General features: G+C 36.0%; 4 protein-coding genes across 10 annotated transcripts in view; 3 read left to right on the top strand and 1 right to left on the bottom strand.

Moving 5' to 3' along the window:
• The window catches only part of pitx3 (paired-like homeodomain 3), a 14,104-nt gene extending 9,152 nt beyond the window's left edge, over positions 1–4,952 (top strand). Inside the window, exon 4 of the mRNA XM_048204403.1 lies at positions 3,621–4,952. Within this exon, the coding sequence (XP_048060360.1) occupies positions 3,621–4,187 (567 nt within the window). The 3' untranslated portion in view covers positions 4,188–4,952. The remainder of the gene's footprint in view (positions 1–3,620) is intronic.
• A 15,340-nt stretch (positions 4,953–20,292) lies between these two features.
• On the top strand, positions 20,293–24,346 carry gins1 (GINS complex subunit 1 (Psf1 homolog)). The gene is made up of 7 exons (XM_048204402.1): positions 20,293–20,501; positions 20,646–20,710; positions 22,432–22,530; positions 22,625–22,715; positions 22,811–22,927; positions 23,641–23,715; positions 23,811–24,346. The coding sequence occupies exons 1-7, from the start codon at positions 20,427–20,429 to the stop codon at positions 23,877–23,879; spliced, it is 591 nt and encodes a 196-aa protein (XP_048060359.1). The 5' UTR covers positions 20,293–20,426; the 3' UTR covers positions 23,880–24,346.
• On the bottom strand, positions 23,973–58,465 carry ninl (ninein-like). Of its 6 annotated transcripts, XM_048204396.1 has the most exons (29): positions 58,086–58,465; positions 56,983–57,000; positions 56,565–56,776; positions 56,388–56,484; positions 54,300–54,493; positions 45,076–45,142; positions 44,788–44,978; positions 44,549–44,704; positions 39,748–39,915; positions 39,479–39,615; positions 37,832–37,972; positions 37,563–37,737; positions 36,133–36,243; positions 35,954–36,043; positions 34,030–34,177; positions 33,853–33,921; positions 33,637–33,758; positions 32,837–33,195; positions 29,759–31,387; positions 29,159–29,263; positions 29,003–29,072; positions 28,052–28,336; positions 27,856–27,969; positions 27,625–27,771; positions 27,397–27,546; positions 27,017–27,130; positions 26,715–26,924; positions 25,579–25,692; positions 23,973–24,801 (listed from the first exon to the last, which is right to left on the bottom strand). In XM_048204396.1, exons 3-29 carry the CDS (start codon positions 56,745–56,747, stop codon positions 24,610–24,612), a joined length of 5,538 nt encoding a protein of 1,845 aa, XP_048060353.1. In that variant the 5' UTR covers positions 56,748–56,776; positions 56,983–57,000; positions 58,086–58,465; the 3' UTR covers positions 23,973–24,609. The 6 variants fall into 6 exon arrangements, with proteins under 6 accessions (XP_048060353.1, XP_048060352.1, XP_048060355.1 ...); XM_048204395.1 differs by lacking the exon at positions 56,983–57,000; XM_048204398.1 differs by lacking the exon at positions 56,983–57,000 and having other exon boundaries at positions 54,300–54,490.
• Positions 58,466–61,762: 3,297 nt separating this feature from the next.
• On the top strand, positions 61,763–70,755 carry aifm2 (apoptosis inducing factor mitochondria associated 2). Of its 2 annotated transcripts, none has more exons than XM_048204394.1 (9): positions 61,763–62,032; positions 63,023–63,206; positions 65,385–65,500; positions 65,575–65,694; positions 65,859–65,951; positions 67,500–67,608; positions 68,548–68,700; positions 69,949–70,149; positions 70,298–70,755. In XM_048204394.1, the coding sequence occupies exons 2-9, from the start codon at positions 63,032–63,034 to the stop codon at positions 70,450–70,452; spliced, it is 1,122 nt and encodes a 373-aa protein (XP_048060351.1). In that variant the 5' UTR covers positions 61,763–62,032; positions 63,023–63,031; the 3' UTR covers positions 70,453–70,755. The 2 variants fall into 2 exon arrangements, with proteins under 2 accessions (XP_048060351.1, XP_048060350.1); XM_048204393.1 differs by having other exon boundaries at positions 61,925–62,032; positions 63,020–63,206.
• The last annotated feature ends 1,334 nt before the right edge of the window (positions 70,756–72,089 follow it).

Raw genomic sequence — 72,089 nt, 5'->3', positions numbered from 1 at the left:
TAAGTTAAACAGCTCATAAACATACCTAGAAAAATTGAAATAACTTGCATTATATTAGTATATTATGCAATAATTTAACCTTCTGGTGGTCTTCGTGTGCCGGTCAAAAATGACCAATATTTTTTTTAATGAAATGAATGTAGGTTGATAAGGTTTTTATTTAATATATACGTTTTATTTTTAGGGGATTTTATGGTTTTATGGTGCTAAATTATATTTATGCAGTAGTTATAATCCATTTATTACCACTTTTTGAGCATAGACCTGAAAATGAAATTTCCAACTTCAAACTAAATCTTGAATTATTTTTTGAAAAGATACTTGGTAGATTTTAGTTGAAGTAGAAAAAAGTTTTAATGTTATGACCGTTTTTGTTGTTATGAAAGTTGTATTTTCAATTTTTTAATGAAGTATATATTTTCCAAAACATGTTTTACTCTAAAACTGCAATAAAATCACAGACATAAATCTAACCAAGTTATGTTCCAAATTTGAGACTGATATCTCAAAAAATGAGCTTTCAGTAAAATTTTGTTTGGGCGCAGTACCAAACGATTCCACTAGATGAAATTAGTTTCCCATTCATTTCCACTGTGGTCATTTCTGACCACAAGGAGGACCATTTTCAGGACCATTTTACCTTTTCGAATCATGTCATTCACATAGCAAGTGGCAAAACCTTTACCATGTTTCGTACCATTCAGATTAAGTAAAAAATTCTAAAAAAATAACCAAAGAGCCCAAATAACCTTTTGAAGAACTCTTTAAAAATTAAGTCAAGAACCGTAGAGTTCTATATTGAACCCCATTGATCCTTTTTTATAAGAGTGTTCACTATTCTGTCACTATGGTGCATTTGGAAACTGTGTATAATGAAAGGGCGTCCTTTTGAAACACGGGATATAAATTATAGGCCTGGTTTATTCCAGTATTTTCAGGAACACTTAAACACAAGACATTGGCTTTGGTATTGGCTGTGGCATTTTTTTTTTCTTTTACCAGAAAACTGCTATATTGAGATCTGTGATGTAACATGAACAATATTTTGCTTAGAAGAACCTAGAAAAGGTTTGTGACCTTCTGTCCCAACAAAAAGCAGAAGTTTGATTGGTGAAGCACACAAAAAGAGCAGGTGGACTCCCATTCTGATGGATGACAATACAATCGCTACCTCCTTGTCTGGCGAACATCTAATGGATCAAATTCATGTTGGCCAGAGGAAAGGTCACATAGCACACAGTCTTGGTTGTTATTTTGAAAGAACAACAGAGGTAGAGATACTCCTTTCCTAATGTCTATCAGTGGCCTCCTGAACCACGCATGTATGTCAGTAATCCCAGCTGGAACCTTATGCCGCATATTCCGCATGCTTCTGCTGTCATATTGATTTACGCAATTGATAGAGTATGTGCTCCTAATAAAAACACAAACCCTAAATCATGGCCCTGACCTAATGCCAGCTTGACCCAGGATACTTTAAAAAACTCTCCACAATGGACCACACATGACTGTGAAGGTTTCTTCTCCATTTGATGCTGCCACTGCTGGTTTTGAAATTGAATTGAAATACATTTTATTATACCCAAGGGATAATTTGTCCTGGGCTCAAGGTGTGTTTACATTGACAACACATCAATGGATCAATAAACAATAAATATAACAATACATACAAACAATACATAATAATGAAAACATTCTTATACCCTTTTTTAAATTAAGCATGTGCATTTGTTTACTATTTCCACATGATTTTACTTTGGGAAAACACATACATTTAAGCCAGCATCCCTCTTGTGCTCTTAATGTACTATATTTTAGTTCAATAATATTTTTTATTTCATATTTAGTATTTTTAGGGGATTTTAATGTACTAAATTATATTTATGCAGTAGTTATAATCCATTTAGTACCTGTTAACCACATTTTTTGGAGCACTGACCTGAAAATTAAATTTCCAACTTACATGACCAATATTTTTGTTTGTTTGTTTGTTTGTTTTAATGAAATGAATGTAGTTTGATAAGGTTTTTATTTAACATTTTGTATTTTTAGGGGATTTTATGGTACTAAATTATATTTATGCAGTAGTTATAATCCATTTATTACCTGTTAACCACTTTTTGAGCAAATTTCCAACATAAATCTTGAATGCTTTGAAGCACAGATTTAAGTTTGGTCTCTTTTTAACAAAGACACTTGGTAGATTATTGCTGAAGTAGAAAAAAAAAAAAAAACTTAAAAAAAGTTATAGAAGTTTAAGTTTATTGTTATGAAAAATGTTTTACTCTAAAACTGTGAGAAAATCAAAGCCATAAATCTAAACAAATTGTGTTCCAATTTGAGGTTAATATCTCAAAAAATGAGCTTTCAGTAAGATTTTCTTTAGGCGCAGTACCAAACGTTTCCACTAGGTGAAATTTGTTTCCATTCATTTCCAATGTGGTCATTTTTTTTTTTACCGTGAGGAGTAAAAGTATGACTATTTTTTCAGGATCATTTTACCTTTTCGAATCATGTCCATGATTTTTGTTTTTGTGTTCACATAGCTAGTGCCAAAACCTTTACCAAGTTTTGTACCATTATATATACCTGTATGCCAAAAATATAGAGAATGAGCACACTGATCATTGAACTATATTTGACATTCAGTTATTTTGGAAGGCTTTAAACACCATTGCCAAAGTGTCAGTGGAACATTCACAGAGAAGGGTATTCCCTCTCTCCCAATATAAACTGGTATCATTTACAGTATGCTGGATAAAAGATGTCATTAAATATTCCCAGAAAACTACAACACAAGCACAAATCCGGCAATGCACGATCACTATGTGAGATTATTTTTGAAATATGTGGAGACAATCCTTCTCAGAAGTGATAAAGTTTTAGCTTGAGTCATAATACCCATGATTGTTTGTATTTATCATATTTCTTTAAGTTACTAACTACAAAAATATGTTATGAGTTACAGAGTTATGAGGAAGGTGAAATCATTTTTCTGTGCTTCTTATGGATGTTACTTTTAAAAGAATTCATTTTACATATTGTATATAAAGGACGTTATTTACATTCCTGAAACCTAATATTTAAAAGCAGCTCTTGATTTCTTATTTTCTTTCTAGCTTGTTTTGTTTTTTTGTTTTTTTTTACTAATTACTATACAGTCAGTGAACACTTTCACAGAAAAAAGATCGACAAGAAAACAGCTTTATAATTTCTCAGCGAGCTAAATGAAATATATTAATTTAAATTTTCCCATTAAAACTTTAATCCACCCAATATCCCCTAAAAATAGGATATAAAATTGACTAAATGTGAGGGAAGCTCTTTAATGACATTTCTTACTGGGGAAACTCATAATAAGAGAATAAATTAGTTTAATAAATGACGCACTTAAATTCTGCCTGGCTGAACTTTTTATTGTTTAAATCTCATGAGAAGGAGTGTTTAAAAAAATCTGAATATTAAAGTTCTGTTGAGCTCTTTCTTACGTATTTTATGTTAGAGTGATAAAGAATGTGGCATTCAAAGTGACATTTTTGTTTTGCAATGAATTACATCGACACATGATGTTCCGACTGCGGACGGTGCTGTTAACCCCTTTCTCGTTGTCTTTTAAACAGGTGTGGTTTAAAAACCGCCGGGCCAAATGGAGAAAGCGAGAAAGGAACCAGCAAGCTGAGCTCTGCAAGAATGGTTTCGGCGCCCAGTTCAACGGACTCATGCAGCCGTATGACGACATGTACTCGGGCTATTCGTACAACAACTGGGCAACTAAGAGCCTGGCCAGCAGCCCCTTATCAGCCAAAAGCTTTCCTTTCTTTAACTCCATGAATGTAAGCCCGCTGTCCTCCCAGCCAATGTTCTCCCCGCCCAGCTCCATCCCTTCCATGAACATGGCCTCCTCGATGGTGCCCTCGGCGGTGGCAGGGGTGCCGGGCTCAGGCCTCAATAACCTGGGAAACCTGAACAACCTGAACAGCCCCACCCTCAATTCTGCGGCGGTGTCGGCAGCCGCCTGCCCTTATGCCACCACGGCCAGCCCGTACATGTACAGAGACACCTGCAACTCCAGTCTGGCCAGCCTCCGGCTCAAGGCCAAACAGCACGCCAACTTCGCTTACCCGGCCGTGCAGAACCCTGTGTCCAACTTAAGCCCCTGCCAGTATGCTGTGGACCGGCCAGTATGAAGTCCCCGCGCCTAGCGCTCAAAAAACCCCGACCCGAACTTCAAGCCCTTGTCTAGCCAACCCCACATCCGACTCCGAGGCATTATCACCCCGCAATGAACTTGTTATGGTTGCTGAAAGGACAGAATAGGAATAAGCTTCAAGAGGAAAGGAGCCTCACAATGGACCAGGCCTCAAAGAACTCATGCGAAAACATGTCGAGACTTTGTTGCTGTACCGACCAACTGTTTAAAAGCTTTTGTCCACTGCATGATTAGAGACAAAAGAGGACCTAAACACTTCCACTGCACTCATGGGAAGACCTTGCAAAGCGAAAAGAAAACCTGCTCTCACCATTGGTACAGGCGAGACGGTGTACATAACGGACTCTGTATTGTATGTGATAAACATATCTTGGAAATGTAGTATTTTAATGATGAGAGGAGCATGTTCCTCACGAGCGGATGTACCTCCTCAAGGAATTTTAATCTTTGTTGTGAATTCCATTCACCTAAGGTCAGAGGTCAAAGGTTGATGTAAGATGACAAAACCTAGCAGTGAGTAGTTTCAGATGAAAAGAAAAATAAGTACAAAAACTCTGAAAATTAGGACTTTTTTTTTTTTTTAAAAGAATTAACTAAAAAGCCATTGAGTAAATAGATTTGTGTGGTGTTCTAAAAAAAGGGAGTCTATGACTGTAATATAATGTATGTAAGAGTGCAGTTGTTATAAAACAAGCTTTTTCTGGTGTAGCCTGCTTTGTCTCATTAAAAGTAAAATAAATGATTATTTGTTTTTATGAATAACCCATGCTTTGAAAGAAAATACCGCTCACTATCTGAATGATCCGCTCGCGACATTGGCCTGGTGAAAAACACAATGTCCTTGTGACACCATAGCAACGCAACCTCAGATCCATGGCAACATTATACAACAGAAGTGACAGCGCGGGAGAGCGGGAGACAGAGAGATATAGATGTTCTTATTGGCCTGTCACTGATCTGTTTGACCTACAGTCTTGGAGGGGCTTCCATCAAGCGCCACTCACTATCCTGTAACGGGGGGAATTCTTGGTACAGTGCCTTGTACTTCCGAGGGAATACTGCCAAGATTACGTAAGCGTACGAGAGGCATCCCCCCCCTAGAGTCGCAATGGGGTATCTTGCTCAGGTTTACAGATCTAGCAACCTTATATCTCACAATGTACATTTAAAGAAACATTTACCCAAGATAAACAAACAGAATATATATATATATATATATATATATATATATATATATATATATATATATATATATATATATATATATATATATATATATATGTATATATATATATATATATATATACACATAATACAATAATGAATAAATATTCTCCTTCATAAAGGGAAATACATGTGCTGCAAAAATAGACAAGCATCATATGAAATACAGGATAAAAACTTTGACAAAATTACATTACACAATATTAGATAGCATTTCTTTTATGATAAAATAAAAACCAATATACAAACACACACACACACACACACGTTGGGTTTCTATGTTTTATGGGGACTTTCCATATAGACGTAATGATTTTTATACTGTACAAACTGTATATTCTATCCCCTAACCCTACCTCTAAATCAACCAATCACAGATAGCTTTCAGCATTTTTACATTTTTAAAAAAACAAAATTCTGTATGATTTATAAGCTGTTTTTTTCATGGGGGACCAAAAAAATGTCCCCACAAGGTCAAAGATTTCTGGTATTGCCATCCTTGTTCCCACAATATAGGGTTTACCAGGACCACACACACACACACACACACACACACACACACACACACACACACACACACACACACACACACACACACACACACACACACACACACACAGAATATATGGGACAACAACTCTTCTTTAACAGATAGTTCTTCTTGTCTACTGCCAGATGGAATTGCCTTCTTTTTTTACCATGCATAATGTACAGTGCAAGTAAAACCAGTTTGGATACATGAAAATATGTTGTGTAGTGTAAAATGAAATAAATACAATGTAGTGAAATTAAACAATGACATATTACAGATTTCTGGCATGACGAATCAGCATTTCAAACAGGATTTGGGTGAGGCATCCTTTTAAAATGAATTGTCACACAGAGTAAAAGCAGTGGAACCTGTCCATTTGAGGTTATGGTGTGAGCTCACACTGATGATCCACGCTAAGCACTTCAAATCAATATCTCACTGGAGGGTAAATATCCTCTGGTCCCTTATGTTTACCTCTCAAAACAGATATGAACTGAAAAGAAAACACATTTACAATGGACTTGACCTGCAAAAATCCTAAAACCATATGCTATCAAAATTTGAGAATCCAATGCAACTTCAAAAGTAGGTAATCGTTTAATCAGGCCGGGTTACAGAATCAAATCAGTGAGAGAGCTTCTGAAATGAGTGAGGGTGCTCTAGTAAAGTGCAGTAATGTCCACCATAACAAGAATAGCAATGTACAGTGAGACATTAAAGATTATTTACAAGTTGTTACTTTTACACACAATTGGAATAGAATTTCAAAATATTGATATGAAAATGCGAATAACCTGTCTGCAACTAAATTGCTTAATTTGTATCTGTTTTGTCCTGTGCTATGGTTAGGCTATCACTATGTCCATAATTGCAATTTCGAGAGTGAATCCTGCATTTGAAACTTTGTAGATTGTAATTGCCCGTCGGTCCCTTAGCAGCATGAAAAACAAATCTTTTATTCAAATTCTGAATTAATTATATAGCCTAGAAAGCACACAAAGACCGATCTCTAAAGCAAAAACACACTAGCTTCTCATTTCGGAGGTTGTGTCCTCAAGAGGTCGCGTTTGAAGGCTGCATACGTCATCGAGGCAGTCTCATTTAAGAAAAGTAACTCTTAAATTAAAGCCATAAGCCCCAAGAAACCATGGTTTACAGTGAATTTATAACAGCTAAGGGCACAACACGGAGCGGAGTGCCTAAAACCCCTTTAGCTGTTATAAATCCACTGTAAACCACGGCTTCACGGGGCTTATTGCTTTTATAAAACGCTTACCACACAATACAAATATTAAAGCCAAAAAATTTAACTTTCATGAAGTAAAATCATTAAAAGCCCTCCTTCCGCTGGAAAAAATAGTCCCTGACCATGAACAGCAAAAGAAGTTACATTTATCACGCCATTAGATGGTGGCAACGATTGTCTTTATGAGCAAGTCACTCAGTCGCAAAGACTTTTATATTGAAATTTATGTAATGCGGTTATGTGATGCGGTATTGGAATTTTACAACGGCTTTGAACGCGGCTCAACCACTCAGAATCAAGGGATGGAACTATCCGTTTTATAATGCAAAGTAAGAAAGAAATGACAGTATTTTACACCTCATGAGGAATAAACAGTCAATTTTACTGTGGCTAGTTTTCTTTAATAAGACATCCTTGGTCACATACGCAGCCTTCAAATACAACCTCCAGAGGACACAGCCTCTGAAATGAGATGTAGCTATTGTTAATAGAAACATTTGACGTTCTCCAGAGCGCAAACAGGAACATGCACTGGAGCGTTTGCAAAATCTCAACATGATATTATTACAGTATCAACTAAGCTCACTTAGTTTTAACACAAAGGCTGACAACTTTTGAAATAATGAAAAGCTTATTATTAACACTTACATAAAGACAGTCAGGATGGTATGGCATTTTATATCAAGTACAGCTGCCCCAATTGGATAATTGCATATATTGTTGGAGGTCGGTGCTTAGCACCCCCGTTGAACCGAGTTTAATAGTGGTTTTATTTAAGGAATTGGTTTGGTTTTAGCATTTTAAATCAGCGTGAATAAAGTGCATGTGGCATGATGGAAATCAAGGAAGACGTTTATTTATCTGTCAGGAAGCCCTATTGAAATGGACTCCATCTTAAACCATTTTCAACCAAGCACTGCACACAAACAATGACTCAAAGAGTGTTGAAGCATGCAGCCTTCATGCAAGCACGACACCATGCAAAAGAGGAGAGACGGCTCAATTCCCTTGAAGTGAATTTAAAAGATTTGAAAGACAAAGAAAACAACCACACATTCGGATACTTTCAGATACATTCGGACAGGCATTGTTATATTTGTCTCTTAAGACTCATTGACAGATAACCACAAATTTAAAATTGTTCAGAGTTTATTAAATGAAATGTAACATCATACTGCAGTTTAAATTTCACTTCAGTGACTATTAATTAATTACTTCAGTTTTCTGACATTATCATTTTTATAAAAGTAGATGAAGGTAAATAAATGTAGCTTGTGAAAAATCCAAATAACTATTCTGAGTATGACGTACCATTAAAAAACTACAGGAACAGAAAATCATCAAACTTTTAACACAAAGGCTGACTACTTTTGAAATAATGAAAAGCTTATTATTAACACTTACATAAAGACAGTCAGGATGGTATGGCATTTTATATCAAGAACAGCTGCCCCAATTGGATAATTGCATATATTGTTGGAGGTCGGTGGTTTAATTAGGTTTTGATCATTTTTTCAGTCTGTGGTACAGTGAATTCATGTCATGGGGCACTAAGACGAAATTAAAACTGAAAATTGGATAAACGTAATTGAAGCCTGAACAGGTTGCCTTTGTTATAATAATTAGTACTGAAAATAAAAACAGACAGACAGATAGACTGAAGAAATGTCATGTCTTTTTATAATATGTTCCAAATGAGGATTAAAGAAATTAAAGTCTGCCTGGCTCACTCTCCAGACTTATTAACAAGACAAATTGATCAAAGACAGATGGAGCCTCTCTTGTCTCAATAATACATGTTTCATGACCTGTTTGCACGTCTTGGCAAATGATAAGTATATTTAATGAACGTTTGAAATTGCCTGTTATTGTGAAAGTTCATCAATAAAATTTGACTTTGAAAATGAGAAAAACACTCTACTTCTGCTCAATGGGATCTTTCTAAAATGATCTGGTGTATCCTAATGATATCTCTTTTGGGAAGTAAAATGAAGCAATATACTTTAAGTATTATTATTTGGAACAGAAATTATTATGCATTCACACTTAAAGGGAAACATATGTGAAAAAGAAGTGTGCTTAATTGTAATGAATGTGCACTTGTAGTGTACTTCATATCTTAAGTGTATATTTTTAAGAACTGTACTTAAATATAATACAATGTTAATTAAATAAATTACACTTATGTGTACCTAAAGAGTACACTTTTTAAAAATGCACTTTATAATAATGTCAAATTAAAAGTTTTACTTGAAAGTACATTTTAATAATCTTTTGTTGTGCTTTAAAGAAGTATACTTATTTTGATGTGTTGACTAACATACTAAAGCACCTGTAAAGTAACATCATTTTAACTATACTGTGTTATACTTTTAAAGTTAATATATTTTAAAAGCACTAAATTGAAATGTAGAAAATGAGATTAAAGTAAATACAGAAAATGAGATTAAAGTATATTGTAATTTACCATATATACAGAATTTTGAAATTACATATAAATATGAACTTACTTAAATGGGCCAAAAATCACTCTAAAGTTCTAAAGATTAATTACATTTAATATAAATTTAATTTATAATACATTTTCATTTAATTACAATTAACATGCAATTAAGTGTACGGTAGCATTACACAAGGTTTACACAAGGCTAGTTTAACCAAAAATTGTGGTCCACACTGTATAACCTGATAAGTTACGGTAACTCAAAGGATTTGAGGAAACCGATAGTCTTAAGCCATTTAATTTTTAAAACCAATAAGTATGAGTACTGTAAACTCATATACATTAAGTTAAATTCACTTATATTTTAGTGTTGGTTCAGTCAATTAAAGTAAATTAAAGATTTTAAGTTTATTCCACTCATTCAGTTTGAATTCAGGTAACAAATCTAAGTCTTAACAACTACTGAAATGGACTGAGGAAACCAATTGCCTTAAATGGTTTAAGTTCACCAAACTCAAAGAAATACATTTACATAAGACTAAGTAAAAACTAACACTGGTACAAAGCAATGAGACACAATTCTCTCTTGCCACTCTATTAATGGATACTGATGCTCAAACCGTATATCACACTGTATAAAAGACACATGGAGCCTGATCTTGCTTACAGCCAAAAGTCTTTTAGTCTTAAGCTAAAATATTTTATCCCAAGACACAACAGTATTAGCAGATGCTAATCCGCCATTACATGATTAGTCGCAATTGCTTTTTGTGGCCTATCAGACACAGTTTAGAAAATGGATACAAAAGAAATAGTTCGAGCAACCTCACGCACCGATGCCTGAGGCAGGTGTAAATTCACAGACCACACAACGTCTCACACCCTGGGAGGATACGAGCTAAGAGATTTTCCCTCACAATTACGAGCAGTTTCACTCTCCCTCCTGTCCCATCTGAATAGGGATCATTACTGATGTTTCCATGACGACAACGAAAAACACCTAATAATTTTGCAAAACCTTAAGCACGCAACAAAAGAACTAAAAGGTGTCCTGGTTCAGCGTTTCATCTTGTGTGGATTACACAAGCAACATTAGTTGAATTACTGATCGAATCACTCCTCCTCTAGATAAGAAAACCTTTCTGCCCTCAAGACCGTGTCTGTGCTATAGTCCAAACCCCCGACTGTAATACATTAGCAGGATTAAAATTCCAGAGGTAAATCCTGAAGAAGCTGCTAGTTATCTTGCACTCTTCCCTTTAGCATAAGAGCCCCCCTGTGAAAAAGAAGTGTGCTTAATTGTTCTGAATGTGCGCTTGTGATGTACTTCAAATCTTTAAAGTAGGCCTATATTTTCAAAAAATGCAGTACTTGCAGATAATATAATATTAATAAAATAAAACGCCACTTAAGTGTACTTAAGAGAGTACACTTTCAAAAATGCACTTTGTAATGTCAAAATAAATTACATTTTTACACTTATTTTTGTGTCTTAACATACTAAAGCACATTTAAAGTACTCTATTCTAATTTTAAGTGTGTTATTCAATATTACATTTAAGCCCGGTTTCACAGACAGGGCTTAGATTAAGCTAGGATTAGGCATTAGTTCAATTACATTTAAGTAGCTTTTATAAACATGCCTTAGAAAAGAAAAAAAAAACATTACTGGTGGAACAGTGCCACTGACATATCTGTCAATGCAAGTTATTTCAGTTAAAACAGCTCAAACATGCATTTTAGTCTGGGACTAGACTTAAGCCTTGTCTGTGAAACCGGGGGATAAAGTTAATATATTTTAAGTTAATATACTTCATTGCTTCAAATTTATGACTACAAATATATACATAAGTGTCAATAGAAATGACATTAAAGTATATTTTAGTTTGCAATAATTGCTTGTCAGTACATTCAATAATACAGTTTAACAATATTTTAAAGACAATAGTTAAGTGCTACTTAAGTGGGTCAAAAAAGCATTGTAAAGTTCAGCTAATTTCATTTAATATAAATTTAAGATATAATATATTTTCATTTATTTACAGTTAAAATGCAACTTAGTGTCTGAAAACATAACACTCATTTTTCACTTAAGTGTATTCTTCTAATGTATATTATTTCCATAAATAGTCTTTTTTTTAAAAGCATGCTAAAGTATACGTCTTTTTCACAATACAGGCCCTTGTAAAGACTACTTATTATGAAATACACTATATATATATATATATATATATATATATATATATATATATATATATATATATATATATATATATATGATTGATTGATGGCCTAAATGCTGCCATATTAACATCTCCCAAACCAGTAAAATATACTAACATCAAGACCTATTTTTGCTAAACATCCGGTAAACCACTGCAGTCTCTTCGGAGTTGTTGGCCTCACCCTTTTGGCTTACAATGCACCAGACACCTTTCATAAATCAGTACTTACACAGGCATCTCACAAAGACAAAAATACCTTGAGGGCATTTTCAAATAGGATTATCTTGGGCTTGAGAACCAATTACTAAAAAGCCATTTAGGCATCTCATCTAGTAGAAATTACAGTCTACGCCTCAATTGTTTTACTTTTGTTTAATATTGCTAATAATTAGTTTTATATGCGTGTACACCTTCATTATGACATTCTTACAATAGCAAAGACATAGCTTAAGTAAGCCATCCATCTTCATCCAATTGGCCTACATGATATAAGCCTATACTGACGTCTAATATGAATGAGTCCCATTTGCAAGAATTACAACTTTCTATAAACTATGAGCGATAAACCATAATTTGTTTATGAGTCACAAGCATCTGTTTTAATTCTGTTGTGTGTTTTTTAAAAACACGCAGGAAGTCCAGAGAGATATAGAAAGAGAGAGTGTGCCTAGTGCACTCTGCTGCCATCTACTGGTAATGAGATTTAATGACACCCTGTGTGCGGCTCAACATTTGGAGATCTACTCGACATTCCTCCAGTCTCCCATATAGAGTAAAGAATGTTGCGACCCAGTATTTCATATACTAATTTTTAAATAGCGAGCAGCTGCAAGTTCGTAATACTTCAAACCATGTAATTATAATTATCATGCAGTTTGTCATTGATTGATATTTTGGAAATAATACTCTTCAACAAACCATGCATGCAGCAAGGTCATTCTTACTGCAGTACATTTTCAAGTACTCATCTACTGTTTAAAAGTTTGGTTTTGGTAATAGTTTTTAATGTTTTTGAAAGAAGCCTCTTCTGCTCACCAAGGCTCTATTTATTTGATCAATTAATACAGTAAAACTGTAATATTGTGAAATATTATTACAATTTTAAATAACTCTTTTATGTAATTTTAACTATAATGTGTTATTTGATATCACATCAATATTACATTTAAGGTTTCACTAGAAATGACATTAAAGTTACTTATAAATGCTTGTTGGTGCATTCTACAGTAATTTAACAATATTTCAAAGACAATAGAAGTAATTATGAAATTACATATAAAGATCCACGTAAGACCTAAGTGGGTCAAATAGTGCTCTAAAATTCAGTAGTTTAAACATAAATTTAAACTATAATACGTTCTATTTACAATTAAATGAGAATGTATTTAATTGTAAATAACATGCAGATTGCATTTGAGTATAGCCTACTATGTAATAAGTTTTAAAAGTGTGCTTAAGTGTACTTCTTTTTTACAAGGAAAGAGTACTTCTTTTTTACAAGGAAAGAGAGTATTTGAGTTTTAGTTGATTTTGCTTGAAAAACCCGAATTGTTCTTTTGTTTCAGATGTGACTGCTGGTTTGTTGGAGTATAAAACCAATGTTGAATCATTATTTCTCTCCAACATGTTATGATTTCTAATTTTTAGGAAATTTGAGTAGACAAACACCTTATCCATGCTTTAATTTACAGGCCAACAAGATGGAACCGATTTCTAATCCATGGATATATTGACAAAGGAGATGAGAACTAGCCTGTTGACTTGCGTAAGGAATAAGGACTTATCAATGGGTTGTGTTGGACAGGGTGGACAGGGTGTTTTTATGTCCTTTAACTTAAATGCACTCGTCTTACATCCAGCTCATGTGCATGGACTGGAAAATTGGTGGGTGGACACTACGCTCAGAGAGCCTATAACATAAGAGTGGATGAAACTCACATGATCTCAATAGTTCAGACAAGCTGAAACAAGACATCCTTGCAATTATCCCATGAATGTATGGCTGCATGTTGAATGATTAAATCATACCTCCAAATGTTTTGGCAGTCTTTAGACGCACATAATATAGTCTTGTGAAGTATTTATTTAGAATTAATGGCTTTCCACAACAGACACCATTCAGATCGAAACATCTGTCATCAGAGTGGAAATTCACACAGACAGTAAACAAAACATCAAGGTCGCAACTACCTTTCAATGGCTTCACACGCATCTTACACTGGATGCGTGTGAATCTTTAATCTTTAATCTTGCAATTAATTAATTTAATCTATTCCATTCTATATATATATATATATATATATATATATATATATATATATATATATATAAATAGTAGGCTAAATCGTGCACACGATTTATTAATTCGTTCCCTCGATTTACTAAAACGTGTGCACAATTTACTATTTCATTCCCTCGATTTACTAAAACGTGTGCACGATTTACTATTTCGTTCCCTCGATTTACTAAAATGTGCACACGATTTACTATTTCTTTCCCTCGATTTATAAATCATGCGCATATTCCTTCACCAAGCCTGCTTCCTCACCTAGTCCTCTCCTGCACACTCTAACAGAGCCAGCCATTCCCTCTGCAATGCCTCCGCTGGCTCCCTTTAGCCCCTCAGCTCCACCATCAGCCCGGACAAGCAGTCCTGATCTACCATTGTTCTTTCAATTCCCAGCTCCATCCTGGAGAGTGGACCTGTGGTCTCGCCTCGATCCTCCTCGCCCCCTCAGCTTCACCTGGGACCGTCGTCCTTACCACTCCACTGGGTTCCCTCGTCCTGCCAGCTCCACCTCGGCCAGCTGTCGCTCTGCCATCGCCACCTCCAGGTCTTTGCCTGCACCTCGTCCCTCCACCCGGATGCTCTTGAGATGCTGCGCAGAATTAACCTGCCGGCTGCTCTTGAAACGCTCTTGCGGTACTTTGATGTCGGCGCAGACAAAATCGGTCTGTGCAGCGCTGCATCAAGTCGAACAAGCCTCCTGTTATCTGACAAACAGCTGAACAGAATGTCTAATCATATCAGTAACCAGGACAACTCATAAGTGGTGGTAAACTAGACAAAGGAAACTAGGAAACTAATGAAAAGAACCTAAAAGTCTATGATAATGAAACAGAAAACAAGATAACTAAAAGTTTGTGACATAACGCCTCCTTACGAAAGTGACCTCACGCTGTAACAGAAGACTGTGGCAACGACGGTGCGAGAGAGGACAGAGATGGAGCCGGATGGGAAGGAGGAGCCCAGAGCATAAAGGTGGAGGGACGAGGTGCAGCCGAAGACCTGGAAGTCCATGGCGATGGCAGAGCGACGGCTGACCGAGGTGGAGCTGGTGGGACGATGGAACCCGGTGGAGTGGTAAGGACAATGGTCCCAAGTGGAGCTGAGGGAGTGAGGAGCCAAGGCGAAGCCAACTGGTCGACGGAACAAGGTGGAGCGAAGGGCTCGGAGGTTGAAGCAGAGACCACAGGTCTCTGTTAGAGTGTGCAGGAGAGGACTAGGTGAGGAAGCAGGCTTGGTGAAGGACAGGGCAGGTGGCTCAGTGATGGCTGGTACTGGTGGTGATGAAGAATTTGAACTGGGTGAGATCAGCGACAAAGACACAGTGCAGGAAAGATCTGGATGCAAAGATGTTTGAAGGTGGGCAGGGCCTCCAATTCCCAGTCGATTAGGTTCTCCTCAGTGTCTAGCTCCACTAACACTCCCACAGCCAGCTCACACTGGTTAGACTTATACAAAAAGCAATATAACATGGCTACAAAAGTTTATTTTTTTATGCTTAGTCATTTTGCTTCCACATTGCTTGAAAGGTATATCTCACATATGTTATAGAAATACATTATAGCATGGAAAATGTATTTTTGTACAAAAAAATAAAAAAAATCTGAATGCAGATTAACCATGTGTGAGATGAGAATTATATATATATATATATATATATATATATATATATATATATATATATATATATATTAGAATAAAACAAACATTACATTGTTTTAATGGTGCTTTATACACCGATCAGACATAACATTATGACCACCTTCCTAATATTGTGTTGGTCCCACTTTTGCTGCCAAAACAACCCTGACCCATCAAAGCATGGACTCCACTGGACCCCTGAAGGTGTGCTGTGGTATCTGGCACCAAGATGTTAGCAGCAGATCCTTTAAGTCCTGTAAGTTGCGAGGTGGGTCCTCCAAGGATCAGACTTGTTTGTTCAGCACATCCCACAGATGCTCGATTGGATTGAGATCTGGGGAATTTGGAGGCCAAGTCAACACCTCAAACTTGTTGTTGTGCTCCTCAAACCATTCCTGAACCATTTTTGCTTTGTGGCAGGGCACATTATCCTGCTGAAAGAGGCCACAGCCACCAGGGAATACCATTTCCATGAAAGGATGTACGTGGTCTGCAACAATGCTTATGAAGGTGGTATGTATCAAAGTAACATCCACATGGATGGCCAATGTTTCCCAGTAGAACATTGCCCAAAGCATCACACTGCCTCCGCCAGCTTGCCTTCTTCCCATAGTGCATCCTGGTGCTATGTGTTCCCCAGGTAAACGACGCACACGCACCCAGCCATCCATGTGATGTAAAAGAAAACGTGATTCATCAGACCAGGCCACCTTCTTCCATTGCTCTGTGGTCCAGTTCTGATGCTCACATGCCCACTGTTGTCGCTTTCGGCGGTGTATACATGGGTCAGCATGCGCACCCTATGCAACTATGCAGCCCCATACTCAACAAACTGCGATGCACTGTGTATTCTGACACCTTTCTATCAGAATCAGCATTAACTTCTTGAGCAATCGGAACTACAGTAGCTCGTCTGTTGGATCGGACCACACGGGCCAGCCTTCGCTCCCCACGTGCATCAGTGAGCCTTGGCCGCCTATGACCCTGTCATATATATATGAGTTTTGGGCCATATAAATTTAATTTTGCAATGTTTATACAGACTGGGTATTGCCCCATAGTAGACTTTTACATAGGAAAACAAACACATTTGGACATTCCAAAACATTTTCTCACAAATATCATTTGTGAAATATCATTTGAGGTTGAAAATACTTTTGAGAAATTCTGCAGTATTACTGTCTAATTTATGATACATTAAATGTAAAACAGATCTATAAAATTCTTAAAAACAAAGTGCCATTTTACTAAATGCCAGAAGCTTTATTGGCTCAGTAGGAAAAGTTCCCTGTACTTTTATATATTGAACTCTAACCCTAACATTATGTATTACACTATAAATACTAATGATCAAGCACTGTCATGCATATGTGTATGCAACTGGCTGAATAATTTTTAGCAAGATATCAGGGCACCAGAGAGTACCACTGACCATGTCAAACAGACAGCAGGTTTCTTTTGAAATCAGCTGGAGCGGGTTAGTGGATGGGGGTGGGAGTGACATCGCGGCTCAAGTGGCAACATTTGTGCAATTCCAGCGGGATGGGATCGGAGGCCACAGCTGAATCTGTTCTGTTTGATCCAGTCGATGAGAAAGACTGAAGGAGCCAAAGCTACATAGCTGAAACTCTTTAGACGCATGCTGGTTAACTCATGGTGTGAGAAAACAAGACAAATCCCACTGACCCATTCTTTGATCCTTTTTCCTCTTTTTCATTCATCCCTTCATTCTGTTTATCTCCCTCTCCCTGTTATTGTCACTCCACTCCTTTTCCAGGTACCCAAGACAACCATCTGCGAGCCTATAAGCGCTACAGCGACAGCTTCCAAATCCCCAAAGGTTTTATGTGATACCGCTGCTCTGACAGAGACATGTTTGGATCTGTAAGTGGGATTTTATCTTGGTCTGAAAAATATAAACCAAGCAGAGGATGTTTGTGAGTTGTTCGACAACAAATACGAGTGTCCGTAGGTCTAATGTAAGCGGTAGGCAGCAAACTTGAGACAAGGGGGAGGTTGAATTGGGAACTTCAGGGACCACCTGTTGTAGCGCAAGACACTGATACGGCTGTGAACGGTTTCTATGGTTTTAGAAGTTGATTTGGGCCCAGGCCCAGTGGACGGTCTCTGCTGTGGCCACTGACAGAGGGACCGTATCTGCAGCTGTCCCTGTTAATTATACTGTTATCCCCAGTTTGGGAGGCGTCCCAATCAAACTGTGGAGTAGATACAGAGCATGACTTCATTGACTCCACGTCCACAGGGAATGATATCTCCCATTTTGCACTCCTCATAAACGCCTTTGGGTGTCTAGCTTAATCTAGCTCACACCTATAAACTCTGCTGTTCCCACACTGTCACAGACTTTAGATATACAAAGACGCTGTACTCATATTACTATGAAGAGAAGAAAGTGCAAAGCGCAAAATGGTGGAATAAGTTCCGCCTTCTAAATAAAAGAGCCAATCGCTTTGGTTGCATCACTGCACTGTAGAAATTTCACTGAGATTCAGATTTCATTGGTGATTTTAAATATGAGATTTAATCATAAGCTTGGTGAACAGCTTTGGAGAATTTGATGTTTCCCCATTTAAAGAGATAGGAGCTGTACTTGCATGACTGAAATAGCTGCCTGATAAGCGTTTCAAAGATGGCCGCTGAGTGAAATGACTTGCCTTAAAAGGGCCTTTGACACTGTAAAGCATGGTAAATTACCACTTCCACTAAAACAGAAAGTGTGCCAATATAGGCACATGAGTATAGAAGCCCATTTCTGCCACATAGGAAAAATAGAATCATACTTTGGTAAATTATAATTATGACATAAAAGCCAAAATTGTGGCATTAACAGTCAAATGTCATACTAAAGCCCTGGGTATACTTCGTTTTGTGTACGTGCCCAGTCGAAGCACAGCCATGCAGAGTATACTTCATTTGACTTGTAGCCTATGCATATACAGGCGTTCGACGCACGCGCAGTTTTGAGCAATCTCTCGCCAAGAGTTACAACCCATGTAAACATATTTGTATTCTTTCATGCTAGAGTTGTACAAATGAAGGTACTTTGCATCCTCTTCACGCAATCTCTCATCTATGTAGGCCTCCATTGTCGCTGTAGCTTGCATGCCTCCAGGTCTGTTCTGTTTATGCAGTTTTTCTTTGACTACCATACCCCCAGGTCACGGTTGCCACCTTGTGGATAAACTAATTACTGCAAAAAAAAAAATAAAAGTAAATAAAAAAATAAAATAAATAAATGTGCATATGTACGGAAGAGGATTAGGGCCAAGCAATAATAAAAAAATAAAACCATCTCGAGATTAAAGCTGTTAAATTTCGAGAAAAAAGTCTAAATAAAATGTTGAGAATAAAATCATTTAATTACGAGAAAAAACTCGTTAAATTTCAAGAAAAAAGTCGAGATAAAATGTTGAGAATAAACTTGTTAAATTACGAGAAAAAACTCGTTAAATTTCGAGAAAAAAGTCGAGATAAAATGTTGAGAATAAAGTCATTAAATTACGAGAAAAAAGTCGTTAAATTACGAGAACAAATTCGTTAAATTATGAGAAAAATGTCGTTAAATTTCGAGAAAAAAGTCGAGATAAAATGTTAAGAATAAACTCATTAAATTATGAGAATAAAGTCATTAAATTACGAGAAAAAAACAAATTCGTAATTTAACGAATTTATTCTCGTAATTTAATGACTTTTTTCTCATAATTTAATGACTTTATTCTCAACATTTTATCTCGACTTTTTTTCTCGAAATTTAATGAGTTTTTTTCTCGAAATTTAACAACTTTAATCTCGAGATGTTTTTTTATTTTTTATTATTGCTTGGCCCTAATCCTCTTCCGTACATGCGACTTGCGCGTACAACTCAAGTACGCGCGGTTACGAAATTCGCGTCACGCGCACTAAAAACTATGCCTAAAAACTGAAGTATACTTTGGGCTGAAGTCATAATTATTAGATAAAAAGTCAAAATTATGAAAAGGAGACAGAGGTCCAGTTCACAAAAGGGACATTCCTTTGGGTGTTTGAGAACTGGACCTCCGTCTCCTATCTATTCCTTCTTGGAAATTGCATGACGCCACAATATATATTATTAGTTGTTTTTTATTCGTACATCAGAATATAATTAATTTTACTAAAAACATTATGGTTCTCCCTAAAACATGGTAAGACCAAAAACGTATCTTAAGTATCACCACTAAGTATCTTAAAATATATATCATAAATCAATATTTATTTTTACGCATATAAAGTAATAATATGATATTGTCTGTTATCAGGTCACAGAAATCAGTTATCAGAAATGGCCTAAGGCGTTGAACTGTGTTGTATATATTCATATGGCATCTTCTTCTTAAAAAGAATCACCGGCTCTTTGAAATGAACTGTTCGAAAGAACCGATTCTCGGAAATGAGTCGGACTTCTCGTCACTACTATTATCTGAAAATGTCCTTTTTGGCTCTCCGTAGTAACTTTAAGGATCACGTGATCATAACAACAAAAAATTACCGCGAAAACTTTTTGTGTATACTGGAAATTTTCTAGCCGAGACTTTATCCCAGATATATTGACATATTCCTGTGAGCAAACAAGTTTATAATGTTCTGCGAAAAAGCAGTCGAGCTTATTAGAGAGCTTCATCGGATGGGCGATGGTCAGCTGCCCGCGTTTAATGTAAGTAAAGCGCTTCCTACAGTAACTCACGTTGAGGAGTTTAATAGAAAACTTGAGTTGCAATAGTTTCATCAGAAAGGAAGAGTCGGATGTCATTAACATGCCAAAGTTAAGTCATACCAGTTTAACCTGGATTTTCCACAGGAAGACAGTATTCGGCAAGTCCTGGAGGAAATGAAGGCTCTGTACGAACAGAATCAGAGTGATGTGTAAGTCTGTGCTCTGCTCTCACCTTTAATACCACTAATGCTTTGTGTGTTTGATTAGTTCGCAGATGGCAGGGGTTGCGGTGGTTATTGTTAATTAAAAGCATTAAAAATCGTTTTTATGACATTCAGCCAAAAATAGCTTTATAGTTTTTAAAGTCACAGACAAACATATGTCATACTGAGTCAAAATATCAAAAAAAAAAATCACAATTTTTTAAACATTTTATCTTATAATTTCAATTTATGTCCTAATTTCAACTTTATCTCATAATTATGACGTAGTAGTGTCATAATTTTGACTGAAATATTACTAAGTATTTCTAAAATGATTTTAATGTTGACATTGGCATAATTCTGACATACCATATTTTCAACTTATGTCATGACTGACTTTTTATCTCAAAATGGCTCAGTATGTCATAATGTTGACTTTTTCTCATGACTTTAAGCGCATAAATTAGATTTTCTTTATCATCATTTAGACGTCATAATTTGACTTTTTATGTCATTGTTTTTTATTTCATAATTATGACTGTAATAATTTAGAGTTTGTATCTTATAGTTATTTTGTAGTATCTCATAATGACAGCTGTCAAAACCATTAAAAAACGTTTTTCGTTAAAGTAAAGCTGAAATAAGATAAACAGTAGATGAAAACTTAAAAAGCTTAAGAAAATTAGAAAGGTTGCCACTAACTGAAATACAATAAATACTAAAATTACTAAGACTGAAAAAATTAAAGATAAATAAAAATAAATGCATATAAAAATAAAATCTAATAAAAATGAAAAAGCACATAAAATTGCTAAAACTTAAAGGATTAGTCCACTTTTCCTGGTAAATTTACTCACCCCCATGTCATCCAAGATGTTCATATCTTTCTTTCTTCAGTCGAAAAGAAATGAAGGTTTTTGAGGAAAACATTCCAGGATTTTTCTCCTTACAGTGGATTTCAATGGCTACCAACAGATTGAAGGTCCATATTACAGTTTCAGTGCAGCTTCAAGGGCTTTAAACGATACCAGATGAGTAATAAGGGTCTTATCTAGCGAATCGATCGGTCATTTTCGAAAAAAAATACAACTTTATATGCTTTATAAACAAAATATCGCCTTGAACGTACTTTCCGCTTCCGCATTCTTCATAACGCTTACGCTGAATGTCCTACATCTTCCCTATTCTACTTACGGAACGAACGCGGCGCCAGTTTCGTTTTTTTCCGTAACTTGAATAGGGAATGCGTAGGACATTCAGCGTAAGCGTTATGAAGAATGCGGAAGCGGAAAGTACGTTCAAGGGAATATTTTGTTTATAAAGCATAAACGGTTGTATTTTTTTCGAAAATGACCGATCGATTCGCTAGATAAGACCCTTATTACTCATCTGGTATCGTTTAAAGCCCTTGAAGCTGCACTGAAACTGTAATTTTGACCTTCAATCTGTTGGTAGCCATTGAAATCCACTGTAAGGACAATAATCCTGGAATGTTTTCCTCAAAAACCTTCATTTCTTTTCGACTGAAGAGAGAAAGACATGAACATCTTGGATGACATGGGGGTGAGTAAATTTATCAGGAAAAGTGTATTTAAAAGTGGACTAATCCTTTAAAATCAAAACAAAATTTAAAAATAAAACCTCATTCAAAATATTAATAAATACTTGTATGATTTAGTCTAGAATGCCAATATACTCCATATACAAAACTTTTTTTTTTTTTGTAGGAACGAGGCAAAGACAGAGGGCAAGAGTGAGCTGATACCAACCATCAAGTTCCGCCACTGCTGCCTGCTGAGGAACCAGCGCTGTATCGCTGCATACCTGTGAGTGATTCACTGTTTTCCTGTTATCCATCATCTCGTTCACTCTTGAGACCTTGGCAGGTGTGTTCAAACACATCTCTCTTTCGTCCCACAGTTATGATCGCCTCCTGCGAATCCGTGCTCTCAGGTGGGAGTACGGAAGTGTACTGCCCACAACCATTCGGTTTCATATGTGTGCTGAAGAGGTAGGCTTGAATTTCTTCTGTGTAACAAAAATTACATGCAACTTGTTTCTTCTTGGTGCATGACTGACATGCTTATTCAAATGCTTATGCATCAGATGGAGTGGTTCAATCAGTATAAAAAGTCCTTGGCAACCTATATGAGATCAATTGGGGGAGAAGAAGGTTTGGACATAACACAGGATATGAAGCCCCCTAAGAGTTTATACATTGAGGTGAGTGCAGTGTTATTTTGTTTTGTCATTTTCATTTTTTTTTTTTTTTTGTATACATATTAAATATGTATGTACAGCTTTTATTTTATTTCAGTTTTAGTTATTTTAATACAATCAAATTAAAAGTACACTAACTTTTAGCCCTCTAGCGGTTAAAAAACAAAACTACAAGCCAAAAAAAGGTACATAGTGTACCATTAAAATTAGAAATAAATTATTTTATTTCAGTTAAACGATATTTTATGGTTTTAGTTAAATAATAATTTGGGTGAGTGGTCACAGAGATGTAGTCTTCCTACAAATAATGGAAACTGAAAGAAATGTGTTAGTGCTTTTTAATGCACTGGCTCTTGTCTGTTTTAGTATAAAATATATTTGGCTGAATGTTTCACCACAAAATAAAATAAGCTGGAAAATAAAGCCAATTTTGACATTATACTCATGGCAGTTAAGCATAATATATCTCTGAATTCTCATTAATTTCTCATTCTTAAGTATTTATACATTATATTTGTTGTTCTACCTTGTATAAATTACAATTACAGCAGTTGGTATGTGTAATTGTCCTAACATAGGCTTTATTTCCTTTCATAAAAAGTTATTTTGTGACAAAAAGTAACCTAAAGAGTTTGTGTGTGTGAGTGAAATTCTCCCATTTATCTAAATGCACAGGAACTTTATTAGCACTGATGTATCTTTTCCTTCATATTCAGGTGCGGTGTCTTAAAGACCATGGAGAGTTTGAAATAGATGATGGCACTGTGATTCTGTTGAAGAAAAATAGCCAGGTAACTATATTCTTAAGAGCATGTTTGAATCAGACCATAAGGACTGCTTCTTTGTTTATATTGCTTAACGCATTTCACCCTTTCTCTCTTCACAGCACTTCTTACCCAGATGGAAATGTGAGCAGCTTATTCGGCAGGGTGTATTAGAGCATGTCATCTCCTAAGAATAAGCAGTTGATTATGGATACTCGTATCTTTTCTTCACTTTAACAATTGAAATGTTATATTTGATTGATCTAATCAGAAAGCAACACATGTACACAGGTAAAACTTTACTTTCTCACATTCTTTACAGTGGGAAAGTACATGATGCATTTACAACACAGTGGTGTCACTTTTATCTCCCAACAGTTAGACAGCTCTTTTAAACAAGGTGTACATCAACTGTAAAACTTAAAATAATTTATATCCAAGTGGACGTTAGTGCATCACGATTGAAAATTGTGCAATTACGAGATAGTATTTGTATCAAAACTGTACATTGAGTGAATACTGTGCTTTTGGTTATTGCACCATAGTGGGCATTAAAACTGCAGTAAAAAGAATGCGTCTTATTTTACTATCAAATACTTGTACCCTACATCACAGTGAACAAATAAAGGAATGTGTAATGCTGGATTTGACAATCAAATCTCTTACTAGTCTAATTCATTGGTATTCATTTGCCTCTAAAGAGACTATAAAATATGACCCTAAATTATCTTTTCCCTTCGTCCTCTTTATATTGTTGAAAACAGCATAATTAAATATGATATGCTGTTACTGTGAGACTTTGCATTATTTGTGCTTTCACTTTAACACAAGGATTGTTTACTGCTTTTACAAAAACAATTCGCACCAAAATACGAAAGTGCACTAGCGGGTGGGAAAAGCTCGTAATGGAGTGAAACAAGTCTAAGCTGTAAGCGATGCTGGGGCAATTTTACGTAGCAGTTTATTAAGGGCAATCACTTTCTCCTCCAGCAGGAAAGACTTCTTCTCTGCACTCTTCTGCCTCTGCTCCGTCACCTGAAGAGCCTTCATGAGCTGAGAGTTTTCCACATAAAGGTCCTTCAGCAGCAGATCTGACTTGGCATTTTTGGCCAGCTATAGAAGGGAAGTTAGAGAGGTGAATGTCGCTATACAAAATATCAAGCTTTGGAACAGTATACTAATATTCTACTCTTAGTATTTCTGTTTGTAGTATGTATACTGCAGTCTTATGTATGGATGAAATGCCTAGTTGACCTACTACATTTGCAAAATCTGCACAAAAGACCAAGCTACGTTTCCATCCAAAGTTGCAAATTTAACTTCGCAAAATTGGAATATTGCATAAAACATTTGAGAATCAAGCACCGTTTCCATCTTGTGGTCGAGGACAAATTCATCACTTCCTGGGAAATTGGGGCAAAATATCTATAAAAATGGAAGTTGCTGCAATCAGGGAAGAAACTGACTCTTTTTACCTCCATCATAAATGACTTGTGTCTCAGCACCAGAGGCTTCCTCAGTGCTTGATACACAGTGATACGACTATAACAATGGCGTCTTGACATGGCTACAACAAAAACCAAACTCTTCCAAACAATGTCTAGTTTCAAAGTCAAACTAGACATTGTTCGTGGGCACTGAAGACCATAGGCTGGCATTATGCAAATTTGTTACAAACCTATACACATAGGTTCATGTAGGAAGTAAGACTGGAATTGCTGACGACTCGTTTGTTCTTTTGGGATGCGAACTCCATTTATTGTGCACTTTGATATTTGAAACTTTGCAGACCTTTAACAATCACAACAGCTATATTACACACTTCATGAAAGGTAAGATCTGAAAAAGCACAATAGGGGTTTAACTTTAAAGCCTTTTGTTTCTGGTTACCTGTTCTTTTAGTTGGTTGACTTTCTCCTGCAGCATGACACGAGTGTTTTTCAGCTTGGCTTCAACCTCATCCATACGCTCCTCCATACTTGCCATCAATTTCTCGTATTGCTCCTGTTGTTTGATGTAATAGTTTGTAAATAAAAATACTTGGAATATGAGGTGAAGAAAACGTAAACGAATCAATGATAAATACAGTAGTGGACGAAAGTGATCCATGGCTTAGGAAAATTGACATCACCCGTTTTTAAATATTATTTAAAAAAAAAAAAAAAAAAAAAAAAAAAAAGTAGTAGTAATCATAGTTCTGCTTCAAGTCAATTGTTTTTGTGATAATGCAACGAAACATGCCAAATTATGCAGACTTTTTTTTTTTGGCCAGACAGTCATACAAAGAAATTACGAACATTCAAAAAGGAGAACCAATGAAATATTATTAACTTGATTATGTTTTAGTCATGTATGCTTTTTTCCTGTGAGCTTGTAGCTGTAGTTTGCCATTTTTTGCCAAATAATTTTGTAAGATAAATAACTTCACCAAAAGTAGTATTTTGTTTTTCCTTCACATTTAAAAAATTTAAAAAATATAAAATATTTTCCTCATATTTTGATAGTTTAAAAAGGTGCTAAAGAGGATGTAACTTTCCACACTCTACAGGTGCCGCATGCAATGTTTTTGTCAGGAGACAGGAGTAACAGCTGCAGATTATGAGTTACCTGCGGTGAGTCCGACATAATGAATCCACTAACACTACACAGCGAATGCCGGTGGTAAACACTCGTGTTCCAATACTCGTGCACGAGGTGTTCCCTCGAAATGAGCTGTGAAGGAGGGGGGTTGTTCTTACGCATGCGCTCATTTCAAAAACTCACTAACAGTCTTTGGTTTCTCAGTCGACGAAAAGATCACCTTTAAAGGGATAGATCACCCAAAAAAAAAATCATCATCATTTACTCACCCTCAAGTTGTTCCAAACCTGTATGACTATCCCTTTGATCAAACTTGTAGGGTCATAAAAAAACAAATATCCCCTCCAGACATCACTTTTGGCCACTACTGTATAAGCATATTCATAAGCGCTTGCATGTTTGACTTCCTGTCAGACTGCCTCAAGAATTTGAAAGTGTTGATGTACCTGCTGAAGGCCCATCTGAACGCCGGCTTGCTTGGCTTGAGAGCGAAGCAGACCCTCTAAATCCTGTGTCCTGAGCTGCTGCTCGGCCAGCTGAGTTTGCAGATGAGCCAAGTGCTCCCGGGTGCCAGACCCCGCCTGTTCCCTTAGTTCCTGTACCTCACGTGTATGCTGAGCCTGGACCAGCGACAGAGCGCTCTCTGCCCTTAGTGCCTAAACCACAATACCAAACACACAATAGTGAGACCCAAAAACATTCATAAGGAATTCTCAATCAGTGAGAAGACAGAAAATGATCTCCAAACCTGTTGATCTGCCTCATGTTTAGCAGTCTCTAGCTCGGCTTGTTTATTTCTCAAAGTGAGGCACTCATGCGTCAGTCTCTGAAGTTCCAGCTCCTGAGTCTGCAGCTGAGCCACCTAAAAAATTATCCAGCTTATCAGAGTGATTTCTGAAGGGTCATGTGACACTGAAGACTAGTAATGATGCTGAAAATTCAGTTACATTTTAAAACGCTTTTCTGTACCCAGGGAAGACAAACGACAAGCTTTCACTTCTGAGACACATAGGCTGTGTCCGAAATCACCCCCATAGTATATGCATTCCAAACAGTGCACTAAAAAATTATGTTGGACACAGCTAATTGCAAATCCATTGCAAAAGCAATTTGTTCTTCCAGACTAACTTTGTTTAGAAGCTCCTCGTTCTGTACTCGCAAGCTCTTGCACTCCTTCTGCAGAACACTGACTGCCGTCTCCTCCTGAAGCCTGTGGGTCTGATGTAAATGCTCCTTCTCTTTATGCAGCTGATGTATGGCGTTCTCAAGCTCCTGGACCTTGTGTTATACAACAATATTTATAAGTTTATTATTATTATTGAATGAACCCAAGTAAGTATAAAGATCATTGTTCACCTTGTCCTGACACTGTTGCAGCATCTTTTGACATGTGTCTGCTTCCCGGATCTGAACATCCTTTTCTTGCCACAGAGTTAAGATCTGGGAGTTGAGCTGCTCTATCTGGGTTTCTGAGTTACGAAGTGATTCCTGAAGCTTTTCCAGCTACAACAAACACAAAGCTAATTTTAGTATAAACATGTCCAGTAACAAAAAAAAGTGCTTTGAGAAAAAGCCTCAGCCTCTCACCTTCTGGTCTCTGTCTGTCATTTCCTTCAACAAACAGTCCTTGTCTTGCTCTAGTGCTTGGTTTTTCAGTGTCTGATTAGTCAATGCAGACTCAACCACCGTTAAATGCTGGAGCTGAAGAATAACAGCAGTTTTAGTGATTCCTGCTGACTTTGAGATCATTTATTAATACATATCCTAAAAAACTAAATCATACCGTCTCCTTGGCAGTTTTTAGCTCCCTCTCTAGAAGCTCCTTCTCTTTCTGCCACTGTTCCTGGAGTTTTAATTTGATGCTCTCCTGCTGCTGTAGGGTTTCCTGCAGCTGTCTGTAGGACGCAGCTGCCTCGTCGTTCTCCTGACACACCTGTGCTAGCCTGTCAGTCAGCGTCTGCACTGCTCTCTGATCAGTACACAGTTGGGAACTTAGTTCAGCGTTCTCACTGCTAAGCTGAAGGTTTCTCGCACTGAGATCGAGCACCTCCTCTCGACATTTGGAATTCTATGTTGGAGAAAAAAAAAAATTGCCAGGAGCAGAAAATATAATGGTTCGCAATCATTCAGTTTTCATAATGTGACATTTACAAACGAAAAGGCATATTTAACAAAAGAGACAACTGCCTAGCAAACATGCCCTTTTGGGGCCCACAGTTCTTTCTGGTTCTCGAATCTGATTGGCTGAGTGTCTTTTCCAGCCATGAAATATTCTACCAGTATCTCCACTGAAAGTTTCACCATTTGCATCACTCCGCTTGCAGCATTTCTCACAGCGAGTGTCATGGCAGATGAGCAAACCCACCATAATTTTACAAATACTACTGTTGTTGTGTCACAGAATGTAGTTTTAAGAGTCTTTTAGGCGAGAATGTAGTTATTTAGACCTCAAATATGCAACTTCTACATAAACAGAGCCTATTTGACAATTTGACAACCAGCGGCCATTTAGGGCTCACGTACCCGCCGAGAACAGCTTTATCTCTGCCAATCATGTGCACTGATTAATATTTCACAATAAGACTAGGAATGTGTATTAAGAATGGGGTCAGTTTTGATTTGATTTTTAATTTGAAGTCCGCATGAAATGCTGGGTGACCAAGAACCATGCTGCCCTTAAATCAACACTATCAATATTTTCCCCAAGCAATCTTGGGATTGATGCCAATCTTGCCTCTTTTCGTAGCCTCTCCTCGTCTTCTCGATTTTTCATATATTCTCTGTCCATCTCTTCAAGTTTCCTCCTTAAATAAAAGAAGTAAAATTAGTTTTTGCTAAATAAAATGGCAAAATTAAGTGTAGATAATTGAAAAGTAGATGATTTCTTTACCTCTTTTTGTTGACCTCCTCCTCCAATGACTTGACATCCTGCTGTAAGACAGCAAGCCTGTCTTTCAGTGCACTGTTTTCAGACATGACCTCATCAAGTTGAGCCCTAGAATTGGAAACCAAAATACAGAGATCAGCTCTCCATTACAATCTTACCAGCCTCTGTTTTCTGCACTAAGCTTCCTAAAAGTGCAATGTAATTTCAGGAGTTTTTGCAGCAAGATTCTCAAACAAAAAGCAAAAGTTTAGGGCAGCAAACACAAATACTTAATATTAATACAATTAATAGGATGCAAGAACACATTTTCAATCAGAATACATAGAGTAACTTATTAAGAGTGAGTTTGCATGCATGTCAGTGACACATGATCATTCAGTTAGTGAGATGCAGCATGAGGTCTGAAAAATCAAAGCGCATATCTACGGTTAATGATATCTCAATCTGTGAAACATTCAGTCAAACATTCTTGGACAGACACAAAAGTAGTGAGCGGTCAATTCTTGGCATCCGTACGGCAGAATCGACGATTGGATCAATGCAGCAATTGTTAGTCTTTTGGTTCTGTTTCGACTGTCATCTACCGGCTGGAGAACCACAAACCTGTGGGGATTGGCTGAGTCCATCTCCAGTTCTAAAGCCATGACAAGTCCCTCCATCTCCAGAAGCTGTTCTTTCATATGGCACTTCTCGCTTTCAAAAGCCTCCTCCATTTGCAGAAGCTCTGCTTGGGAGTCCATCAGCGATTGCTGTAGTTGGTTGGTTGTATTGTCGGCCTCCTCTCTCAGAGAGCACAGCTCTCGCTCTTTGTCCTCCAACTGGTTGGTCAAAAGTTGAACCTGACCAGAGAGATGAGTGACGTTCTTAAACAGATTCATCTTCAGCTGAACCTCATTCCAGAGCAAATCCATCTCTTCGGCTTTGGCTTCAAGTTGACGATTGAGTTCCAGCATTTGATTGTCTTTGCTTTGCAGTTCTAGTGCAAGTTTATCTGCGTTCTCATTGAGTTTGGTAGATTCGGCCTCCATTTCAACAATCTGAGACAAAAGCTGGTCTGCAAGTTGCCGGTAGCTAGAGTTCTCTTGTTCAAGACGCCTTGTTTCTTCTTGCTCCAAGTTCAGGCGGGCTTGGAGCTGTTCAACCTTACCCTGCTCCACACAAAGAAAGCCTTGAAGGTTTTGCTCCATTGTGTGCATTTGATCCCACTCCTCAGAAAGACTATTAACCTGTGTTTGTAGCTGTTTGAGAACCTCGCATTGACCCCTGAGCTCCTCTAAGAGTCGATCTCGCTCCATCTCCACAGCATTTAGCTCAAAAGCCTGTCTTGTAAGATCATCATCTCTGGTTTTCAATGCCTCATGCGTTTTGGCTAAGTTTTCTTGAAGCTCCTCAAGTTCTTTCCCTTGTTCTCTCAACTGCATTTGCTGTACACCAAATGCAGTAGATAGATGACTACTACTTCCCTGCATTTTCTCAATCTCCTTCTGCCAGGCCTCTGATTTGGTCCTCCAGTTCTCTAACTCTTTTGTCAACTCAGAAATTTTGTCAAGAAGCTCTTGTTCCGACTCTTTTTCTTTTGCAAGTTTATCCTTTAGATCTTGACTACTTCTGTCCATTTCTTTCTGTATTTGCTCCTTTTGCTTCAGAAGTTCTTCCTTCTTTTCTCGCTCAGCTTTAAGCTTTTGCTCTAGCTGAGAGAGCTTATTGCAAACCTTTTGTTCTTTCTCATTTCTAATTTCCATTTCCTTCTCTTTGGCATGAAGTTCTGAGGTCAAATGCTGAACGAGGGCATCTTGAGCTTTCATGGAATTGGTGTTGTCTTCCAGCTGAACACACATCTCTTCCAGCTTATCTTCTAGCTGTCTTTGTAGTATGAGCAACTCCTCCTCAGCCCTGGATGAGAGTTCTACCTGAGCTTCCATGAAGTGGATGTGTTCTCCTAGCTTCCTGATTTCTTCCTGGTGTTCCTCCTCCAGTTTCTTTCTTTCCTGTGCCACCCTGCTGCAGATCTGAGCTTGCTCTTCACTCCAGCGCTCGGTGCTGAGGAGACGCTCCCTGCGCGCCTCCTGTTCCAGCTCCTGCACTCTTGTCTCCCACGCACCAACTTCTCTGCGATGCTGCTCAGATTGCTCCTGCAGACGGCTGCGCTCGAGGTGCAGCTGACAGAGCAGGCTACGCTGAGCATCGCTGTGTTGTGCCTTTATGTGCAATAACTGCTGCTCTGCCTTCTCCCTGGGACACAGCAACATGCTAATATGTATATGTCTAAATTCATGGCAATATCATGACACCAAGGGAGGAAAAAAAATAAATAAAAAAAATCTACTTTTTCCACTAAAAGCCATGTTGGTTTAGAGGTTGAACAACATACAGTAAAACAATTCAAGATGTAATTTTTGTACACAGGACACCGTCTTGAATGAAGGTCTATATGAAACATATTACGTATTATGTTTTATTCACATTTTAGGTTCCACTGAAAATGCACATAAAATAAATTGTAAGTGGGTGAATCTCACCAAACCTGTCAAGAACATTCATATTTCAAACTAAAATGAAAAATTATAAATAAAATTATATTTTGTATATGTATATATATATATTATAAATTATATTTTGTATATGTACATATATATATATATATATATATATATATATATATATATATATATATATATATATATATATATATATATATATATATATATATATATATATATATATATATATATATATATATATATATATATATATATAAGCCTATTTTTTAGGACCATTGCAATTTTTATTTATTTATTAATTAATTTTAGAACCATCGGATTTTTGGGTAACACTTTACAATAAAGTTTCATTTGTTAACATTATTTAAATGCATTAGTCAACAAACTAACAATAAACAATACTTCTACAGCATTTATTAATCTTAGTTAATCTCAACATTTTCAAATACATTTTTAAGATAGAAAGTTGTATCTGTTAACATTAATGCACTGTGAACTATCATTAATAAATTCTGTAAGAATGTATTGCTCATTGTTAGTTTATGTTGGTTAAAGCATTAACTAATGTTAACAAATGAGACCTTATTGTAAAATGCTACCAATTTTGTAGTTATGCAAATTTCTATGCCAACTTCTCATTGATAAATTCAGATTATTTTCAATGGTGAATCTCATTAAATTCTTATTTTAATTCTTAAATATTTATATCTTTAATTCTTATCTTATTTTTAACATTATCATAATCACGGTTATCAATTTTTAGTGAAATCATACAACAAAAATGTATCTATAAATGTATGAATATCTTTACAATCAAAATATATGTTCTTAACATTACAGTAACAAGAAAGATATTTTTGCATTACAGAAATGAAAATGGAAGCTGACAGATGATTGATACATTTTTATGAGCTGTTATAAATCAAATAAATAATGGTCACAACACAAAAAAGTAATGGTCTTAAAATAGGCAACATTTTCTAATTGTCCCAGGTATTTGACAGGTTCGGACTGACAAAATAATATGCTAGTTTCTGAATTTTATTCCATTGTTAAAGAGTCTTAAAGACTGACAATCATTCGTCTTCTAGCTCTGTCCTTTTTCGAATATATACTTCTAAATGTCTACAATATATGACCTGCAGCAAATCCTTTACCAGACCATTTGATAAACACTTACCTAACAAGCAGCACTTCCTGGTCCATCTTGAGCTTGAGTTCTGCCTCTAGCTGATCTTTCTCTGAGGTGAGGCGCAGCACGATGTTACTGATCTCACGAGCGTAGTTCTGCTCCAGTTCTGCCTGTTCCCGTTGAATTCTCCGTTCTTGCTCTGGACCCCACACTCCTCCTGCAGTCTTACCCCTCATTTCTGCTTCCAGCTTTTCAACAGCCTGACGCATTTGCTCTGCTCGCTCCTCCGCCTGAGCCTTCAGGTCCTCCAACTCACTGATCTCCATCTTAAAGCCCTGCGAGATATCCTTCCTTTCAACCTCCATATTCTGCCGCATCAGCTCCATACTGCGCTCGTAGAAATTCACCTGTGGAAACAAGGAAGACTATAAATCACTTTCTCTATAGCATGTTAACTGTCAGTGTCCTATTGCCTTTTTTCCTCTATTACATATTTTAGTAATCATCATAACTTAGGTATCATTCAAAAGCTTAAACACTAAAAATTTTGAAAACCCAATTTTTGTGATATCAACTTTTCTAGCAATTTTAGACTATTTTGTAAAAAAATAAAAATAATAATTAAATTATATATTTTATCACTTCCACTGTATTTATTTTCCTACTAATGAAGTCAATGGTGCCCCAGATCTAATTGTTTACAAACATTCTTCCAAATATCTTCCTTTGTGTTCAGCAGAAGAAAAAAAATTATACCGGTTTTGAACAACTTAAGGCTGTGTAAATGATGACAATATTTTCATTTTTGGGTGAACTATCCCTTTAATATTTCCATGCTATGTCTGTACCTTAGTCTCCAATTGGATCTTCAAGTCCTGAACCTCTTGCTCATATCTCTCTTTCATCTGCTCCATGGCCAGTTCTGTCTCAATGCTCACAGAGGGAGCCAAACTCTCCAAGGAACCCAGGACTGAAGAGACACACCATTGTGAGGCAAACCATGACCCATGTGTGATGGATATTTCATAGAGAAAGGTTAACTTTGCTTTTATATATTCCCTCACCATTCTTGTCAGTGACTTGGAGCTTTTTTCTGACCTGAGGAGATGTACCTTTCTTCATTTCAGGATCATCTGTAGAACAAAACAGATAGGAAGAGCTATTTCATTCAGTAGTTTACAATAGAGGTTAAGCTCTATAGCATGAAAGATGTACGAGATCTAGATGTTTGTTAAATTCACCAGAATCTGATTCAGTGGTTAACGCTCTTCGGCTTGACCAGTCATGACCAGACAGGCTGCCCCTGGATCGTCTGGATCTTCTTCCTGAGCCTTGAGACTTCAACAACTCCAGCTCTGAGCGTAACTCGTCATTCCTGTCTTGCAACTCCTGTATTTAGTGGGGCGGAGACACAGAGTCATTTGCACAAGTAAAACTTTTTTTTTTTTTTTTTTGCATTTCCTGAAACTTAAAAGAAAACACACCAAAAGATACTGTAATGCAGAGATGAAATGTGTTGTTCTTGACAAGCATCACCAAATGAAACTGCAAAAATTACAAATGGCTTACTTATAGATGCATATATATATATACACACATATACACATATACACACACTACCATTCAAAAGTGTGGGGTCAGTAAGATTTTTTTAATGTTTTAAAAGAAGTATCTTCTGCTCACCAAGCCTGCATTTATTTGATTAAAAATGCAAACAAAAACAGTAATATTGTGAAATATTATTCCAATTGAAAACAGCTGTTTTCTATGTCAATATACAGTAAACTGTAATTTATTCCTGTGATCAAAGCTGAATTTTCATCATCATTACTTCAGTCTTCAGTGTCACATGATCCTTCAGAAATCAATCTAATATGATTATTTGATGCTCAAGAAACATTTATGATTATTATTTACATTTTTATTTCATGATGCTATGATGAATAGAAAGTTCAAAAGAACAGCATTTATTTAAAATAGAATGTTACTGACCCCAAACTTTTGAACGGTAGTGTGTGTGTGTATATATATATATATATATATATATATATATATATATATATATATATATATATATATATATATATATATATATATATATATATATATATATATATATTATAAAAAAAACACAATATTATATACATATATTGTATATAACACAAAAAAAAGCTATTTTCTTCAGGCAATACACCTAATGTGAATATGGTCAAATATATTCTTAAATAATTAAAAATATTTTACATATTAAAAATGAACTTGATAAAGGGTACATATATTATACTTTAAATAGCAACATTCCCTTGTTTATGTTTTTCTATTGTAGTATTGTTTAAAAAAAAAAAAGTTGTTAAAAACATTGGATAAAGCCAGGTTCAAAATTCTTTTTTCATTTTGTTGACATATTAAAGATTTTATAGAGGAGATTTTGGCTCTCTTTTTATTGCTCCATAAGTCAAAGAATACCATGAACAGCCAGAGAAATAAATAAATTACTTTTCACAGTTTATGGAATAAAATGCTGTATAAAATCAAGCAAATGATAAATGAATAAACCTTCAGAAAATAAATAGTAATAAAACTGTAAAGTTTGGTCTAAGTGCTACCGAAGCGGACATTTCGGTCTCTGCACAGAAAAAAAAAAAAAAACATTGAGAAAAAAAAAGAAATGTATTGTAATTGAAATCTACAGGCACAAATAGATATGCAATAAAAAAACAAAAACAAAAAAAACACTTGAAAGTGTATTTTGGATGTTTTCTTTCCACTAATCAGAAACACATGAAAAGCCAAATAGGCCAAATCTCAAAATTGATCAGTGCAGGAAAAAAAACTTGTCTTAAATAAAGAACATCATGGGCAAGGTCTGTACCTTGTTGCGGTGCTCCGAAGAGTATTTGTGCATTAGTATATAGTTGCTAGTTTTTCAATGGTTCATAGGTTATTACTTACAAAAGAGCAAAAAGTCACAAGAGCAAAAAGTAATAGCACACCACTCCTCACAATTACAGGCCTCATTTACAGCACCATGGATTATAGGATAGCTAGCATAATGGCCAAGAAAGTACACTTAAATACAAAGCACAATGACAAGGCTGACCTCACCATTCACTCCAGACAAAATATCCACAAACACACCATAAACACAAACAGGAACGCTCATACCCTGCATTGCTGCTCGTACTCCTTAAAGATCTCTGAGAAGTGCTCCTCTTGATTCAGCAGTCCTGTGCCATTTGAATCAATGCCACCATACTGTTCAATAAAACAAGCATTGATCAATTATCATTATTGTTATTAAAGAATATGCTGTTAATTTGCTGAAGATCATATAGACATCTCACCTTGTCCTGCAGCAGATGCTCTAGATCCTTCTCTAGTTTAGAGATGGTGCTCTCTGCTTCCGACAGCTTCTCCTTCAGAAGGCTGACCTCCTCCTCCAAACGACTGTTCTCCTGTAACACACAGCTAGAGTTATTGAACCTGACACCGCACTGACATGCTCAAAGAAACACACACCTCTAACCATGACAGATCACCTCTTCATCGAGTCGTGTTCTGTAGCTAAGAACAGGATCATCAAGGGAATTAAAGGAGGGATGGTAAGGGAATTGTAATATAATACAAATACTACTTGAATACTGTTATGGTTTATTTAAATATTTCAATATAATTTCCCAACTTGGATGTTCAGTTGCAAAATACAAAATTGTTGGATGTATATCTTGGTGAAAAAGACTCTTTGTTCCTGCACATTTTTCATTTGTTTATATGTTATTTTATTAAAAAAAAAAAAAATAAAATACTATAATAGGATTACAAACCAGAATCAAGGAAAAGTTAATGTTTTTTTTTTTTTTTTTTTTTAAATATGTAAAATAAATATTGACATTATTGCAGCAATGTTGTTTTATTTTCTACTTTGCAGTGAGTTTAGCACTGGAACGGGAGTGCCTACACACCCCCTTAACCATGGTAAAATCAGTGTAACGCATGGCCAAAAATACAGTAATACATTGAAACATTATTACCATTTAAAATAATCTATTTCTATGTTAATATATGTCATTTATTCCTGTGATGGCAAAGCTAAATTTTCAGACACTATTACTCCAGTCTTCAGTGTCACATGATCCTTGAAAAATCATTCTGATTGAGTGCTAAAGAAAAAATTATCAATATACACTACTGGTCAAAATTTTGGAAACATTACTATTTTAATGTTTTTGAACAAAGTCTCTTTCTTATTTCATAATAAATACAGCATATTAGAATGATTGCTGAAGGATCATGTGACACTGAAGACTGGAGTAATGATGCTGAAAATTCAGCTTTGCATCACAGAAATAAATTATATTTTAAAGTATATTTATTTAATTTTAAATTGTAATAATATTTCACAATATTATTGTTTTTTTCTGTATTTATCATGAAATAAATGCAGCCTTGATGAGCATGAGAGACTTCGTTCAAAAACATTAAAAATAGTTATGTTTCCAAACTTTTGACTGGTAGTGTAGAAAACTGCTTAATATTTTTGTAAAACAGCAATACATTTTTTCAGGATTCTTTGATAAATAGAAAGTACAGAATTTATTTGAAACATTTTTGTAACTGTATAAATGTTACTTTTGATCAATTGAATGCATCCTTGCTGAACAAAATACCTACCTTAATCTTCTGAACAATAGTTTTAAATGGATTTTAAATGCAACAACCAAACAGAATACTGCTACTTATTATTAATTATTATTATAGTCACATCAGTGGTTACCTTAGCAGCAGTGCAAATCTCCTCCTGAAGACTAACATCCTGAGCTCTAAGTAGTTCTAGCTCCTCCCGCAGTCTCTCCCGCTCATTCTCTACCTGCTCTAGAAGCACCTCGCTTTCATACTCTGATTCGCTCCTCAGTGCCGTAAGTTTATCCCGGAACTCCTGCTCCAGACCCCTGCATCAAAAAACAGAGAGAGTCACACTTTAGAGCTCTTGCATGTCTCTTCATCAGATGTGATTATATATTGACTAGACGAAAGCAACCGTACTTGATTTTAGACTCATTGAGAGACTCCATGGTCTCATGACGATCATCCACCTCTCTGACTAGCTGTAGGTTGCGGCGGTCAGCCAGTTCCAGGTCCGCCTTGACTTTATCCCTCTCCTGGCAGGCCTGGTCTGCCAGGACTCTATAGAGATGGAACACAAATCACACCATGAGATGATCATTCATTCTGATGCATCATTTGTCACAAGTAACACCTGTTAAGCATGCGATGACATTTGGAGAACAAAGTATAGCCACTTCACACTTGGTTTGATTGCCTGGTCCCAACCAGAATTTGATTGCCCCCCTCCCCCTGCCCCCACTGGATTGTGTTCACATTATATTACATGGATCCAAACCGCGGTGTGTTTGCATCAAAGCAGCAGTTTACCCGCTGCATGCATGGTAACAACGACGCAGGAGAAGGTGGCAAAATTCATAGCGTTTCTCACCTCTCTTATATTTTGGTTTTTGAACCTTTGGTGTCGTTTTCAAAGCATCAGCACAATGGCACTTGTGTCTATCTGCTGCAAATGTTCTAAAGAGTGCAGGAGTCAGTCATGCTTGTCAGCAAAGTGAGTAAGAACACAAAAAAAAAAACACAGTTTTATCCAAGCATATGTCATCAATTGTGGTTCACTTCCGCGATGTAGTACAATTTTGTTCATATCAACAGGAACCATATCAGAGTTATCTGTATCCCAGACCACTCTTATTAAGCGGACTCAAGTACGGTTGATGGGTGAGCACCCGAGTTCATTCGGAAAACAGCACATTATTCAAATGAACCGAAGTCTGACTTCATTCAAACACGGGTGCGCACCAAAAGTGCTAGTGTGAAAGCATACAACATAAAGAATACTGCTGAACACAGTAACATTATATGTCCTCCAGATGGAGACAAAAACCAAACAGAACAGATATTCAGGTGAATCTCGTGAAGATGCATTTTATCCCAAATAATTGTAAAAAAGAGAGTAGTATTAAGTATTAAAAGAGAGAAGTATTAAGATTTCTGCATTATGACATTATTTTCAGGACAATTAAAGCTAATTTTACTTCCAACATTTTCATTACAGAAATACCCCATTCTCATCACTCTGTTACAATAAAATCATTAATAAATGTTAAAATATTACTACATCATGGTAACATGTACTTTTAATTAGAATGTTTAATTTAAAAAACAAACAAACAAAAAAACAGCTTTTTATAATAATATGCTATAAAATATGCATTGGGACATTATTTTCATAACAATTTAAGCTAATTTTACTCCCGCAATTTTCATTAGTGAAATACCCTATTCTCATTTCTCTGTTACAATAAAATGATTAATATATAAATGTTAAAATATTACTACATGATGGTAACCTCTTTAAATTAGAATGTTAATTTAAAAGTTAAATAAAACACTGCATAAACCAGGTTTTTAAAAATAATACAGTAAAATGACCTTAAAGTAACGTGAATCATCATTAAAAATGAGTCAATACTACACATTAATAAGAAATGGTAAAATAGTCCTGAAAATGTTACAATGCTAAATAAATACATGCATGCATGCATAGGTTTTCAGGTAAAATGTGATTTGGACGTTTCAACAGGTTGAGAGAGTAAATACAGATCTGCGGTGAATAACACTCACTGTAAGTAGTTTATCTCATTCTTGTAGGAGACCAGAGCAGCCTGATGGATGCCATTTCCGCTGACCAGTAACTCATTGTCCAGGGCCAGAGTGAGTTCAGCCAGACACAGTCGCTCCTCCAGAGAGAAGTCCAAAGTCTGCATGCAGGTTCAGAATGAAAAACAATTCATGCCATGGTTTACAGAGAAAAATGCAAACAGCAGATTATTCAGCAGGTTATGGTTTGTCAGTGTTTAATTAATGCAATTAACATCCAAGTAATCCATTACCTGTAGAATATCCCTGCTGTTGTGGATGCCCTCCTCCGTCCAGAGGGCGATGACTTTATCTGGGCTTGTGCATCCCGATCCATCATCCAGTCGGGTCAACAGCCTCTGACCCACCGTAGCTGACAGTAAAGAAGGGGAGGTGGAACGCACCAAACGTTCCTCGAGGGCCTGAGAGAGCAGCGGGAACGACATGAGAGAAAAAAAGACAAAATGATCCAGCAATGTTCGGTATTCAACTGCGAGGAAAACTGCTGAAAGGGATAAAAAAAAAAATAAAATAACGCTCTCACAGTCCCACCACACAATGCACAATGCTGTCCTTGACATGCCAGAGCTGGAGGCTCAATCATGAACAAAATTATTTCACTGACCACTAATAAACGTCCTTCTGGTGTCGTAACCCTTAAGCTGGCTTAGCCTCATTTTAGCTCCAGCAACCGCCAAATATTCATGCAACTCGGCATTTGTTGTCAAGCACTGATCACTGAAGCTGCTTTTCTCCTTAAAGGAAGCCTGATCTTTTAAATCCTAAATTTTATTAACCAACAAATCTATCATCAGAATATGTGCCTAGCTTGAGTTAAGATACCATTTTAAATATTTTTGCTGGTTGTGCTTCCATTAAAATCACCTCAGAAAGATCATCACTAAAGGACCCCAAACTGTCTTTACATTCCCATGTAAAAACTTGACATGCCGGTATGAGGCCTGTTGTGCAGTACATCTCCTCAGCATTGATTGCAAGTTTGGCCATCGCACAGCAACAGATTATTTGTGCTTTCCCAGAAACAAGAGAGCAAAAACAGGAGGCTCCACCTTCCCAATTAAGTTAATTGATTCCAGCCAGTGCAGCCCTCAGTAACTTGGCTTGATGTTGGAGTTCTGAAATGAATCCTATTTGACAGTCAGGAAATCATTTAGCTCCATCTTTTGTTTGTCTGCTGAGGAAAGCCATGGAAAAATTAATAGAGGCTTTGGTTGTTGATTCTTTTAACGATTTTTTTCACTTTTTCTAATCAACAGGTGAGAGGAAAATTGGCAGATACACAAGATTTCTGTACTTTATCTGTAACATGAACCTGCCAGTCTGGCATGCATTAAAAAACATTAAGCATTCCATGCATAACAACATATGATCAAATGCATGTTACTGGGGGAAGACAATTACTCATCAATTGCAGCAAAAATCATTTTTCAGCAGCACACCAAAAAACAAACAAACAGAAACTTACGGAAGAGGATTAGGGCCAAGCAATAATAAAAAAATAAATCCATCTCGAGATTAAAGTTGTTAAAAAATATCGAGAAAAAAGTCGAGATAAAATGTTGAGAATAAACTCATTAAAATACGAGAAAAAACTTGTTAAATTTCGAGAAAAAAGTCGAGATAAAATGTTGAGAATAAAGTCATCAAATTACGAGAAAAAAGTCGTTAAATTATGAGAAAATGTCGTTACATTTCGAGAAAAAAGTCGAGATAAAATGTTGAGAATAAAGTCATTAAATTAACGAATTTTTTTCTCGTAATTTAATGAGTTCATTCTCGTAATTTAATGAGTTTATTCTCGTAATTTACTGACTTTATTCTCGTAATTTACTGACTTTATTCTCGTAATTTAATGACTTTATTCTCAACATTTTATCTCGACTTTTTTCTCGAAATTTAACGAGTTTGTTCTCGTAATTTAATGACTTTATTCTCGAAATTTAACGAGTTTGTTCTCGTAATTTAATGACTTTATTCTCGTAATTTAACGAGTTTATTCTCGTAATTTAATGACTTTATTCTCGTAATTTAATGACTTTATTCTCAACATTTTATCTTGACTTTTTTCTCGAAATTTAACAAGTTTTTTCTCGTAATTTAACGAGTTTATTCTCAACATTTTATCTTGACTTTTTTCTCGTAATTTAACAAGTTTTTTCTCGTAATTTAACTAGTTTATTCTCAACATTTTATTTCGACTTTTTTCTCGAAATTTAACGAGTTTTTTCTCGTAATTTAACAACTTTAATCTGGAGATGGTTTTATTTTTTTTATTATTGCATGGCCCTAATCCTCTTCCGTAGAAACTAGCCACTGACTTCATCAATATAAAATTTTTGTAATATATACTAAATATAAATAAATATTTAATATATAGTATATAAATATATATACACTATGCTAATATAGTAATATATACTATGCTAACATAAAAATTTAATTATTTTTTTCAGGAAAAGCATTTGCAAAATACCAAAATATTATAGGGTTAGTTCACCCAAAAATGAAAATTCTGTCACTTATTACTCACCCTCATGTCATTCCAAACCCGTAAGACCTTCATTCATCTTTGGAACACAAATTAAGATATTTTTGATGAAATCCGAGAGCTCTCTGACTTGTCCATAGACAGCAATTTAATTACCACTGTCAAGGCTCAGAAAGGTACTAAAGACATCGTTAAAATAGTCTACGTGACTACAGTGGTTCAACCTTAATTTTATGAAGTGACGAGAATACTTTTTGTGCCCAAAAATAACAACTTTATTCAACAGTTTCTTCTCTCCCCTGTCAGTTTCCTATGCTGTTGACAGTGAATGCAGTGCAGCGCTTCCGTGTTTGTGTTCGAAGGCCAATAATGAGTCGCCGTTATGACGTAGAACACAGAAGCGCTGCACTGTGTTCACTAAGTAAACAACATAGGAGACTGTGTTGGGGATAAACAGTTTAGGACCCTTGAAACCAGATATGTTGAATAAAGACCTGGAGTCAAAGTTTTAAAAAAAATTAATTGAAGAAAAAATTAATGAAGAATAGTTTGCAGTTTCATCAGCAGAAGCCAGCTTCAAGTCTCACAAGGAGTTCGTAGGCCGCTCTGCGTACATTCACATTTTCACAACAATTATACTCTAACAGAGTCAAATAACTACATCATTACTTCAGGTTGGATGATTCTGATTGGCTAAGAAAAATAGACAAGATTATACATTTTCCACATATGGACAGATAGTAAGAAGCATATCTCCCTTCATCACGGTGATGACGAGGGGGACCCTGGATTTAGGTACTGGATGTCCTTTTGGGGTCATGACATGGTGTCTGCTGGTCTCAAGCAGAATGCCAGTTGTCCCGTACAAACGGACCTGCACAAAACACTTAGCGCACATAAACCGATACATGATTCACCGTTTCTTCAAGGTTGAAGTTGATCTGAGCTCTGCTCTGAGCAGGAAACTTTACCAAAACATACTGATATCATGTTCTTTTCTCTCAGTGAGAGGTGCAGAGGAAAATAGATCCTTTAACATACATTGTAGAAGTCATTCAAACAATTTAACAGAAAAATAAATGTTGATTAATAACTTAAAAGATATATATTGAAGCGGCAGTGGATTCCAGAATCCATCCCTTCAACTGACATGAAAGAGAAGAGATTGTTGAATAAAGTTGTTATTTTGGGGGGTTTTTTGCACACAAAAAGTATTCTTATTGCTTCATAAAATTATGGTTGAACCACTGTAATCACGTGGACTATTTTAACAATGTCTTTAGTACCTTTCTGGGCCTTGACAGTGGTAATTAAATTCTGTAAATTAACCCTTAAATGCATACCTCGGGTCTTTAGTGACCCGGGACATCATTCACTACCCTCCTCCTCCTCCATTTTTAAAAGTTAGACATCAACCTTCTTGGTATTCCTCAATCAATTCATTATAAAGAATATAACAAGAAAAAAATCATAAAATTATAAAAGAATGCCTATTTTTGTATTCATTTTTTGTAAAAATTGTATAGGGTCGCAAACGACCCGAGGTGTGTATGAGTGTACGTATATTTTTTCTGCACAACAATAACTGAATCTTAGATGACGGAATAAGTGCAATTCACCTTTATTCCACAAGGTGGCAATGTCTGATACACAATGCTGAAGTGACGACTCATTTAGACAGAAAACGAAATAATAAGAAAAACATGAAATGGTTCAGTGATTTACTGCAGAACAAGTACTGAACGTAATCAAATATGACTGTAACTGTTACTGGATGGATCTGGTGAAGCTGTTAGCGATCGAAATATTGATTTTGAAGATGTTGAAAATTATATAGTTTAGAGAATACGTTTGAGATCGTGAATGGGCTCATATTCGTGACCTCAAACATAAAACTAGCCTATTATTTGCTGAATTTACTGGGAAATGAGCTTTGACGGGGACAGTGATGATGGCATAAAACATCTGCTCAAACGGAGCCCTTTCCAGCTCCAAAAGGTAACAAAATATGCTTTATTTTATTCTTCTGCAATTGTTACTCTAATATCAGAGGAGTTTTATATTATCGTGACAGGTAGAGATCCTTCCGTGTTAGATATTGATCCGGGTCGATAAAGACCCGAATATGTAAGAATGATTGGCGAAACAGTCATGCATTTAAGGGTTAAATGCTGTCTATGGACGAGTCAGAGAGCTCTCGGATTTCATCAAAAATATCTTAATTTGTGTTCTGAAGATGAACGAAGGTCTTACGGGTGTGGAACGACATGAGGGTGAGTAAATAATGACAAAATTTTAATTTTTGGGTGAATTAACCCTTTAAATAAGCACATTATATTATTTACATACTACCCGTTATGATTTTGAGAAACAATCACATATAACTGCTTCTTTCATACATTCACTTCATTTGCAGAGAAAACACTGTAGCTAGCTACACTCTTGCATACTGGTGTCAGCGTTTGCAGCAGATTGTTTGGCAAAGCTACAGAATGTTTGTTTTTGGATACAATCTACTTTCACCATGACCTTGTTTTGATCCTGACCTTTGAGATGGAGCGCTGTGGTTTGGGCCGGGCGGGGGTGGAGGTAGAGATGGGTGTAACGTGATGCTGTTGTGTGAACAGACCGCTCTGGAACTCACTGAGACTGACTCTCCCGTCCTGATCCTTGTCTAGTTTCCTGAAAAGAGCGTCTAACTCCTGTATACAGACAAACAGATACGGTGTTTAGCGACTAATTTCATTACTAATCATTCCATGTACAGAATGTTACATGACCGTACCTCAGACTGTAAGCCCTTGAGACCGATGTGGTCACAGACGAGCGACAGCTCCTCACGGTTAAGTGATCCTCCGGCTCCGACCCCTAGCTCCTCCCATACTGCTCTCACCTGTCCATCTGTCACTTCCTGCTGAGGGTTGGACGAGAGCTGAGGACTTCCTGTGCCCTCTAGATTCCAGAGCTTCAACTGACCTTGGGTATACGTACAGTAAATCAGATAGAATTACATTCATGTGCTAATTTGCATATAAAACTGCATGATTAATTGAAAAGTTACACAATATAGTACCTTGTGCCACAAAATAGTGGTGTGTGGACTCCTTGTTGCTTCCTGTGTCCTCATCTGATTTGAGACTCTGTAAATAAATAATTGACAGTGTCACCATGAAATCAAAATCAACTTGTTGTTTTATATGGAATATAGTGGGATTTATTATAAATGATCCGTGCACATCATTATTTTTTTAATTCATGTGCCCTCATAATCTTTAATCAAAATAACTCCCCTCCCTCTTGCAGCGACATCTCTTCTCTGATGACGTTTACTGGCGCAAGGGTGAGAAAACCTGTCACTCACATGACATCACAGCAAACCACACCCATCCAACCATACATTCAATATCCGATGGACAAATTATCCGATGCCACATTGTTTCATGTTCGAGAAGCCATTTCCCTTGAGAAGAAAAGACTATCACAACTTCCTTTTCATGCCAACTTTAACATCTTACTGCATAGTATATACTGTATACTGCACACTATTTTTTTTAAATAGCATGTAAATGCATTTTTGTAAATAATTTTTCAATTAAGGAGGTCTATAATGGTTTTAACTGCCTCTTTGCTTTTGTCATGTGATCTCATAATATTGTATGGCTAAGGGTGATATTATTTTTGTCACTAGGGCTGGGTGATTTATCCCCCTAGGGCCTAGGTCTTCCAGGTATTCCATACATAGCGTACATATACTATACATATACTATGTATTATAATAGTATGCTATTCTGAACACCTCAATTGTACACATATGATCACAAAGACCATAATTCAAGAAGCATTTCTTGATTTGAGGTTTTAACTCTTGACTGAAGTGCTGTTGAGTGAGCAGATGGAGAAAGTGTAGCTGAATGTATGGTCCAGTGATCACAAGAAACACAATACAATCATCATAAGGCATTCCATCCCAGCAGTCATTACTTCTGCAACGCTGGACGGGAACAACTAGCAGACTTAGGATACAAGCACTGAAGTAATGCTGTTCTTCACATCAGTATGGAAACACTGCACCATACTAAACAGCTTAAACCTTGCTCATATAACGCCAGCTAAATCTTTCTGTAATGATGCAAAAGAGCTTACATAAGAGATGGTTTGGAGTCGGACCGAGTTATCCAACAGTTCCAACACTGGGAGCGCTTTAAAATCAGCTGACAAAAGACAAATGCAGTGAAATACTAAAACTTGTAAATGTGTAATTGTAAAAGTGTTTGCTAACTGGATACTGCCCAGTATACACTGAATACTGCATACTATTGTTTAAATAAAACAGAATGAGAAACTGTTTGTATTATGTAACAAACTTTACAGTAGCTGTAAGCTGACTTCATTACAACAATTTATAGATACATATAGAATTACATTAAATCATATATCTATAATCTATAGAGATCAGTAAGCATATCTGTAGTGAAATATAATGAATGAATTTGCAAGTTATTTTAATTTTACTTTCTGTATTTCAATTATTTTAAAGGTGTGATGTACAGAACAGCTACACAGATACACAATAAGTAAAATAAGTTAAATCATTCAGCTTTCACACATTTCCCCCCGGTTTCACAGACAAGGCTTAAGCCTGTCCCAGACTAAAATGCATGTTTGAGCCGTTTTAACTGAAAATAACTTGCACTGACAGATCTTAAAATATGTCAGTGGCATTGTTTCGTCTCAAGAGGCACACCAGTAATGTTTATAAAAGCTACTTAAATGCCATAATTGAACTAAGGCCTAATCCTAACTTAATCTAAGTCCCGTCTGTGAAACCGGGCCTTTATGTAACAAATATTTAGTAAATAGGTGACAGAAATGAATACATTTCATCATCTTGAATTCAGATGTAGTTAATTATTTGGGTTTATTGTTCTCAATTATTCTGTTTTGTTTAGGCTACTTCTGTGTAATTTTTATGACTTGTTTTTTTTTTTTTTTTTTTGCACTTAACAGCAGCATAAGATGTTAAAAACAATGGTGATGTCACTTCCAGTTTATTTGTGACTGAAAGTGGAAGGTCAGGTTGAGCACATTGTATTATTATATACAGTATTCTGTGCAGTGTGGTAAATGTAGTACAGCAGTAAGTCATCTAGGTATTCTATACATATTTCAAATCTATATACTGTGCACAGTATACATCTGCATACTGCAGAAATAGTAAAAGTAGTATAGATAGATTGTGCAAACTTTTATACAGAGAATGTAGGGTGTGTATACATTAATTCATTTGTGTGCTAGTGCCATCTAGTGGTAGATTAAAGTTTGATGAAGGCAGTCACTGACCTGTAAGATATCTGTGGTTTGATCAATGTATGGCAATGGTCAAATGCAGGAGACAAATAGAACAGATTACACCGATCGAAACGCAACACAGTTGAGCTTCCAGCAACAAAAGAAAAAACCCAGCTGAATATGGGACAAGCCACAATCAATTAACATCAGCATTAAATTTTAAACAACATTACATAACTGTTCACAAACAGTTTTTCAATGGAAAGGCAGAGAGCGGAAAGTCTTGTGTTATCTCTCACTCTCTCAGTCAATAGTAAAGAAAAAGCCACTTCATTGACCTCCGCTAAGAAATCACACATTTTGTACTTGAGACATTGTTCATGTGCATTTAATTCCACATATCATGTATTCACTAAGGAAAGCATTGAGATATGGAGGTCTTTCAGCAAAGCCTACTCTCTAATTAAGGTGCATAAAAATTTCCAAACAGATCCTCCTTGATTACAATTCATTAATAACATTTCTCAGCTTCTGCCTGAAAAAAAAATATAAATGTGTTGTATTTTAGTCTATGACGTACTCAAAACTAAATAATTTATGTGGCATGACAAGGTTTGTGTGCAATATTCATCACAGCCGGTTGAATTATTCACATAAACAAGCAGTGCTGTTGCTCACATAAATGTTGTAAAAGGATATATGGACTGGAATCTGTGCTGAGGCGTGTGAATATGTATCGCAAAAATATTGTGAATACAAGTTTGAAAAGGAAAACTGCTTCAGAGGCTAAAACTTTGTTGCCTCGCAAACACAGGTACTTCCTTGAGAAAATTACACTTCTGTTGATGTTTTAGGATACTTGATGTTTGATGTTGATGTTTAAGTTCCAAATGCATGCATATATATATATATATATATATATATATATATATATATATATATATATATATATATAAATAAATATATAACTAATAAAATATATAAATATAAACCCTAAATCAAAATAATAAATAAATATTATTTATTTAGAAATTTTTTTCAATTTTTAATTTTTTAATATATAAATATATTTAAGTTTTTCATTTAATATTTTATTTTATTTCAGCTTCATTTCAATTAGCCAATAATTTTAATGGCAGTCTTAGTTTTAATTAACACAAAAAAAACACTGAACAGATACAGGATATCTGCATGTTAAAGGAAATGTCATTTAAGACTTTTTAAGACATTTCAATGTAAAGTACTACTACTACTACTACTACTACTACTAATAATAATAATAGTTTATGAGCAATTTTAGACCAACAAGACAAAGATCGTCGATAAATATAAAATAAAAATCCATAAATAATAGTCCATACCATCCATAAAAAAAGTTAAAAATCAGCTTCAGCGAAATTTAAAATCACATCAGTGCCGGTCTAGTTCTACAGGGGTGCTTGAGTGCTAAGCACCCTCAAACAAAAGCAAGAACACCCTCAGTTGAAACTGTAAAAACATCATATTGGCCGAACATATTTGTACTCTATTGACTAGAGAACAGCAAATGTTTCCAATTGTTTATTAAAACTTAGCAATGTAGCCAATCACAGACGTGTTTGTTGATCTTTTGATCGCAATGTCCAATCAGAAGTGTTTAATTTAGTCAGAATCCACTCACCGAGTTTTTGTTCAGTGCTGAATTATACACACTTGTGAATCTTCTCATTAACAAACAAAGTGTAGACATGATGTAAGTAAGAGATTCATTGTGCAGTGTAGACAGCTTCATTGATTATAATGGATCTTTGTGAGATCGCAATGAACTGAGATAAGTGACGGCTTTTAGTGATTATAAAGGGCGATGTCTTTGCACACTTTCGAGGCTATATATTTCCACTGGATAAAAGTTTTGTTTTTCATGCTACTAAGGGACCGACAGCCAATTACACGCTTCAGAAGTGACATCTACAGATAAATGCGGGATTCACTCTTGAAAATTCATGGTAATCTTTAGCATTTTTTAAGCCTTTTAAGGTATTCAATGTTATGAGATGGCTTAAAGAACTAACCTGTTGCAAAGTAGATTAAAGGTACTTTTTACAACCTTTTTTACAACCATTTTTATATGGTTTTATTTTATATTCAAGATGTTTTAAACTTCACAGACATCTTTGTGAAACCTTAAACTTTTTACATAATACTTAAACTGTGCATGTTGACCAAATTACTTATTGAGATCCTCCTGCTACAGAGCAACACAGAATCGCTAGTGACATTGCAAAGAGTCAACTTAGAGAGCATGTAATCTCCCCTATTCATCAAAATAGCATGTACTAGGTTACATAAAAGGTCTAAATATTTCAAACACTGTTATGAAAAAAATTAGAGAGGAGAGGGAGAAGAAAAGGAGAACAGAATAGAGAGACATAGAGAGAGAAAGAGAACGAGGGAGGGCTCTGGTATGCAAGTATGCGTTTCTAAAATGAGAGGCGCAGTTAGAGGAAGCACCATGCCAAATTATAGCCAAACCCTTTCCTTGTTGTACTTCACATTATCAGGCCTTCTGACCACAGCTGATGCTTTGCACCCTGAGCTCCACCCAGACCAAGACCGCTAATCCTGGTTGAACACATTCGACATGTAAAACACACCAGGCACTACAACATGCTGGACCAAATGGAGCCTGGCGGGCTGGTTCATAAACACCAAATGCTGGCTGCTGCCAACATAAACTGTACTGATGGACCAGCGTGCTTTCATTCTTGGCTAAAGCACTTGATTGTTCAACTCTTCCACAGACTGTGACCTACTCTCTCAAGAAGTCTCAACCCAAACAACACCTTTAGACTAGACTTTTACATTGTTTTAGAAAATATAACTGAGATGATCTGAGTGGATTTACCATGTTGCTATGGTGTTACATCCTTGTGAATAAGTACACTTTAGTATACTTTAAAAAAAAAAAAAAAAAAATACTAATTACGTAAAATCATACACTTTAAAATAATAGTGCGAACTGAATGTAATGTTTTCAGACACTTAATTGGCATGTTATTTTGAAATGAAAATGTATTATATTTTAAATTTAAATTAAATGCAATAACTCACTTAAGTAGGACTAAGTACATCATATGTATTTTCAGAATTATTCCTATATTGTCTTTGAAATATGGTTAAAGTGTACTGTCGAATGTACTAACAAGCATAAACTTTAATGTAATTTCTAGCGCAACTTGTATGTTATGTATTTAAATATATTTGTAATTACACATTAGTTGCAATTTAGTACATTTAAAATATATTAACTTCAAATGAAACTACAGTTAAAATTATAATCATGTGCTTTAGTATGTTAGTCAGCGCACTTAAGTGTACTTCTTTAGGGGATGATAATAGATTATTTAAAAAATGACTTGTACTTTAATGTACTTTAAAGTAAAACTTTTAATTTGATGTTATTACAAAGTGCACTTTTTGAAAATGTACTTAAGTGTGTTAAGAAACAGTCATGAAAGTGTACACTCTTTAAGTACACTTATGTGTCATTTATTTAATTAAATTTAATGCCCCTTTTACAAGATGTAATATAAGTCTCTGGTGTCCCCAGAATGTGTCTCTGAAGTTTCAGCTCAAAATCATTTATTATAGCTTGTCAAATTTGCCCCTATTTGGTTGTGAGCAAAAACACACCATTTTTGTGTGTGTCCCTTTAAATGCAAATAAGCTGCTGCTCACAGCTCGCTTTCCAAAAGAGGGTGGAGCTTTAACAGCCTGTGCTTCAGTTGCTCAACAACAACAAAGCTGTAGAATCTCACGCAGCCAAAATGATGATTGTCAGTAATGGTGTTCAGCCTTACATTGTTCAAACCGGATTCGGACACTGATGGAGAGACTCAGGTAGAACAAGTTACAACTTTTAGAATGCAACTAGACATTTCTGAATGGTTAATGGATATATTTATGTAGTTGCTGTGGAGCTGATTCAACTCATGGACAAGCATGTGGTGTCATGTTAATCTTTTGTGCAAATCCGCAACAACGCTCTACTACAACAACTCTTCCTCTTCTCTAAAGCAGTCCAACATGACCTCACTCCCTTTGCTGCATGTTCCCAGGGGCAGGTTTTACGTAAAATACAGGGTTAGTGATGTCACTAACCTGGGAAAAAGCTTGGGTTTAAACTAAAGATAAAAAAGTGAAATTATAATCAACCACCCCTTTAAAGGTGCCATAGAACGTCTTTTTAAAAGATGTAATATAAGTCTAATGTGTCCCCTGAATGTGTCTGTGAAGTTTCAGCTCAAAATACCCCATAGATTTTTTTTAATAAATTTTTTTTACTGCCTATTTTGAGCCATAATTATATATGCACCGATTTCTTGCACGGCCCCTTTAAATCTCCTGCTCCCCTCCCCCGGAGCTCGCGCATGCCTTAACCAACATAAACAAAGTTCACACAGCTAATATAACCCTCAAAATGGATCTTTACAAAGTGTTCATCATGCAGCATGTCTAATCGTGTAAGTACAGTGTTTATTTGGATGTTTACATTTGATTCTGAATGAGTTTGATAGTGCTCTGTGGCAAAAGCTAACATTACACACTATTGGAGAGATTTATAAAGAATGAAGTTGTGTTTATGAATTATACAGACTGCAAGTGTTTAAAAATGAAAATAACGACAGTCTCGTCTCTGTGAATATAGTAATAAACGATGGTAACTTTAACCACATTTAACAGTACATTAGCAACATGCTAACGAAACATTTAGAAAGACAATTTACAAATATCACTAAAAATATCATGATATCATGTCAGTTATTAATGCTCCATTTGCCATTTTTCGCTATTGTCCTTGCTTGTTTACCTAGTCTGATGATTCAGATGTGTACAGATCCAGACGTTAATACTGGCTGCCCTAGTAATGGCATTAGAGGTAATGGCCCTCTAATGGCTTGAACATGGGCTGGCATATGCAAATATTGGGGGCGTACACCCCGACTGTTACGTAACAGTCGGTGTTATGTTGAGATTCGCCTGTTCTTCGGAGGTCTTTTAAACAAATGAGATTTACATAAGAAGGAGGAAACAATGGTGTTTTAAACTCACTGTATGTCTTTTCCATGTACTGAACACTTGTTATTTAACTATGCCAAGATAAATTCAATTTTTAATTCTAGGGCACCTTTAAAGGGATATTTCACCCAAACATGAAAGTTCTGTCATCGTGTACTCTCCCTCAAGTTGTTCCAAACCTGTATGAATTTCTTTCTTCTGTTGAACACAAAAGAAGATATTTTGAAGAATATGGCTTTTACCAAACAGTTGATGGACCCCATTGACTTCCATAGTATAGAAAAAAAGATACTATGGAAGTCAATGGGGCCCATCGACTGTTTGGTTACCAACATTCTTCAAAATATCTTCTTTTGTGTTCAACAGAAGAAAGAAATTCATACAGGTTTGGATGTGAAACAACATGAGGGTGAGTAAGTGATGACAGAATTTTTATTTTGAGCTATCCCTTTAAATGAAAGGACATGTGGCATGCATGAGCAAGAAAGACATCGTCAATCTCCATTGTTTCTAGTACCAAAACAAGATGGATCCAAAATAACTCTTTAAAAACGAAACACATGGAACGAGAGTTCCAGCAGCCCAGGTTTGCATTTGGACTGGCTCTCCAGTCTGGCACTGTTATGGACAAGTAAAATGACTCCAGAAGAAAAAGTACAGACACAGCAGAAACAACAAACCCCTTTTATGAAAGCTCCTGCTCTTTGAGGGAAAAAAGAGAATGTGAAATGAGCCATGTTTTGATCATGAGCCAAAAGTAACACTAAAGTCTGATGAAGGTGGGGGCTGCACTATGGGCCGGCACTTGCACATTCCACACCGCCACACTTCCTGTCTGTGAAAAGCAGGTCAGCCCAGATCCATTCACTAGAATCAAACTGATGCAGGTATTTCAACTGACTAACAATACGACACCTCAATGGCACTGATGTTTGTATTTAACAATGTCTATTTGCATACAGTCCCAGAACGACTCCCCTGTTTTCACATTATCTACATGTTACATGAGTGTAATGTCATTTAGATTTTAAGTATGATTATTAATGGAAATGAAAATAGAGATAAAGTTAATATACACTACCATTTGGGGAGTGCAAGATTTTTTACATTTTTTTACACAATGTCTCTAATGTTCACCAAAGCTGCATTTAATTGATCAAAAGTACTTTAAAACAATTTAAAATAACTGTTTTCTATTTTAATATATTTGAAAATGTAATTTCTTTCTGTTATGTCAAAGCTGAATTTTCAGCATCATTACTCCAGTCTTCAGTGTCACATGATCCTTCAGAAATCATTCTAATATGCTGATTTGCTGCTCAAGAAACATTTCTTATTATTATCAGTGTTGATAATAGTTGTGCTGCTTAATATTTTTGGGAAAACCATGATACATTTTTACAGGATTCTTTGAAAAGCATATAGTTTAAATAAACATTATAATTACATTGTAACATTATAAATGTCTTTACTGTCACTTTTGTTTAATTTAATGCATCCTTACTAGGGCTGTTCAACGATAATCGCAATTATCGTGTACAAAATAAGAGTCTGTGTTTACGTAATATATGTGTGTTTGTTCTGTGTATAAGTATTATGTATATACAAAGACACACCTACATGTATATATTTAAGAAAAATATGCACGTATGTATAAATATATGCATATATTTATATTTGTATATATTTATATAATATATAAATGTAAATATTTTATAGAAATGTAAGATATTTTTCTTAAATATATACATGAATGTATGTTGATTTATATATACATAATAATTAAACACAAAACAAACACACATATATTGCGTAAACACAGACTCTTATTTTGTACACGATAATCGCGATTATCGTTGTACAGCATTAATCCTTACTGAATAAAAGTATTTTTTTAATATCACTGATCCCATACTTTTGAACAGTAGTGTAAGGTATCATGAATTTTACCTCGACACTCTCCAGTGAGGTGGAGCGTCTGAGCTTGGCTCTCCTTACACCGTTTATTTCTACTTTGTCAGTCCCAAATACTGGTGAATCTTCTGAGTGTGCTGTGAGCTCTAAGTCAGTCTTGTCTGGTCGTGATCGCCGCCCGTACCGCTTGGTTCCTTTCACATATTTAGGCTTCACCTCCTCTGGGACTGCTAGAAAAATAGGAAATGATGTTTAGGTTAGAGCGACAGATAATGAAAGTATGCCAGAAGCAGTCAAAATTAAGAAACAAAATAGTAGGTCATCTCACATCATTTGTTCATCTATGTCATAACCTTTCTCATAAAATGAGAAATATTCTGGAAAGGAAATGAAAACCTAAAAGAAACCTCCCCAACCTTTAACATCTGTTTCTCATCACAGCTTTCATGTTTTACCATTTTCAAAGATAATTTTAGCGTTGAGCTCTGAGATTTCACAACATGCATTAATGTACCAGTCTCCCTAATGCATCTATGAAAAAAGACAAATGTTATTCTGGCTTTGGCCAAAATGTTTCAGCATCTGTGTAACATATTATGCCTCCATAACAATCAACAGGCAGGTACCTTGAGGTATTATGTGGTATTATTGCCTTCTTATACAGTCTTTAATCCAAATAAACTCAAAGTTGTTTAAGAAAGACAAAAACAACACAAAACACTACCTAAAATTTAAATTAAAATTTAAAAATTAAAATTGCTTTCTCTTCCTGTCTTCTCATATTTGTGTTCCATTTTTCAGTGCCCCCAAAAAAGCATAAGAAAGTATAAGAAAGCCACACTTAAAAATGCATGAATGTCTTTGCATTAGACAGCAACATTTCAAATCAAGCAGCATTTCCAAACAAATAATGCTAGAGCTTTTCTCACATCCACATTTTTTTTTTTTTTTAACAATTTTCAATGATTTTTGTTTCTTAATCATGTTTGCTTTTAACCAGTAGTCCTAAAGTCATTTTTAGTGGACGTATAAAGTGTAGCTTAAGTGTCAAAATACTTTCTAAGGCCAATATGCCATATTTTGATTGCATTTCTCTAAAGCTGCGCACACACTTAACGACTGTAAGGCCGATTATGAATGTAAATTGATACTTATGACTGATCACGCTCAAACGCGAGCCAGTTGCGTTCAGTCTGCGATTACAGTCGGTGTTCAAATTCCATGTATAAGTATTTAAATCTGCTTCAGTCGCAGGAAACAATCGCTGTGTGTTGAGCACAGTCTTAGAATGTTTTAGCTAGTCGTTAAATGTGTGCCCGGCTTAACAAAAAGCTGGGATTTGCATGTTGTTGTTTTTTAAAAACTGTTCACATAAACTCCAATACCATAAATATAAACTGCCATTCAAACATTTAGGGTCAGTAAGAATTTTTTTTTTTTTTTTAAAGAAATTAATAATTTTATTCAGCAAGGATGCATTAAATTGATCATAAGTGAAAGTAAATACATTTACATTGTTACAAAAGATTTCTATTTTAAATAAATTCTGTTATTTTTTAACATTCTATTCATCAAAGAATCCTTAAAAATGTATCACGGTGTCCACAAAATATTAGTCAGCACATCTGTTTTCACCATTGATAATAATAAGAAATGTGTCTTGAGCAGCAAATCAGCATATTAGAATGATTTCTGAAGGATCATGTGACACTGAAGACTGGAGACTGAAATTCAGCTTTGCATCACAGGAATAAATTACATTTTAAAATACATTTGAATAGAAAGTAGCTACTTTAAATTGTAATAATAACTCACAATACTATTGCTTTTTACTGTAATTTGTCAATGAAATGCAACCTTGGTGAGCATAAGAAAACAACAAAAACATAAAAAATCGTACAACTCCAAACTTTTTAACGGTAATGTAACTAACCATATACCAAGCTATTCATAATCAAATACCAATGAGCATTTAGGCAAACAACCACAACCCTTTAATTCCTCAGAGTACAGATGCTAGATCAACTACACATCATGTACCATCAATAAACCTTGAGTCCACAAGGTCCAGACTGACGAATACAAAAACCATGAAGATAAACACAGGCCTTGGAGCTGAAGTACCTGGCTCAAGATAGCTGCTCTCCTCCTCTGAAGTACTGAAGTCCAAAGACCTTGACAGCACAGCCACAAAGCCTTCTTTGAACTCCTCAAAATTCACCTGTAAAAAGAGAGTATCTTAACATCTATAATACTGCATTAGGATTAGAGACACCAGGGTGATCGAGGGGAATGTCTTACTCTGGCATAATGTTGTGGCCCTAGCAGAGTGTCCAGCAGCAAGGGGAGATGGGCATCTAAGCTCAGCTTGTGGCATAAGGCAGTAAGCTCCTCTTTGTCGAGGTAACCGGTCCCGGTGGTGTCACAGCTGTCAAACTCACCCTTCAGCTGGGCCACATAGCGGTTCTGCTCCTCCTCATCCATCCCACCACATACTGCACAGCCAACAAAGTCTGGGACAAGAATGTAGAATGAAAAGTGATAAACAAGGCTAGTGGTCAATTCCTCATTACTGCAGCCTGATGCATGAGCACTACCCTATATTCTACATAGAGAGTAATTGACTGAATTGATTAACTTCATTGATCTGACAAACTTATCTAGACAATATAGAGTTGATTATGCATTTGCCAATTTAGAAATATATTCTATACATTACCGTCCAAACGTTTGGGGACTGTACATTTAAAAAAAAAAAAAGAAGAAGAAATTAATACTTTTATTCAGCAAGTACTTTCTTTAACTTTCTATTCATCAAAGTACCCTGGAAAAAATTGTGTCAGGGTTTCCATTAAATATTAAACAGCATAACTGTTTCAATAAGAAATGTTTCTTGAGCACCGAATCAGCACATTTACATTTATGGATTTATGCATTACACATAAGCCAAAGCGACTTACAAAGAGCAGCGAAAGCAATTTGCCAAGTTATTTTAAATTGTATTAATATTTCTCAATGTTACTGTTTTTACTGTATCAAATTGATTTGATCAAATAAATGCAATAAGGGTCTTCCTTCAGAAATATGAAAAAAATGTATACTAAAAAACTTTCTGTCGTATACATACAGTGCTATTTACATTGTGTAGCACATTTCTGTATGCTACTTTACCATATAAACATACAGTTACACCATTTTATTGTTTCTTCTGTTATCATCTTGGTCTTATTGGTGTCTTTTATTTTGCAAGGAATGCCTTTGTAACTGGTAATGGAGTGTATTAATACCATTATCCAACTAAAGCACTCCACGGTGACAAACACTTTAGTGTTTTAGCCAGTGAGAGGTTATTTATCAGTAGTCTCGAGCGACTTCTGATAACAGTAGAGACCAGAGCAAAGTAACACTTAGACTTAAAATATCTCTTACTTAAAGAAAGTTACTTGAAGACAAACTGATCCCACTATGGCACTGAATGGTCTCCTCTTCAGAATCACAAATACCCTCGATAGGGTCTTTAGATTCTAATTCCACATAGCATTTTCACACACAAACATTATGAAATCAGTTTAAAACAAAAACACACAACAATGAACTGCATTTGAGAATTATTAACTATATAAAACTGAAGCCAGCGAGTATCCCACAATGCAGCACGCGGGTTTGGTATACATTCACCATGGGAACGAGGACAAGACTAATGTAAAACAAAAGGAAAATATTCTCTACTTTCCATTGTAAACACTCACTTTCAAAGTCCACATGATTAGTTAATGAAAAAAATGCGTTAATGTGACATCGGTGAAATTCAAACCATCTTACCGTTGTAAACTCACACCGACTCCGTTCCCGTAAAAGTCACTTTATGTCCAGCATCAGTTGCGGTTTCGTCTTAAATCATGTGGTCATAAAGTGACCGTCCAAAGACGGAAAGATGCTTTGCTCTTTGAAATACACATAAGTAACGCATCCAAGAAACGTATCCAGGATAGAGCACACTGTTGCCGGACAGACACCCCGTGCTCATCCGTCTGTGTCCGCCGGGGTGCAGTAGCGTTAGTGCGGGGAGGTTCCAATGTTCTGCTCCTTCAGAGATGCTCCATTCTGCAGCCCCTGCTGGTCAGGCGGTGGACTCCAATGGGACGAGGGGTCATACATACACGACCCCGAACTGAATCCCCAGAGACTGTGGCATTGCATTACTGTGTTGCATTATACTGTGCCTACTGTAAAAGAAAATAAACATAACTGTTTAAGTCAAGCACTTTATTCTGTAATGTTTTTTTTAAAAGGTTACTTTAAGAGGGTAGATTAATTTATTGAATGCACTTTTGCATAAGAAGAAGAAACGTTTACATAGTCTCTTATCTTCACAGGTCATTTCATTCTAGGACTTTGAGGATCCACGGCACGCACATACATGGTTTATTAGAGCGCCACCCGTCGGCAGAAACATGCAATGTTTTGAATACAGCTTAGAGACAACTTTTTGAAATGATTGAATGACTTTTTGCATGATTTTTGTTAAAGAACTTAACTAGTTAAATAAAATCAAAGCACACACTGTTCCAAACGTGTATAACTTTTTGTTCTGTACAACACAAAGGCCTAATATGAGCAATATCACTTTCATTTTAAAGGCAGGGTAGGTAAGAAATTTTGTTCCAAATTTGTTTAAACTTTCTATATATATACATGCATAATTAAAATGTAAGAACTCTGATAAAAAGAGTATAAAAATCGAGTGACTCTAGACCGTTTAATCTGTATTAAACACAGCTCATTATTTCCATCCGGGACGAAACATAGGATTGGCTTAGGCGGCTGTCACTCTCTCGCAACCATGGCAACCACCCTTTTGCCACACATGACCTGCCCACTTGCGCGCGCACGTTTGATTTGGGGAATCCAAGAGGCATGGATCCTAGGAATACCAAAACAATGGCAGAGAAACAGCAAGCTAAATTCACAGTATCGGCCTATGCAGTTAGTGAAGGCAAACCAGGCAAAAAAAGGAAGACAGTAACAGTACAAGAAAAGGCAATGAACAAAAAGTCTTTGGATAAACAAAGAAATAAAACGCGAGTTAATATCGGCGTGGCTTTCCAGCGATGGCGAGAACTGAGGGAACTCAAGGGGCTGAAAAGTGACTCCTTGATGGCTTTATTTCTGCTGGACAGGTAAATCTTTCTTTTTGTATTTTGATCATACATATTTTTTTGTTTATTTTTTCATGAAGCATGTGTCATTAGCACACGTAGCTGCGTAATATAGCTAACATAACATTACTTAGCGAGCCGTAGTAGAGACGATAAATAATGATAGCTATAGTGTTGAATTGTGCATAATTTTACCCTCTGTCTAACTCTTTTACCATGTTCACCTGTAAGTTTACCTGCACGTTTTTTTTTCGCCTTTGTTTTGTTTTTATATTCTCTACCTATGTTTACTGATGTCTTTATCTTGTATCTGTGTGTGTCGTACACACTTTGTTGTATGTGTGTGTTATTATTTTGTGTCTGCAATGCAGTTGTGAGTTGATATTTGAGTGTATGTTACTCTGTTGATCTGTAGAACAACGTATATGTTATGAATCTTACACGAAATTCATCTTCATCACAGTGTAAATGATGGTAATGGAAAAACGTGTATCATGCAACCTGTTTTTAGCTTTGCCTTATAGATAGCTCGTTAGCGAATCAAAAAATATATATTTTAAACTTTACCAATATCAATATGCTAGCTTGATAGTGAGTACTAAAATACATCTTGTTTGTTTATCTTCATAATTATAAAGTTATTTTTATTACATGTGATTCTGACATGATGTCACTACATGCCGTGCTCCTTCCTCTCCGCTCGTCTCAGGTAAATAATGCGTCTTCCAGCTCAGTGGTCGGAGTCACACGTTCATGCGTTTTGGGGGCGTGGCTTTGGAAGGAGCCCAGAAGGGAGGGGGTGGAGTGAATGGAAATAATGAGCTGTCTTTAAAACAGTCGTGAGAGGTCTACAGACACTCGATTTTTATACTTTCTTTTTCAGAGTACTTACATTTTAATTATGTATTGATATATAAATAAAGTTTAAACAAATTTTGAAAAAAAGTTTTTTATACATTTTTTTGCCTACCCTGCCTTTAAAGGGCCAAAAATGTGATAAAGTGAACTGAGAGGTTGTCATCTGTATAACAACCGCTTTTGTTTTTCACAAAAAAAAGTTTGGGGCAGCATACTAAATGATGACATACTATTGATGAATGAGTTGGCCATTTATTGACGCAAAATCTATTATATACTTGTATATCAAAAAGTTAAATGCCACACTCCGAACAGCAGATTCGACACACTGATTCATCTGTGCTCCGATGCTTCCTGAAGCAATGTTTTGAAATCGGCCATCACTAAATAAGTCGTTATTATTATTTTTTTTTGGCGCTCCAAAAATATTCTCGTCGCTTTATAATATTAATATTGAACCACTGTACTCACATGAACCGATTAAAATATGTTTTTAGTACCTTTATGGATCTTGAGAGAGGAAGTGTCATTGCTCCCTATGGAGGCCTCACGGAGCCATCGGATTTCAATTAAAATATCTTAATTTGTGTTCCAAAGATTAACGAAGGTCTTACGAGTGTGGAACGACATGAGGGTGAGTAATAAATGACAGAATTTTCATTTTTGGGTGAACTAACCCTTTAAGTGACTAACTCAATAAAAAAAGCGAATCGCTGCCGCCTACTGGCGGTTTCAATATTTAACATAATTTCTTTCTTTTTAGAATCATGTTAAAATTTGATGAATGATTATACATAAATTTCGTAATGTTATTAAGTATAGATAGATAGATAGATAGATAGATAGATAGATAGATAGATAGATAATAAATAAATTATCCAATAACGCTACACATAAAACAGATTATTATTTTTTAATTTTTAAAAAAAATATAATAACAGGCAGCATAGGCTACCAACGTTCAACCCCCCAATGTTGAAACCAAATCTACGCCCTTGCTTCAACATATCTTCTTTTGTGTTCAACAGAACAAAGACACTATTTATTTTTATGTATAATATTAGGCCTATCAATATTGTAAAACTTACTATTATGCAGTGTTATTAATTAGGCCTAATTATTAATCAATGTTGCACCTTGAAACAAGAATGTACAAAATGTCCAAGCCAGTGCGCCAAAGATGGCCCGTGATGACCTTTGATTTGTTATATTTTTGCTTTGAAATGTAGAGAATAAAAATGAATCTGATTTTAAACATGCACATTCTACTATAGTTGGATATAACGCGACGTATACTTTTGGCCCACAGCCCTCAATCAAAACCCTTGGAGTTCAGAGCAAGAAAATACCAAGCTTGTCATGGTGACTCAGCTGTTTCACTGTTATATGAAGTGTTTTGATGAATCATATGTGAGTATAAGTGGCAATGATAACTGCATTCCGAGAACATTTGGGTTAAAACATGATCTGCTATCTGTTCTAAGGCTGTCAAAATGTTAAGTGTGCAAGAGAACTACAGCAATCATCGGAAAAGCAGTTATATCACCATTTCCACGCAACACATGCAGACACGCCCATCGCACGCTAACCATTGGCTCTGATACAGCGTAATCAGAAAATTCACGCCCACCACAATCCTACACGCGCTACCATTGGTTATAATACAGCTCGACAAGTAGAAAGAGTTGAAGACATTTCCGTGTGTTAGAAGAGAATCCAGAGCATTCACAAGCGTATACACATCAAGTACTGGTAAGTATTGTAAATTCTGTTTACAAAAGGCATTTACGTTGCATGCAAAGGATTGTGAGCTTCTTTGTTATGATATAGCGCTATATGATACAGTCGCAGGTGACACTCTGTTATATGAATATAAATCTTTCTTATCAGTTCGTTCTTAATGATAGCATGTGCAACCAATACAATTAATTTTGGTTGAGCGTTAAAACAAATAATTTACCATAAAAGGGAAAGGATGTGCACACACCTCAATTAATAGTCTTTTGAGCACTTAACAATATAAACAGTACTGATGGACGAAGGGGATATAATTTAACAAATAACATTGAAAAAATATATATAATATAATATAATATAATATAGAAATACCTGCTATATAGTAGAGTTCTTTTAAGGCATGACTATATTTTAGGTATTTCTGTATTTTTGAATGTGTAGACTGTAGATTTCAATTGGCAGCATGCATGTTTTTCCCCCTTTTTTCACTCTTGTTTGTTTCTTAAAAAATTAAAATAAATTAAAAGAATCATTTTAATAAATAAAATAAATTACCTTTTAAAAATAAATTAAAAGAAAACAACAAAACACAGAAATTCAACTGTCAGGCATATATATATATATATAAAATATATGTGTGTGTATGTATATAAAAATTTGAAGTCTGTTAGAATTTTTTTAAAAGAAATTAGCAGTATTAATATTTATTAAGCAAATGATGCATGAAATTTGTCAAAAGTGACAGTAACAAAAATTTATAATGTTACAAGCAGCACAACTGTTTTTAATATTGATAATAATAAGAACTATTTTCTGAGCAGCAGATCTCCATATTAGAATGATTTCTGAAGGATCATGTGACAAACTTTTGAATGATAGTGTGTATATATCATCATATCACTATATATCATTACTTTAGAATAATCCAACAAAAAAATACATTTAGATAATTATTTTTAGTTTGAGACACTATCATTGTTTGTTTTTTTCCTTTCTCTTCAGTAGTAAAGCATTATGGGTGGGCAGGTGTCCATAGATGAGAATGTTCATGTGGTGATTGTCGGTGGTGGTTTTGGTGGCATTGCCGCTGCTCAACACCTGAAACATCATGGGGTGCCCTTCATGCTTATTGACATCCTGGATGCGTTTCATCACAACGTTGGAGCGCTGCGTGCCTCAGTTCAACCTGGTAAGGAAAAATCAGGCTGAATGTAAGAAAACAAACAGCTAGATTAATATACACTGAACAAAATTATAAAAGCAACACTTGTTTTTGCCCCCATTTTTCATGAGCTGAACTCAAAGATCTAAGTCTTTTCTATGTACACAAAAGGCCTATTTCTCTCAAATATTGTTCACAAATCTGTCTAAATCTGTGTTAGTGAGCACTTCTTTGCCGAGATAATCCATCCACCTCACAGGTGTGGCATATCAAGATGCTGATTAGACAGCATGATTATTGCACAGGTGTGCCTTAGGCTGGCCGCAATAAAAGGCCACTCTAAAATGTGCAGTTTTGTCACACAGCACAATGCCGCAGATGTCGCAAGTTTTGAGGGAGCGTGCAATTGGCATGCTGACTGCAGGAATGTCCACCAGAGCTGTTGCCCGTTAATTGAATGTTCATTTCTCTACCATAAGCCGTCTCCAAATGCGTTTCAGAGAATTTGGCAGTACATCCATCTGGCATCACAACCGCAGACCACGTGTAACCACACCAGCCCAGGACCTCTACATCCAGCATCTTCACCTTCAAGATCACCTGAGACCAGCCACCCAGACAGCTGCTGCAACAATCGGTTTGCATAACCAAAGAATTTCTCAGGGACCGTCTCAAGGAAGCTCATCTGCATGCTCGTCGTCCTCATCGGGGTCTCGACCTGACTACAGTTCGTCGTCGTAACTGACTTGAGTGGGCAAATGCTCACATTTGATGGTGTCTGGCACTTTGGACAGGTGTTCTTTTCATGGATGAATCCCGGTTTTCACTGTACAGGGCAGATGGCAGACAGTGTGTATGGCATTGTGTGGGCGAGCGGTTTGCTGATGTCAACGTTGTGGATCGAGTAGCCCATGGTGGCGGTGGGGTTATGGTATGGGCAGGCGTATATTATGGACAACGAACACAGGTGCATTTTATTGATGGCATTTTGAACGCAGAGATACCATGACGAGATCCTGAGGCCCACTGTTGTGCCATTCATCCACGACCATCACCTCATGTTGCAGCATGATAATGCGTGGCCCCATGTTGCAAGGATCTGTACATAATTCCTGGAGGCTGAAAACATCCCAGTTCTTGCATGGCCAGCATACTCACCGGACATGTCACCCATTGAGCATGTTTGGGATGCTCTGGATCGGCATATACGACAACGTGTTCCAGTTCCTGCCAATATCCAGCAACTTCGCACAGCCATTGAAGAGGAGTGGACCAACATTCCACAGGCCACAATCAACAACCTGATCAACTCTATGCGAAGGAGATGTGTTGCACTGCATGATGCAAATGGTGGTCACACCAGATACTGACTGGTTTTCAGACCTCCCGGACCCCCCCCAATACAGTAAAACAGCACATTTTAGAGTGGCCTTTTATTGTGGCCAGCCTAAGGCACACCTGTGCAATAATCATGCTGTCTAATCAGCATCTTGATATGCCACACCTGCGAGGTGGATGGATTATCTCGGCAAAGGAGAAGTGCTCACTAAATTATGTTTTATTAACATAGTTCAGGAGGAACAAGTCAAATAAGCTACCCAATTATCATGTCATCTCAACCAGCTGTCAACAATCTGTAATCAACATATCTACCCAATCAGCATGAGTACAGGCCTATATATAATCACAGTCAAACACACCTAAGGATTCTTGACAGTTTTCAGCATTTGGCACCGCCCTTCCCAACATGTCCGAAGTCGACCTCTTTGCGTCCGATGAAGAATCTTTGATCCTCAAGGAATCTTTGCCACAATCCTCTGGCCTTAGGAACAATTATTCTCCGATCCCATGTTATTATCTTGAGGGGGCATCAGTCCAAACAAACGGGTCCCTGCATGCCAAAACGCAGAGGTCTGTCACCACCTCCGAAACATCCGCAATCTCCTTCCATGTATCTCCCCGGGCAGCACGCCAAATGCGTTTATCAATTAATTTATCTGACTTATTTGTAAGTGTGAACTCGTGAACACAGATTTAGACAGATTTCTGAACAATATTTGAGAGCAAAAGGACTTTTGTGTACATAGAAAAAGTCTTAAATCTTTGAGTTCAGCTCATGAAAAATGGGGGCAAAAACAAAAGTGTTGCGTTTTATAATTTTGTTCAGTGTAATAATGCAGGGGTTTTTTTTGTATGTTCTTGTAGGTTTTGCAAAGAAGACTTTCATACCATACAAAGAGACATTTGGAGTGAATTTCCTTCAAGGCCGTGTCATACGGATAGACACCGAAACCCAGACAGTTGTGCTTGACAATGGAAAAGTAAGTGATACAGCAGAAGAAAACAAAATGTGAGAAAATGTCTTTATAAAGTATGTGCCAATTTAAATCTACAGGAAGTGCGTTATTCACACCTCATTCTGTGCACTGGAACAAGCGGACATTTCCCAGGCAAACACAATTGTGTAGACACCTACCAATCAGCAATTCGGAAGTATGACGACTTTGTCAAATTGGTGAGTTTTCTTATTATTTATATGTGTGATATGATCTTAAATGGCAATACAGACAAAATTGTGAAAAAGCTTTTGTTTTTTTACATTATTTACATTACTTAAGTTGATCTTAATATAAAATAAAATTAAAATAATATAATTTATATTTTCATCCAATGTTACAGATCCAGTCAGCAAACGCGGTTGTAGTTGTTGGTGGCGGAACCACCGGTGTTGAAATGTCTGCTGAGATCAGGACAGAATTTCCTGACAAGAAGGTAGAGCTTTGACTTCACACCCAAACAGACTTTGCAGTCTTATTTTGAAGCATGCACTTAAAGGTGCCATAGAACGCTTTTTCACAAGATGTAATATAAGTCTAAGGTGTCCCCTGAATGTGTCTGTGAAGTTTCAGCTCAAAATACCCCATAGATTTTTTTATTCATTTTTTCAAACTGCCTATTTTGGGGCTTAATTAGAAATGCACCGATTCAGCTCACTTTCCCTTTAAATGCTCGCACTCCCCGCCCCCAAGCTCGCAACTCTATAATACATTGCATAAACAAAGTTCCCACAGCTAAAATAACCCTCAAAATGGATCTTTACAAAGTGTTTATCATGCAACCTATCCGATCATGTAAGTATAGTATTTATTTGGCTGTTTACATTTGATTTTGAATGAGTTTCATAGTAGCCTATGTGTGGCTAACGGGCTAAAGCTAACATTACACACTGTTGGAGAGATTTATCAAGAATTAAGTTGTGTTTATGAATTATACGGACTGCAAGTGTTTAATAATGAAAATAACGACATGTCTCTGATCTCCGTGAATACAGTAAGAAACGATGGTAACTTTAACCACATTTAACAGTACATTAGCAATATGCTAACGAAACATTTAGAAAGACAATTTACAAATATCACTAAAAATATCATGTTATCATGGATCATGTCAGTTATTATTGCTCCTGTTATGTTGAGATTCGCCTGTTCTTCGGAGGTCTTTTAAACAAATCAAATTTACATAAGAAGGAGGAAACAGTGGTGTTTGAGACTCACTGTATGCCATTTCCATGTACTGAACTCTTGTTATTCAACTATGCCAAGTTAAATTCAATTTTCAATTCTCGGGCACCTTTAAAGTGCCCCTATTATTCTATATTAAAGGTTTCTGATTTATTTTTGGAGGTCTCCTACAATAGGTTTACATGCATCCAAGGTCAAAAAACACTTAAATTTTCTCATAATATACATCACCTCATTTCTCAAAGAGTCTAAATACAATTTGTTCGAAGATTCAGTCTCACAAAACCCTTCCTTTCTGAGAGCTACTCTTCTGTGATTGGTCAGAAGGCTCAGTCTGTTGTGATTGGTCGACCGCTTGCACGTGTCGGAAACAAAACGCCCATTATCATATCTGAATTTCAGCTCTGGAGCTTCCTCAGCTCTTTTAATGTGCATGCAAAGTGGATTTGGGTGTATTCTTGACATATCGACAACACGAACCAAACTCTTCCGGGACTCAGCTACAGTGTTTGAGGGTGGGCCAAAGCAGACATTGTTCTCGAAGAATTGCTGGGATTGCTGATGACTCCTTTCAGCAGTTCAGAATTGATTCTTTCTTTTAGGACACAATAACTTTATTTGTTGTGCACTTTGACCTTTAAAACTCTGCAGACCTTTTACGTTCACAAACAGCTATATTACTCACTACATTAAGGGTAATATTTGAAAAACCATAATAAAAAAGCGTAATGGGGCACTTTAAATGAGTTTTGTTTTATATAATGATGACCATCTTTTATCACACATACATTTCATCTAGGTGATTCTTATTCACCCGCGTGAGGAAGTGGCTGATCCTGACCTGTTACCTAGTGTGAAAGAACAAGCCAAGCAGGTGCTGCTGGAAAAGGGGGTGGAGCTGTTGCTAGGTAATAATGTCACATGACATTGTTTCTTAGCATTCGCCTTTAAGTTCCTTTGCCTGATGCGGGCATCACATGTCTGAAGGTGTTTACTGGGTTTCTGTGGGTCTTTAAAAAATTTTATTCGCTCTTACACAAATCAAGGACTTAAATTTTTTTTTTAAATCGAATCAAAGTCTTACATTCATAACATTGTAGCATTAAATGTTGCATGTATTGCAAAAAAATTTAATATTTTCCTCAGTATTTTTGTCCTGTTTTACAATACAAACATCTGAACAACTTTAAATCTAGGCACATTTGTCTTGAAAAGTGAGTTTATGCTTAAAAAAATAACAAATATCTGTCATTGAGTTAGGCATATTGTTCTTGTTTTAATCATAAACACTTTCAATCAAACTTTTGATCAATTTCACAGAAAACAAGATATTCATATTTTATGTCATTTTGTATCTCCAGTAAATGCATCTTGATTTAAGAACCTTTAGACATTTGCACTGGAAATAAGACAAAAATACTAAGGAAGAACATCACTTTTTTTGCAGTGTGATCAAAAGGTACAGTCAAAGTTATTTCCATATTCTAGTGGATGGGAGCAGAGCGATTCAAGCTTTTTTTTTTTTTTTTTTTTGTAGTCATATTTTTAAATGCTGAAATGTTGCTAATTCAACTCGCTGTGTTTCTCCCTAGACATTTACATTTAAAGAACATATACGTATTGTGTTCCATTCAATTTATTGCTTAAATTTTCTTTACTTAGCCTTAAAAAGGTTTTAAATTGTGATAATGATCGGCTTACAGTACATTATCCCTTACATATGTTGTCTATATGGGGAAATGTCCTTTTCAGGAAAGGGAAATATAAAATGCAAAATATTGTAATTTCACAAATGCATTTCACAGGTTATAGACTGTTTCCTTCTGTTTAAATATGTAATCATGCAGGGCAAAAAGTGTCAAACCTTGATGAGCTGGAATTGAATGTGTGTCGGAGTGGCATGGTGGTCAAAACCAATAAGAACGAGCAGGTCACCGCCGATCTTGTCATCTGCTGCACAGGAAATAAGATCAACTCTGAAGCATACAGGTCCAGTCTAAGTATGTAATAAATAGACCAATAGTTGTTTGTGATTGTTGAGATATCTAGAAACATAAAAACATAAGTTATTAAATCGATCATTAATTTTGACTAATTGTGGCAATTTATGCCCTGTATGTTTTTATTTCTCAGCTGATTAGACAAATTTCTTAAAGGATTAGTTCAAGTTAAAATGAAAATTATCCCAATCTTTACTCAGCCTCAAGCCATCCTAAGTGTATATGACTTTCTTCTTTCTGATGAACACAATTGGAGTTATATTAATATCCTGACGCATCCAAGCTTTATAATGGCAGTGAACAATGAGTATGAAGCTCAAGAAAGTGCATCCATCCATCATAAACATACTCCACAAGGCTCCGGAGGGTTAACGAAGGCATTCTGAAGCGAGGCGATGCGTTTGTGTAAGAAAAATATCTATATTTAACAAATTAGAAAGTAAAATATCTAGCTTCTGCCAGACCGCCTTCCATTTTCAACTTACGAAAAATTTGAATACAGAAGGCGTAGGATGTAGCGCAATATACATCATTTGTGCATGAGGTAGGGCCTTAAAAACATCAGCCAATCGCTTACGTGATCATCACGTAAACGATTGGCCCTCTGGCTTGTCAATCACTGCCATTGCGTTCCTTGTGAGAGACGTGTGCGGATTGGCCCTCTGGCTTGTCAATCACTGCCATGATTGGCCAAGAGGGCCAATCCGCGCACGTCTCTCACAAAGTAATGTATAAAACAAAACAAAAAATGGAATTTTCCATAATTTATGAAATCACACTTCCCTTCATTGTTTTTCACTGTTTTATGGTAGGGGATGCTATTACGAAACTTCTGAGCATACAGAAGCTCCGAATCAAAACTGACAAAAAAGGAGTTGAAGCAAGTGATAAAAGCACTGCTTATGCATGTTGTAGTCACAATTTTCTCAGCTTTTTGTTCAAAATATTGCTTTTTTTAATGAAACTTTAAGTGTTGGGGAAAATATCGGTAGATCACTAATGCTGAGTCACTGAATAGATAGTGTTTTTTGGAATTATTTCATTTAAAACTAATGCTTTTCAAACCCTGGTTAGGATTGTTTACTTGTGTAGTTGCTAAGCTAAGAAAATGTTATATGTATGATATGCGCAATTTTATATCAATCAATTCTTTGTTGACTTTTGCTGTCATGTAGCCTCAATTAATTGACTGATTTTTTTTTTTTTCATCATCTGTCTCTCTCTGTTTTATTTGTGTTCATATTTCAGGTGCATGTCTGACAGAGAATGGTGCTCTGAAAGTGAACAAGCACTTGCAAGTTGAAGGCTTTGACAATGTGTATGCTGTGGGGGACTGTGCTAATGTCAATGAACCCAAGTTGGCCTATCATGCTGGACTTCATGGTGGAGTAGCTGCTACCAATATCATCAACAGTCTGTCAGGAAAAGCTTTAACCTCATACCACACAGGTAACAACCATAAGCCAATGATTTTGTGAGCTCACTTTTAAAAAGTTCATTTCTTACAGTTCTTTTACAATACATATAATAAAGTTTTTTTTTTTTTTTTTGTTTTTTTTTAAATCCAATTTATATCCAATATCCTGTTCCCAATCAGGAAATGTGACTATGCTGATTGCTATGGGCAAGGATGCTGGAGTAGGCCAGTTTAATGGCTATAAACTACCTCGTTTTCTGGTCACCAAGGGTAAGAGTCAAGGCTTGCTGCTGTGGAAGAGCTGGAGGGAAATGGAGCAAAAAGCCCCTAATTAACACAAAGATATCAAACAATGTTTACATTATGCTAAAATGTGTCAACTATGGTCTCACATGGTTCTATTTCACATGACTTGATTTATCACTTACATTACATTACATTTACCGCTGTCTTAAGATTAATATAAACCAGACCAGCAGAAGGATGCTTTATATTGTAAAAAAACAAAACAAAAAACATGTATACTTCTACTTATTTAACATCATGAATTGTTTGTAATACATTTGAGAACAATCAAAAACATTGTTTTATATATTTATACATTTGTTAAAGAAATAAATCCATTTACATTGACAATACAGTTTGTTATAGTCACTCTTTGCTGATAGTAGTTTGTTCTCATATCTTCCTTCATTAAGCATGTGTGTTTTAATGAACTGCTCCACTAGAGGGCAATGAAACATTATGAATCAAATCCATGTATCCGGGTCAACAAAACAAAATGCTGAGTCACTGAATAGATGTTATTTAATTTAAAACCAAAGCTTTTCAAAAAACAGTCCAAAACTGCACAACCCACTTTAAAATGATTTATGAACATTGAATGCCTTTGCTCATGTGGTTTATTTAACTTGTTTGAGTGATTCACACAGTGAAGTAAATCAAATTAGCCAAAATAATTTTTTAGAAATCGTTAACTCAGGGTTGTAAAAGTGCAGTGTTTGTGATTTCTGCTCCTCTAGCAACACCAAAAAGGAACTGCGGTCTGTTTTATTCACCAACCCGCTACATGGATCTCACATGACCTTATCATGTCATCATGCAGAGCACATGTGTAGTGTCTTATCAGACGGGAGCTAAAAGGGGTTGTGTTTGCATGGTGACTGAGAAGGCTGTTGGCATTTGGTGTTCATGAAACTCTTGAATTATTGTCCTGAACCCAAGGTATTGTGTTTTTTATGTCAGGCTACACATCTTTGCGTGTTGGCCTTGGATACAAGTGGTCTTTAAATGGCAATACTGCCATAAATTCCAACTTTGTGAAGTCACGGCCCACAGTTTGTGTTGAATCTGGGTTACGCAAGCACTGATTTAATTCAGAGGTTGTTCAGAGGCCGTAGATTTGTGGCATTCAGCCACTATCATGTGGGATGTTGCTCTACTCATCAATTTGCAACCACTTACCAACTTTAAAGCAGTTTGTTCATGTTTGTGAAATGTTTTTCTTATGGCAGTTGAGATCAATGCACCTGCAGTCCAGTGCAAACTTCAAAAAGTTCATAAAGACATTGTAAAAGAAATCTATATGAATAGAGCATTTTATTTCCAAGTCTTCTGAAGAGACATGACCACTTTATACTACACACAGATATTTTTTTTTTAGCCTTTTATTAACATAAATGTTTTTTATCTTCTGTCTAGACTAAAACCATAGCAATTTTGTTCTAATACTTTTCAAGAATTATTAGTGGTTATTTGTTTTGATGAGGCTTTTTATGAGTTATGACGTAATTTAATTGATTCATCAATGTATCTGCACTAAGCTACACTGTATAAATTAATCATTAAGATTAAGACTTAATTATTAAATAGAGGCAGCAGCATGTTTCATTTCTAAAAAGTATCCACTCAAATGGTCTGATGCCACAATCCCCCGGATGATTGTTGTTTGTTATACAATTTTGCACTGATG

The sequence above is a fragment of the Megalobrama amblycephala genome, linkage group LG10 (genome assembly GCF_018812025.1).
Source record: "Megalobrama amblycephala isolate DHTTF-2021 linkage group LG10, ASM1881202v1, whole genome shotgun sequence".
Lineage (NCBI taxonomy): Eukaryota > Metazoa > Chordata > Actinopteri > Cypriniformes > Xenocyprididae > Megalobrama > Megalobrama amblycephala.
Note: the sequence above shows the minus strand (reverse complement) of the source record. Positions and strands in the feature narration are given on the sequence as shown.

Bases quoted from the DNA above. Each gene is read 5' to 3' on its own strand.
- gins1 (XM_048204402.1), top strand. From the start codon at position 20,427: ATGTTCTGCGAAAAAGCAGTCGAGCTTATTAGAGAGCTTCATCGGATG. The intron at 20,502-20,645 runs GTAAGTAAAGCG...GATTTTCCACAG, and splicing joins GTCAGCTGCCCGCGTTTAAT to GAAGACAGTATTCGGCAAGT. The intron at 22,531-22,624 runs GTGAGTGATTCA...TTCGTCCCACAG, and splicing joins CGCTGTATCGCTGCATACCT to TTATGATCGCCTCCTGCGAA.
- ninl (XM_048204396.1), bottom strand. From the start codon at position 56,747: ATGGATGAGGAGGAGCAGAACCGCTATGTGGCCCAGCTGAAGGGTGAG. The intron at 36,044-36,132 runs GTGAGATGTCTA...TTTATTGAACAG, and splicing joins AGCATCTGCTGCAGGACAAG to TATGGTGGCATTGATTCAAA. The intron at 33,759-33,852 runs GTGAGGGAATAT...GTGTCTCTTCAG, and splicing joins CCAAGTCACTGACAAGAATG to TCCTGGGTTCCTTGGAGAGT.
- aifm2 (XM_048204394.1), top strand. From the start codon at position 63,032: ATGGGTGGGCAGGTGTCCATAGATGAGAATGTTCATGTGGTGATTGTC. The intron at 65,695-65,858 runs GTGAGTTTTCTT...CCAATGTTACAG, and splicing joins ATGACGACTTTGTCAAATTG to ATCCAGTCAGCAAACGCGGT. The intron at 67,609-68,547 runs GTAATAATGTCA...GTAATCATGCAG, and splicing joins GGGGGTGGAGCTGTTGCTAG to GGCAAAAAGTGTCAAACCTT.